Source organism: Clinocottus analis, unplaced genomic scaffold (assembly GCF_023055335.1).
Source record: "Clinocottus analis isolate CAN_PGR_092001 unplaced genomic scaffold, fCliAna1.0.p SCAF_17, whole genome shotgun sequence".
NCBI classification, from domain to species: Eukaryota; Metazoa; Chordata; class Actinopteri; order Perciformes; family Cottidae; genus Clinocottus; species Clinocottus analis.
The window spans coordinates 3,788,540-3,848,682 of NW_027175898.1; the positions used below are offsets into that span (position 1 = coordinate 3,788,540).

Here is a 60,143-nt window from a genome sequence, read left to right on the forward strand (position 1 = left end):
CAGCAGTAGTGCATCTGATGTCCAATACAGAAGCCAGATTGACGATTTTATGAACCTTCGTTTGGGCAAATTAGACGTCACAAATGATGACAGCACAAACACAAACACATGGTCCCACTTGAAGCAACTAAAGCAGAGATAGTCGTCAAGCTCCCCAAAACACTGGATCCTCTTTCCATAATACACTCTGCCTCCTAAATTCTTCAGCTTGTGAAGCGGGCTTCCCGTTGGGCCACAGCTAAACTAACCCTGATGACAAAAGTTTGGAAATGAAATACATTGAACTTAATGTGTAGAATCAACAACAAACGGAGAAAAAAAAAATCAATTTGCAAGAAAAAAATGTTTATTCCTTGTAAACCTCACAGAGCGAGAGCACAGCCAAGGTCAGACCTGGGGAGAAACAGAGCATCGACTGTGGGCTTAGAAAACAAAAAAAAACAACGAAACACTTCTCTGTACTTTCAACAATCAGTTGTGCAAACAACTGACTAAACTGTAAACTGGAAGTTCCACAACATCCCCCCCAGGAACCAACGACAGCGATCTGAGGAAAAAAAAAAAAAAAACCCTCTGTATTCTCCATATACAGTCGGTGAAAACCAAACGCACGACAATGACCATTTCAGATGATGGTGACACCACGTCAGACTTTAGCGATTTTTCTCCCTGCAGGAAAATAACAATACTACCAGAAACAGGAGTAAAGGAAACTGCTTTAAAAACAAAAAAAAACTGCCACTTCCCCAACCAATGCAAATACTGTAACATTCACAAAAGGAAATGTGACTTCTTTTTTTTAAAGTCCTTACTTTTAACTATACAGTCTACTACAAACAGGTGACCGCTTTCTCTACCCGCTCAACAGAAACTCTCATGAAGTGATATTCGACCGGATGTTTGACGAACACGTCAGAACAAATGTATTTGCGGTACATTCTTGAACACTTTACTGGAGGAACGAGCGTTCCCAGTCTTGGCACGCGAACTGAAGGATTCATTAAATCAAAAGTATTTATCTGCTGTCGTAGAGTTGGCATTTCCGTAGTGTCGTTTACATTGCACGCGTCCATCTTTTTACGGATTTCCCTTTTTGAAACGGCGAGTGTTTCCAAGAGTGCAACTTAAACTGGGAAATCAAAAAGAAAAAAAAAAAACAGAGGGGTTTAGGAGTTTAAAGCCGAAGAGATGAGCTTATGTAAACAGTAGACTCTGTGGTGGCCAACATCATGTCGTCGTACTGAACAGGCAAATAGGAGGACAATTCATTTAGGTATCCGTTAATGTGACTTACTGAAGGGTCAACGCTGCCCTCAGCGGGTGGAGCAGCTTCCCTCCCAGTTTGGATGTTAGTGGGGAGCCAAAACAAAACCAGCATCTGAAGGCAGCTTTGTCACTTGTCACTCGGCATAAGGTCAAATTATCTCCCTTTTCCAGCTTAGCCAGATGTTTCGGGACTAATTCAGCAAGGGTTGGGCCGTAATCTCATTACTCACTTCATGTCCTCAACTCAAGGCACTGTGATCATGACAACCGATGAAAGACAATGCAGAGTACTGAGAAGCCGGTACACCTGTGTATATACACACGCACACACACATGCACACACGCGCACACACACTTCTTCAGGACTGACTTTAGGAGCTGCTTGGGTTTATATAATTTTAAGGTCTATGTTTTCTGCTTATAACACAATATATTTTCCAACTTGTTGCCATCAACACTTTCAGCCTGTTGAAATCAACACTTGAATCTTAAAGAGTGAACAAATAGAACCACACAATACACTTAAAAATAAAACAATTTAAATGTACCACCATACCCAAAAGCAGCTGAGAGAAGGGTTCATTTTGGTGCCTTAAAAAAATAAATACAACACAACAGGGGAGAAAGTCTGTGCCAACTTTGCACTACATTCCTCAGGTTGTACAGATGTCGCCAGACTATCTTGGGAGAAAAACGATCTGTCAAAGAAATTGAGATACACGTCAGGCTGTATGACCGTATGATAAAAAGGAGAACTCTTGTTTTCCAAGGTTTAGGAGGCAAAACTCAACCTAATATGAGAACGAAGCTATTGCCCAGGACCAAAGATCAGGTAACTGGTTGCATTGGTGGCGGCGGAAGGGAGAGTAACACCCTCGAGATGAAGATACAAACCCAATTCTGTGAGGTTTTACTAGACACTTAAGAGAAGAAGAAAAGAAAAAAATGCAACTTCCTAGTTGACATGTGATGTCCGTTTAAAGTTTTTTTTGTCTTTTGTTTTAACTACAACAAATACAGTCACACAATACAACATCCTTCTGACCTGGCGAGGAGGGAAAAAAAATTAAAATCAGAGGAAAAACGATGTTCCGGGGCCGCAGACGTGCCGAGCAGATTGGAAGGTGGTGGACCTGCAGGGGGAAAAAAAAAACGATGGGAGGATGGAGGCGGGAGAGAGGAGGGCGGGGCGAAGCGTTCACTTTTTGAGTGGCTGGTAAACCGAGGCGTTGGGGTCTAAGCCGGAGGGATTGGTGTCCATGAACTTGGAGGAGTAGTGGGGGGCCACGGAGGTCATGCTGCTGTTGTCGGCCGAGTAGGAGATGCTGGGCATGACGGCCATCACTTCGGCTATCTTCTGCTTCAGGTCTTTTATCTCCTGGTCCTTTTGCAGGATCTGACCTGAAACCAGACACCGACGTTATGAGAACACCGACGAGCACATTTGTGGGACTGCACCATATTCTCAGAGTATCGCGCAGGAATAAATATCAACCAGACTGACCTTGTGCAATCTCCAGCTGTCTCTTGGCGTCTCCCAGCGCAGAGAAGAGGTCCAGTTTGATCCTGGTCTCTGCACTGAGACTGTTCTCAAGGTGCTGGGTCTTGTCCTGCATGGCTGACAGCGCCGACATCAGCACCTCTGTGTCTTTTTCGTTCTCCTTATATTTATGAAGCTCCTGCAAAGACAGAGGGGAACAGATGCGGTTAGGCTCAGGTCAGGAGGGGACGGCTTGTGATTGGATGCTTGAGCAAAAGTGATGACAGCAACGGGACAGAACCAATCTGATTCATTTTTAAAAGCTGATTTGAACTCAAATTCATTCATGAGGAACAAATGGAGAGTGCCTGGTATTACCCAGCTCTGAGGCACTAGAACTGAGACAGGTCTCAATCACGATATAGACAGACGCGTGTCACATTTGTTCTGCATCACTTCGCTCTTCTGTGAAGCTTCGTCACACTTTTGAGAACTTGCTCACTGGCTGTTTGCGGCACTGACAAAAGCAGAACTGGCAATGCACACAAGACCACGATAGGGTTGCATTTTTTAGGAATATAAGCTGTTATGAATCGCTGAGCAGAATGTAAAAGTGTCCGAATAAATAGCGCGTTTAAAAATCCCACACTGTAACTACTGTACCTGGCATAAACGCATGACACGTGACCAAATGAGCAAAGACATTCAAACACAATAATACTGGATAAACTTTCCTGTGCTTCATGTCAACAGTTCATATAAACGCTTAAATTTTAATTATTTTTTTAAAACCTTACCTGAACTTTCAATTCAAGCTCTCTGATCTGGTCCTCCTTTAGCTTGATGTCCATTGTTAGTTTCTTACACTCTGTTTCTAATTCGGTGATTCTCCGCCGCAGCGTGTCTGTGCACTCCCCTCTGGCAAAACATGGGAGGGGTAAAAAAAAACCAAAAAAAAACATATTGAATGCATTATAATAACAGATCACTTGAAAGTAACAAGCGGCAAGTCAGAGTTAAAAAATGTTGATGGGAAATGACCCTTCTGACGCATGTCAGATGTGCAGCTACCTGGAGGCTGCTGCTAGTGCTACCGCTCTGGCTGCTGTCGCCTCCTCTAATTTCTTCCGCTTCTTTTCGTCCGCGAGCTGTTTCTCGGCGGTGCCTCGAGCCTCCTGCTCTGCTTTGAGCCTCTTCTCCAGTTGGCCCACTGCCTGTTTGTCCTTTTGCTTTGCCTGCACAGCGTTATGAAGCCTACAACATGGGAAAGAAGAGCAAACAAACAAGGAGGACACACAGGGTTCCAGGGTCAGTGTTTCTTTCCTGTGCATGAATAGAGATTAGTTGAGAAGCCCATTCAAACTGTTTAATATTTGTGATTATATTAAAAAAGCTTTTCCCAATCTAAGGAACCTCTCTTGCAGACATCCCCGAGCTAAGCTTTGATATGATGATCTTCAACCCAATTGACCCAGTTACGAATCATCCAAAATCAAGAGGACCCCTTGAGTGACTTTGCTTTGATACAACGAATAGTAGCTCCACTCACTTGTTCTGCAGCAGCTCGTTCTCCTGGCGCAGTTGGCCCAGCTCGGTGCGTATGGTGCGCTCGGCGCTGCCCAGCGAGCCGATCTGGCTGCGCAGGTCCTGCTCGACCTGCCGGCTGGCCTGCAGGTCTGCCTTCAACTTTTTAACATCCTGCTCCAATCTGCCCCCGGGGTGGAAGAATGGAGAGAGCAGAGACACGTTGACCTGCTGCTTCTATGACATTCAACATACTGATGTTTCACATACAGTGCCTCAACCCGCGGATGCATGAATCCTGATATCGTGGTCCAATCTGTGGACTGTACACATGTCTCAGACCACAGGAGCAAATGGCTGCCTCAGAAAAAGCGAGCCCTAAATTATCCTCAAGATTCAAGATGTTTTTACTGTCATATGTACAGATAACAGTTATTCTATCCTCAGCTAAAGGATGATCATATTGAATCTATACAGATGATCAAATTAAAACAAAAACTACACATTTACTTTGTGCCTGCCTTGGTGTTGGCCTTCATTCTGAATTGAAAGTGGGAAAAGGAAGCTTTGTCCCCATTTTTACGTCCTACTCAGAAGACATATCATCATTCCTCGTCAAACGTTCAGCATCATTTCTAAGAACCTTCATATCTCCTGAGACATTTTTAATTATCTGGCCGCACAAAGCCCTCTTTAACGCCTGAGAGACGGCTCCCTTGAAACACGATCTGTAAATAAAACAACATTCTAATTTGTTGTGCCTTTTAAAATCACTCAGCTCAATGATATGACACCAGCAAGAGACCCTCTTACCGACCATCTGCATGCAAATGCATTTTCACAACTAAGGATGTCTCAAACGGGTCAGAATAGCTAATGATTCAGGAAATGTTCAAATGGATTAGTTTATGCTAGGCAAGCTGGTGCACTCCATTAAAAAAACTATTTGAAAAAAACACTTGAACCACTTAGTTTTGCAAGTGAAGAAAAAAACAAGGCTGTCAAAGAGTTTTAGGTCATTAGGTCATGATATACCAGAGAAAAGCAACAGGCGATGCAAACAAAAACAACACATATCATGCCATGACATTACTGCTATTCAATAAAAAGGCTTTGAACTTTAGTTTTCCTTTTTGTGCCAGATCAGATCAACAGGGACACTCCTGCTGACCAGAGATATTATATGAATATCATTGAGCTGTAGGACACTACAGAACGTCACAAGAAACCACTGAAGGTCAGCTGTGATGCAGACTGCTGAGCTCTTCAGCTGATTTACTTTGCATATGTAGCTCTGCAATACATGGGCACACTGTGGCTGAATAACACAGAGGAGAAAAATCAATAAAGAATATGATTGAATTAGTCCTGAGATCAGTATCAGATCAGGAGGAAAAAAGCCCACCAGGGAATCAAAACTCACGCCATGTCTTTGGTTCCAAAATGATTTTCTTGTAGCAGTCATATGTGATCATAATGTTGTTGTCAGAACAGTTCATTTTTAGGTACAATATAGTATTGTGTTAACGAGCATGCGTCTCGAGGAACAGCCATGTCTGAGGATGTGCTTCTTACCTAACAAGTGCTTCTGGCTTACTCAGCTGGTTGTTGGGGATGCAGTTGTCGGTGGGATCCCTGTGGGAGCCCCCCGTTGTCCCCTTGCCCACCGCTAACTTGTGCTTCTTCTCGTTCTTCCCAGAGGAAGAGGAGGATGACTGGGCAGAGGAGGGCACGCTGCCATTGGTGGCACTGTGGCCGCGGGGCGAGGAGTTGAGCGTCGCGGCGTTGCTGCTCGCGTTTTTGTAGTTTTTGGAGGAGGACGAGGACGAGGAGGAGCAAGAGGAATTGTTGTCCTCTTTAAGCAACAGGTTCTCTGTGCTGCCCAGCTCTGTGGTCAGTCTCTTGTTGTTCATCTGGTTCTCCATGTACTCCATCTCTTGGAGTTTAGAGTCCACAGATGGCAGGATGCTGTTGCTGTTGCTGTTGTGCTGCTTTTTAGCGTCTCCGCCGCCGCCCTTTCCCTCTTTCCCTTTTTCCCTATACTCTAACTCCGGCAGTGACGCCGATGTCTTTTTATTGGCTGGGGCGCCATTCTGTGACACTGGAGGTGTGTCTACTTCAGATATTCCTTTTGCTGCTGCTGCTGCTGCTGCTGCTGCATGAAAAATAAAAAGGGGGAAGTGAAGGGGATATATATTATTTATGAATCATGACTTTATGTAAGCAACGTGAGCACTGGCTGAGGAGTCACACGCTGGTTGCTTAAGTGCTACTTGTGTGAAATGACCCGACTGCCCGTTGCGGCAGAAAAAAAACACAGCTGTCTTGCAGTTCAAATTATGATTTTTTTGTCATGTTGGCTGGTGAAAATTAGCAATTTTGATTACACTTCACTAATTTCTTGCTCTGCGAGCTCCATTCAGAGCCTCTTGGTCATTATGTGCATGGGGTGTTTGTTTAAACTGCGAGGCAGGTACACCTTGAACCACAGACTTTGGAAAGGCAGGGCAACACTGCAAATGTACATTGGACAAGACACCTGGTTGTGATTTAAAAGATAGTACCATTTCCATATTTAAATCATATGAAAAAGACTCAATCTCGGAGGAACGGTTTCTCAATGACTTAATGCAGGGAAGTGAAAAGATAACACAATATGTCTATTTCAAGGAAACTGTAATGAATCAAATTATGTGATTGTATTGTTCAGTCCTCGTAGATGGTGTATTTGAGTCTCACATTTCCTGACACACACACACACACACACGTTTGAATCGTACCGTCTTCTGCTTCTCGCTCTTGCCTCTGCAGCATCTGTTGCTCTGGAGGCAGGGCCTGCTGCAGAAGCTGCATGTAAAACTCATTCTCCTTCTGTACCTCCTTCTGCTTCCGAAGGCGCATCTTATAGCTCACATAGCTCTTGAAGCCGAAGCCCAGCGTGACCACTGGGTAGCCAATGCTGCAGAGACGGACACAAGAAGAACACTGATAAGTCTGCTGTTGGGTCACAGATCCGAAAAGGACAGATTCTATCAACCCTGCTGCAAAAATACCCTTTTGTTATCGATCATTTGGAATTATTCTATTACCAGCCACGAAAGCCTTGCGGGCGTTGTTTTCACCTTGTGAGTGTGTTTGTGTGTGGGCGTCATCGTGGCACTTTGTGGTCCTTGAGACACTGAAGCAAGAATGACCACAGAAGTACCTTTGAGTACTTCACTAGGTGTTTATATTTCTGTCTGGTGACAGATTTTGTCAGAGGTGTAGCAAGAGCGTTGGAAGGAGAAGGGCAGGAACGGAAAGGCCAGAGTCGTGGCGTCGTGCTGTGGTCCCATCCCATAGCAGCTCAACTTCACGGTATAATTTGGGTTAGCACAGCCAAAATCAGCTTGAAGCTCTTCGGGGCTCTTTTTTAAATTGCATATCTCTAAACTTTCAAAGGTGCTACTTTAAACCTCTCACAGGATTGTTAATAAATATGTAGAGTCTTGGGAAGAATCCGAGAGAAACATCAAAGCTGTTTTTTGTGGGGGGAGGGGGAGGATCTTTATCAAACATAGTTTTCTGTCGACCACACAAATGCATTTGACCATGGCACAGCAAATGTCTACACATTTCCTACTACAAAAATGCTAATTTAAATTAACGTATTCTTTAAAACATTTACAGCAACCAGCCTTAAACGGAAAGAAAAAGAGGCAGGAGGCCCACCACGAAACCAATCATGGGACTTTATGTAGTATGCAGCAATGAATGAAGCCGTGCGAAACATCTGATTAGTTAATGAAGTCTGTTGACACAGTACTCCTCTCCACCATGATGTCGTCACTCACCCTCGACATGCCTTTCAGTGGAAACGTATAAGGACATCGTTCCACTAGTTAAAACAGAGCAGTGGCTCACCAGTGTGCAGCGAAAGGACGACACAGGTCCACGTGGAAATTCTTCAGGTCTTTGAATCTGATGGCCGCCTCTATGTACACGAAGAGTATCCATAGCGACACGGTGGGGAGACAGACACCCCTCTCTGAAATAAAAATGCAGGACAAAAGGTGTTAGAAATGGGAATTGAACGTCACTACAAGTACTATCTGAATTGTGTCCATAGCAACAACTGAGTTAGAACCGAGTGCTTGTTCATTGTTTACTTACAATATTTCACAAGATATCACTTAAATCTTTATTTTATGTTTAATCAGGTAATGCTGTATCATGTCCGTCTGTTACAACATCCGTCTGTTAGCTTATCTTTGTGACAGAAAACATTTTGAGGCGAAATGAACACATTATTCTGCTTTTAAGCAACATGACTTAGCCCAAGTGACCACCTGATGATGTGGCAACCAATTTGACTGTTCCAAACTAACTTTTTAGGAACACAGACATTGGTAGGGTGAAATTTAAAGTGTGAGAGGCATCATTATACATAGGCTTCTCATCAAAGGGCTGTTACCTAGTTTATTGTGAATATCAATGGTGAGTACAGTTGGAGGACTCAGAAAGTGACTGGGAACCACTGTGTGTTGCTCCCTCCCCCAAATGGTACTAGGATTTCCATCTGACACCTGGCTTTTGGTCAACGCAGGGGGGGGGGGTACCACTAAATCAAACTGACAACTAATCCGCAGCGCGCAGCTCCATTACACACCATGCAAAATTCTAAGAAGCAAGTCTATTTGTAAATAACACAATATGCATGGGAACGGCACGACACCTTTCACACCTGGCTTTCCGCGAAACACTGAGGGGAACAACAAAGCCAAACAAGTTCTAAGAATGTGTGTGATCTATGACTTGAAAATAATCATCCTTAAAAATAGTCTTGAAAGCTCATCTTGTAAATACGCAGAATGCTTCTTCCTTCCTTATTTTTTGAAGTGTTAAACAGAACTTATGTAGAGACAAGTGAGACCAATGTTAGAGCAGGAGCCACAGTGATCACATTAACCGGTGTTCATACTGACAAATATAAAAAGACACCCATACGTCAGAGGGCTTTACCTGTATGCCAAACATACTGCACCCATACATAAGTACTGGCAGCAAAGAATAGCCATTGCACTGGGATGAATAGGAGGCAAATGATGTCCGAGGTAAACGCCACGCACACAAAGAATACTGAGAAGGCCTGTAGGAGAGATGAAACGTGGTTATGATAATGATAAAACCAGCAACATATGCAGCAAGGAAAGATGATGGTTGCTGTTTAAACTCGTTATTTATTCATGCTTAAAACCTAAAGCATTGCCTTATGAAAAAGGAAATGTTTCAACCAGCCTTAAATGTTTGACACCAATTCACAGAAGACCAAATCTTAATGCATTAAAATAAGAGAGATCTCGTTCTGGGTTATTGAAATCTATATTTCATCATTGAATTGTATCACAATGAAAGGTTATGCAAATATTACACACACCAACAGACACACACCTACACAATGCATTTCAATGAGAACAAGCTGTACAGCGTCAATATTACCCCCACTGGAAATAAAACTATGATAGGTTAACATTAATGTATAACATTTAACAGGAATACAAATAACTTGTTAGCCTGATTACAGTTATGATGTTGTAAGGCAGCAAACAGGGTAAAGACTCACTGAAAGATAAGACTTGTCTAGAAAGGCCCTACTGCACACTCATGATCGGACATGCATCATCCTTTGTACACATGCAGAGCATCTCTGCCTCTGATATTAACAGCTGCTCTCTCCTGTTAAAATCAGCCCTGGTCACCTTACATGTTCTCTAGAAGTTCCTTCACCTTTTGTTTGGGAGTGTTTAGGCTACTCTCACTACTCTTTTTGCTAACATACATTTACATTTAGGTCGAGGCTTTTTGTAAGAGCCATTTTTCTTTGTGCATGCGTCTGTATTTTAAAAATAAACATTTGTGGCAAATGGCGGTGAGACTTTTTTAACATTCGGTTTTAGCCTGATTTTGGATCCAATTACTTCGGATACAAAGATGCACAACAATGTGTGCTAATGTTTATTTTCATCTCGCCACACTGCTATCTAGCTACTGTAACTGCTTCTTGTTCACATGACATGAAGAAATCAAGTTACCGCAGAAGGGCAACAGTGACCTGGTTCCCTAATTTCAAATATAAATGCAGTGACTGTGACAGCAGCACTGTGGTGCTGACAATCTAAATCCACAAATCTAACATGTCAGTACTTGCTTGTTTTAGTACAACATCTAAAAGTTGAGTTGCGAACAGAAAAAAAGCAAAAACATTTAAAAAATGTCTATGCTCTTTCTTCAGCTATATAAAATCATTATAAATACAAGGACACAGCCACTCACCAGCCCCTGGTATCTAAAGGAGTCGTATACACTCCGGATGAAGAGCCAGAATGGCCACAGGTACTCAAACCTGAACTCCAGAACAAAGTCTGCCAGTAGCACCAGTGCCCACACCACCAGGAACTTCAGGTACAGGAAGGTACTGAAAATGATAATAAACATTGGATGACACATTAAATGGTGCACTTTATTTTGTCAATGTGAGTTGTGGCAAAATGAATGGTAGTCATATTTAGCCAGTACATATTTAACAGTCAACATGTGGCAAATCATCACTGAGTCAATACATCATAAGAGATCCTGCTGTTTGTAAGCGTGTGTGTGAATCAAGTGAAAGTTGTTTGTCTGGCGCATGTTGTTGATGCTGTTTGACAGATAAAATTCCTGTGTGCATTGCACAAATTATAAGTGGCGTATCTTATCAAAAGTAACTGCATATTTACAGAACAAGTAGAGACTTTCATACACACAATTTCACGTGTTCTTCCGTGATGATGCTTTGGACATAAGAACATGGCAAACGTGCCAAACTACAGTGTTAATACTGTTCTCAAGAGTTATGGCCATTTACTCACATAATGTGTTACTTTATTACAGGTTCTTTCTCAGTGTCACAATTCAATTAAAATGTGATGTTATAGATACATTTGATCACAGTTGAAATTTTTTGCTGTTACAAAGTGACACAGTAAGGGTGTCCTCTGAGCTCAAAGCACGGCTGCTTTGTGATGGGTCAGCTGGTTAATTATTCTAGAGTTGCCCCACATCTCCGGGTCTAGATGCCACGCGTGAAACTAGGTGCCTTTCAGGTTTGCTCCATCGGATAAAAAGAGAGTCACATGGAGTCAAGGGTCCGGACCTGTCAGTTGCGGCTGTGAAGGACAACTGAGCAGCTTTAAGTTGTGTGAACAGTGAAACACAAGGTCTGCATGAGTCCGACAGTCAACTATATCGTCAACTCGTGTTTTACGGTTAACGTCAGCATGTGTTAGGTCCTGACTGCATACACAAGGCGCATGTGGCGAGGTTAGAAGTAATCAAGACAGCTGGTGTTTTGCTAGCTAACGTACGTTACCCCAGCTAGCTAACAGGGGAAGCTGCTCCTTTTGACCCGGCTGGCGGATGACAACATGACGTGGGCACCCGGCAGCCAGTCGGTGTGGTTTAACGAGAGGCGAGGAGCACAGTGCAGCTCACCTGGAGCAGTAACGGTGCTCTGAAAGAGACCTGGTGACACGGTTGTTTTTTTGGGGCCTAGCGCCACGGCTAGCTCCCCAGCTAACGTCACCTGCTCATGTACAACGACAACATACCGCTAGCATACACTGCGCGGCCGTTGGAGGCTAGCGAGGCAGTCCATTGATAACAGCACTGACGTTATGGAGCTTCATATTCTGCAGCTATCAAGCGGCACACATTCCCATTCATGCCCCCCCGTTATGGTCGCGAGGAGGACCCATCCGCCGGGCTCTGCATAAGTTACCTGCCGTATATACCCTCAGTGATTCGGTTCCGTTTTAACGGCCGTCGGAGTTTGCTGCAGTCCGCATTGCGCCGCTTCATCCTCCTCCCCTTGGCTTTGGCCTTCGAGTAACCACTGTAATCTTATCCAGTTTTCTTGTGTATTCGGACAAATATAATAAATGAAGTGCCTGTGTTATATGTCGCTGTTATTATTTCCCCCCAGTGGAAACAAAGAAATAAATAAAGGACTCTATTTGGGAACCTCCTCTTTTTCTGTTAGCGCAGACTCAATAAGCCCAGACCGCGCTGTATTTTACGTCCTTCCACTTGTCAGACGGCTAGTATATCCAATCAATTGCCTCCGCCGAGGCCTGTCTCTTTGACGGATACAGAAACGAGCCATTTACGTTGCAACGCGGCCGGTCGCTCACTTCTCCTCCGCCAAAGACAACAGGGGAGAGAGGGGGCGGGGACGCTGCGCACAGAACGTCTCCCCACAACCAATCAGATTCATTTGGACTAATCAGGCATCGCTGATTGACCAATGAGCTGATCACGGAGGCGGGTTGTTTTCTTAGAGGTTTTTTTTTGCCTTTGGTTTATTATAGACAGAAAACATGCAGTCTTTGGGACATAATTTTCTTTGTGCGAGACACAAAACAGCCCTTCCAGCATACGGGGTTATTTATATCAGGCCCTTTGTTTGTGCTTCGTTGACAGACGTGCCCCGAGGCCTTGTAGGCCATCTATGTTTTGTTACCAGCTTCAAATATGTGCATTTAGTGCACGCGCGCAGGTTTGTTTGAATATTATTTATATATATATATATATATATATATATATATATATATATATATATATATATATATATATATATATATTATAATATATATATATATATATATACACACACACAAATATATATATATATATATATATATATATATATATATATATATATATATATATATACACACACACACACACACACACACACACACACACACACACACACACACACACACACACACACACGCACACAACGTCAGATATACGTGCATATAAAGTGACAATTGCTGCAGAAATGTTAACTCTTACAAAGTCAACAGAAAGCTTTGACAAATTTGAGGAAAGGGTGTAAATCAACCGTGTGCTGCTCTTGGCCAGAGTCAGACTAGTTTCTGTCCTTGTAGTAAACCCGCTGCTGGCTATTCAGAGATAATACATTTTAGTCGGGTCAACGAAGGACCATCAATGCTGTCAAAACAACCAGGACCGTAGTTTTGTCCTTTACAATAAGATATCATGCTTCAACAACTCCAAACTATGCAACAAAAAACAACCTTCGAGACAAAAAACGTAATTTCCTTTTGAGTACATACCACCACCTGCTGGATGTTTTGTTAAACCCTTCAATGTATTTGGTGGTTTGTTATTGACAATTTATGAAATTGTACATTGTACAAACTGTGCAACTTGGAAGAATTTATATTAAAAACATATTTAAAAAAAACAATAGATTGAAAATTCTTCTCGGTTAACACCTTCAAAATCTGACCGACAAAATTCAAAGACCACTCGCTCAGACACATACTTGAAAAAGCAGTACACAAGATTGCTCTCCACAAAGCCCTAAACATGTGCGTTTGACAGGAAGGTGCTTCTCTTTTTGTGTCTTTTCACGGTCTTGCGCAGTGGCATCACTATTTTCCTCCTCAAGATGTATGACCCTGACAATGTTCTTCTTCTTGGTTGTTGAATAGAAACGCAAAAGAGGTGACTCTGTCTTTTCATACTGTTCCCCGGGTGATACTACTATCTAATGAATGCTGCTGAAAGTATTTGGAGGGGTTTGATGCTTTCTCTAAGACACATGATTAATGTTGTTTCTTGAGAGCTTTCCTCTAAGTTGCTCAAAGAGCTTTGACTTGTGACCTCTGGTTCTTTTTCCTTCCACCTGCAGTATCCAAAAACAGCCAGTCGGTCATACTATGATGGCAGGTACTCTCTAAATCTAAGCTGGTCATTTGTCATGAGATGTACAACACTGTAACCAATCTACCGTGAAGGAATACTTTAAAATTACTGTACTTTTTTGTTTATCATTCATTGTATTTATGTATGATTTTGCCGGTTTTGAAGTAATCAGAGAGGTGCCACCACTAGGGGGCCAGTAGTCAGAGTGCTGACACTTGGCTGATGCCTGCCACTGTGGTGCCAGTGCCACAAGGAGGAGCTCGGCCTTGCTGGTGGCCACACTTATCAGTTGGAGTGAAGTGAGCAGGGAACATGTCCAATGGCTCCTTGGTACGCACCGAGTCTGCGATCGCGTCTGCCACCTTTGCTGCTTTTTCTGCAGATAGGCTTCATAGTCATATATGCCGTTTACATTGAGATCGGGAGCAATATAAAAGCAGATGGAACTTCCTTCAGCAGCTTTTACCCAGGTACGCCAAGTAGTAAGTCTGGATGGGGGTGGGTCAAGTGGCAACAGGGGTTGAAGGGTAAATAACTCATCAACGAAACATCATTTCCAAGACATGTAGTTTCTTCAAAAAGCTAAAAAGAAAGAAAGAAAAAAGGACTACAATCCATGAGTATGGGGAGGGGCGGCAGTTAGGCAGTGATAAGACCAACTGGCTTTTGGGTCTTTAGGAGCAGATGACCTGTGTTTTCTATTGAAAATTGGTGTGTAAGCCGATACACAGCAGACATGACATTTGTAAAGAACTGCATTGTAATTCAAGTATCTGAGAGGTTTTAACTTACTTGTTGAGCCTCTACTATTTCCTTTCTTTTGCAGAGTTCCAGGATGTGAATGTGATGGTGATTCTAGGTTTTGGCTTCTTGGGCACTTTTCTCGTGCGTTATGGTTACAGTGCCACTGGGTTCAACCTCCTCGTAGCCATCGTGGCCACCCAATGGGCGGTCATACTCAATGGAGTGGAGTCCTGGTATTACAGGGGAAAGATCACGGTGGATTTGAGAAGGTACGTCACTTACCGAGGCAGTAATTTTTTTATCACTTTTCATAAATTGATATCACATCCGTTTGAACAAATTATCTCTACTCTATCCATTGGTCCCAGTATAACTACAGCTTGTATACAGCAACATCAAGTTTGACCTAATTGAACCCAGATTCAGAAAGCACTTATAAACCTAATATACACAATTCACAGATCTAATGCACAGGGCAATGGGCAATGTTTTGATACAGCTTAGTGGTTGCTGAGATGTGCGCAGCCTCGGCCCTCATTTCAATTGGAGCCGTGTTGGGGAAGACCAACCCGGTCCACCTCGTGCTCATCGCCCTGCTGGAGGTGTCAGGCTTTGTCCTGAATCAATGGCTCCTCCAGACTCTGCTGAAGGTGAGCAACTTTCAATCTGGCATGTCACCTTTCCATCAGTTCAGAACTTGCCTTATATTGATGCTTTCTAACTCTAGGTCCCGGCACTGGACAGCATCATGCTGCTTCACATCTTCGGGGCCTTCTTTGGACTCACGCTGACCTGGATCCTGTTTCGGAAAGGATCCCTGCAACCTTTTGAAAAAGAGAAGTTTGACCGCCAAACAGGATTATTCTCCATGTTGGGTAAAGTGTATAAGCGCATAGGTTTTTTTGATTTTGCTGCTGGATTGGGATTCAGTGGGATGGCGTGGCAAGTGGGATTATTCAACTGGAGATTCAAATTTAAACCCTGCATTAGTAAGAGTCCACCTCAAAAGAATAATCTGAATCCCACGTCCTCTGTCCTCCAGGATCTGTGTTCCTCTGGATGTTCTGGCCCAGTTTTAATTCAGTCCTCGTGGACAACCGCAGTCCGGGGAGGAAGCTGGGGGCCGTGTGCAGCACCTACCTGGCCCTGGCTGTCAGCGCGGTCACAGCGGCGGCTGTGTCCATGCTCTCCAGCCCCAAGGGAAAACTCAACCCGGTATTCTGACACTTGACGTCAACACGTCGTTGTTCTTTCCCATGAACAGCGTCATTGTGGGCTGAAGTGCACTTTTATCTGCTTCAGTAACACTTGACTGAAAAACAACAGACAAAAAAAACCCTGAATCAATCAGTGAGCCAATTGCCAATGAGGTCTACTTCATAACGAGGTGCACATCTCCACTCTGTCAGATCCACATGCAGTCGTGCATCCTTGCTGGTGGTGTTGCTGTCGGGGTTTCCATGTCAGTGGTCCATCAGCCGTGGGAAGCCATGACAATCGGATTCACTGCTGCTGTTCTGTCCACCATTGGATGGCGACACCTGAAGGTGATGATCAGCCCGTACCCACCCTCCCCCTGAATTAAGTATATCCTCTGTGCAGCACAGCTCGTGGTAAGATCTTATTTTTGCAGACGCACATGCTGCTTGCATTTGAGTGCCATGACAGCCGTGGGGTCCTGAGCACACACGGACTCCCTGGTCTACTGGGATGGCTGGCACACCTCCTCCTGCAGATAAAGGCCTGCGATGATCATACAGCGTAAGAACGCCTTTTGTCATTTAACATTCATACAAGCAGGCGACACCCCTGAGTAAATCGGTCCTGTGTCTCACAGGGCGGTCCGGTTTGCCGTATTTCACGTTTGCTCGCTCTTCATCACCCTCAGTCTGAGTCTGTGCATGGGAATCATTGCAGGTAAGTCTTCTCCCCAGTAAGGTTTCTATTATTAACCGTCTGGCACTATCAAACCACAAGACAGAAGGTCCATTCTTAATTATTCAGTCACAAAAGAATGCCAACAACAAAGAATTTTGACCTGCAGCCTGTCCTACTTTAGGTTTTCAGGATTTTAGCTCATTTTATTTTCACCTCTTTTTACAATGCGTAACAATATGCGGGTTGACCACCACAGCGGCATCTATGCAGTCGATTTGCCATTTGTAAGCGTTCTTTTCTAATTACTTTTACGTTATTGTTTAAAGGAGTCCTACTGAAGTGGAACTTCTGGAGACCGCCTCCAGACAATAAATGTTGTGATGACCAGGCTTTCTGGGAGGTAGGCAATCAAGACTGTCCTCTTAAAAACAAATATTGAGCTGAACATAATTATTTTACTGCACTGAAAAGATCGATTACCATGATCAAGAATGCTACTAAACAATAATAGACTCTGTATTGAGCCATGCAATGCTGAAGGTAGGATCTTGAATCAGCACGGGGCAAAAACATTTTTATGTCTTACAGTTTCCCCATCTTGCCGTGAAGAAGTAAGAGGACCGAGCGGGATCCTGGAAGAACAAACTATTTCTGCTGTGATTTACATCATTTCAGACAGTTTCTCTTACTTTCATGCAAAGTAGTTAGATGTTTTATTTTTTATGTGTGAAAGATTGGGATACAAAAGAATTAAATTGAACTCTGGAACAGTGGAAGCATGAACGCCAGACTCTTTTTCTGCCCAGTATGTCGCCGTTTAATGCTGCCGCGGTCGTCATAAACTGACCTCATGGTCCCGGGTGTTACACAAGCAGAAGGGTGAGTGTTGCAGTCAAATACAAATCTCCGGTCCAAGTCTGACAAGCTACAGTCGTCAAACCGTTGTCGACATCATGTCAGCTGTGTGAGCAAATCAACAGTCAACAATAAATCTGGACGACTGCAGATTGCCAGAGCTGACATATTATTTCAGGAAACACACAAGCAAGTAGTACAGTATTATTACATATTGCCCTCAAGGATGTTTTGTACCATAATAATTTATGTTGTTTCCACTTAAAAGACAGTTTAAATTGAAGGATGCTATAAAAGTAAGTATACCCAAAAGGAAAAGCGGACCGTTCAGAGATGTAAAGCTTCCAAAAAATATTTTTTTTACACATTAGTTGTCAACCATTATCACAACATGGCTCCACAGTCTGAGTGGGAATAAACACATTTAAATATGTTTTGCCTCATTTGAAAATATTCAAAAACCCTTTGAGGAAGCTTTGTTACGGTCAAGCTATTCTATTATACAGCAAAACAATATAACTTAAAAATGTTAATTTGAAAAGCTAAAAAGGTGTTTAGATAAAGTGGATAACCACTAAAGCATCCTGTCTCATACAATATAGAAAGCAGAGTGTATAAACAGTAGACATGAAGACACACAGAGTCCATCACTGCCACAGGTCCTCTGTACGTCCAAATTTGAAGACCAAACCCCTAATGAGAGGACAAGAAGACAGTGTAAGAGAAATACACCTCCACATAACTCCGTGGCCAAAGTGTAAGCATGAGTTTGATGCAAGACGCTGGCGGCAAACCCCCAACTTACCCGAAGAAAATGAACGCATTTTGGAAGAAAACGGCAATTCCGGGGTACACGAAAGGCTTTCCTGCAAGAGACAACAGATGTACAGCTTACAAAATGAGGCTGCATTTACAATTTGACAGAGCGCCACATTTGGCTAATGAAGAGAGCCGTTCGCTATTGGGCTGTACAAGACTTTGCATGCTTTACACAGTAGATGTAAATTAAGTTACTGCATCATACTGGCTACTCTTCCCTTTCTGCAACTTTCAAAAGTCAATGTCACACCCTAAAACTGATTACTCACCAGGCACTACGAATCCTCCGAACAGAATCCACATTGAGGCAATGAGAGAGCCAAACGCCAGCATGAAGCCGATGAAGAGCCACACGCGAGCGCCTGCAGAACAGAGATAAGAAGGTGCAAAAGAGTGTTACTGGGCGACGCCGCACAGCAATTCATTATATGGGTACTGTAGGAACTGGATGCTGCAGTATTAAAATACACAGTCAGGAAACCATCATAATAAATGGGGAAAAATAAGTGTTTGTGGGGAAGTTTTTATCCAGCAGTACGAGGAGCTCATCATACACACCCGTCTGTCCAATGCAGCCTTCGCTGTAGCTGTCTCCTCTCACTTGGCCATTTGAAACAGCATTTATCCTAGAGGTGTTGATGAAAAAAAGACATTTACAAACATATCCAAAGCTACTTGTACCTGATTGCTCATGTTGACAGACCCCATGGTGATAACTGGATACTGTTTGAAGCATAAGCATTGTGAAGGCCGACACTCACAAACTAACTAGCTGGGGATTACCAATCTGACCAAAACATTACCATCACCAGCTCCACTTATTTGGCATTTTAAAAGCTTTGAGCCCCGCCCCACAGCCCTTGAGTTGCTTAGTTTTCATTGAGACCATAAAATTGGTGAAAGATTAAGAAACCATCTGACACTAGAGACCATTATTGAACAGAGACAAGGGGTAACCGCCCTCTACCCTCACCAATATACAGCCACCAGACTTAAAGTGACTCGACACTTGAGTCACACGATAGCACCTCGAGCAACATCTGTGACAGATGGGAGGCCTGCGGACGGGGCTGGAACCTCACAATGAGACCGTTTCGTCAAACAGAAGAATTGAAACAGTTCCCCCTGTGACAGAAAACAAAAAGGTGAGCAGAGTCGGCCTTACATGAGGAAGGCCACCGTGGCGATGACTCCACAGGTGTGATAGGCGTGATGAAAATCGCCCTCATTGGGATATTTCACCGCCGCATCAATGATGATCCACCAACCGGTGAAGAACTGCAACGAGATCCACAGTTAGCCCGAGGGCTCCGGTGCTCAGCATGAACACGAGTGTCAACAAACGGCTGATACATCTGCATCCTCAGGAGCCCACAGAGAGAATTAGTAACCAGGGGGGGCAGACACAGAGCAGGAAGATAGATCAGTGTCTGTCTAAATACCCCTTCTGTAGTTATGTGTATCAGGCCTGTAACGGACACAATGAGGGCAATACCAGAACTCCAGCGGCTACGGACGCTATTGTGTTTCTTCTCTCTGCCCAGTCCACGTTGCACTCGCAGTCTCCGCAGCGGATCCCGTCCAGGAAACCCGACATGACTCTGCGGAAAGGGCGTCATGTTCAACAATGAGTACAAGTGGGACAACAACAATGGAAAGCTCAAAGCGACATCACACATGTTTATATGTTTATAGATATATAAACAGACCCCGTTCCACCACACCATCCTGTCTATCTGGTAGGAAAATGAATAATAAATAAAATATAAAAGTCGGCTCACGTTCTCTGTTTGTGCGCAATCTCTGTAGGGTGATGCTTGATAACATGGCTTATTTACCAAGTAGCAACAAGCTTACTTATACACTAAAGTGCGGTAACATCTCGGCTATTCGACTAAACACGGATGTTGAGATTTACGGCCGTAAACACTCAACGTAACTTCACGGTAGATAACAAACAGGGCTGTCTCGACTCGTTGGGATTTCTTTTGTTCATCGCTTGTGGCATTAGCAAACATTTCCTTGAAGGTTTCTTCTCGCTACGAAGTTGCTAGAAATAACATCGTTACTCAAAAGACATTGCCAGTGACGAGCTGGAACACGGGCCCCGCCGGAATCACCGGGTCGGCACGTTAATGTCACTATTTTTAACCATTTCTTACCTTTTATTTTCGGTTTTTAATGCGAACCTCCCCGATAAGCTCGATTGTGCTTTCGCTCGAGCTCGCTCATGCACATGCGCAGTTACACACCACACGCTTCTGGTGAGGGAACCTCGGCTATGATGTCGTTGCGTTCATGGTGTTGTGAACAAAATGGGAATTTGTGCTACATCACAAGCGAATGGACTTTTTATTCGGTGTAACGCAACAGTTTTAGAATATGGTACTCAATATATGTGCTAGTCTTTTCTGTATACACCCCTGGTGCTACAGCCAAACGATATAAACCCAACTTCGTTGTTAATTCCAAATAAAATGGCGACACACGAGTAAATTACGGGTAATGACTAACGTACGAGCTTTGCTCTTCTTCATGAAGGAAGCACCGTGGATGAGCGTTTGTATATAGACCACGAGACGTTTACTTCCACAGGAATCGATACCAAAAATAACAAAAGTAGGTTACATCTGTAACTATTTCGTCCTATGTCTAAAACAATACATTCTTACAAATTATATTAATAACTGAATATTAAAAAAAATACTCAGGAGACAGGTTGTTAATGGATTTATGAACATTTAATTTCCTTGTATTTCGGCCTATTTGCTTAATCTGTGTTTCAGTGGTGCTGGTGCAGAGCAGCTAAAAAGCTTGTTTGAAATATGCTGTTTATTGAAATAAAGGGAGAAAGGTGTGTCCTTGATCCCAGAAGAACAAACTTGACACAATGAACAGAAAATTCTCTTCAACCTGTTAGTGATTGCAAAAAACACATGGAAGGGTTTTTGAAGCCGTTTGCTGTATAATCTCATCCGAGACTTGTGCCCGGAATCTAATGCTTGTCACATGGGGCCTTTCATTACTCACAAATAGTAATGGCTGCAACTGTGAACAGGGTACAAGAGAAAATGCCTGTGGCTGTATCATCGACTGCATTGAAGATCACACACAGACATTCACAACAAATAGATGGACTGAAAACACAATATGTTTAGCAAACCAGTATACAAAGCATTGTACAACTACTTTTTAGTTGAGACATTTGAAAAGGCCATGCAAGCCAGTATAAATGATTAAATAATAGTGTCTTAAAAGACTCCAAGCAATTGCAAGGCCACAGATATGGACAGAAAGATGACACCGAAATATCCAATGTAGCCATAGGCGCCGATCATCCTCTTGGACGGATCTGGAACAAGACAGAAAACAGAACAATGTTAGCTTTTCGCCAAATGAGAATTATATGAAACAACAATGAATACCAAACTCTTATAGACTCTTATAACTCTCTGACATTGAAATTAAAATGTTATTGATAATACATTTAATGGCTATGACTGTTGTAAAAATGAGTTATCTTGAACAATGACCATAATTCAGACCTCAGCGATGCATGCTTTTTTTCATTATTATCTTTTGCTCAATGCAATATTCTGTCAATTATTAAACACAACTGGAAGAGGATGAAGAAAAATGTTCTGGTGACCATCTTCACCTCTGTGACTACTAGCAGTGCTAGATTGCGTTTTGATCTTCAAGGTCCACTTTACACAAACTCTAGAACTTTGAACCATTATGTTGCATAAATGTAAAGGCTTAGTAAATACTATTGGTGGTCTTGTAATTTAAAAGCCTTATGTCAGCATACAAATATTTGGAAATAAATCTATTAGACTGATGAAAAGAGTGGGTGAACTGAGTCCAGGGCCTTTTTCTTCTATTAAAGACATGACATATAATGTGAGTCTTACCTCCTGTGTAGTAGCCCCAGGCATAGGAAAACCTGCTGGTCACCCAAATAGCCCCCAGCACCGATGCTGACAACTAGGTTTAGAAACACAGAACACAGTTTGACGAGAAGAAAAAAAAATGCTTTATCACTCTGACTCTGCTATCCTGAAATTTATTGACACAGATCATGAGGATTGCTTGCCCCTCCCACAAATACGAAACGGCGTGTGGTTACAATTGCAGCAGTCTAAAATAAAAACTAAACTAAAAAGCCCTCAATAGCATGGCAAAAAGGTGTACAAATGATACATACCGGGTAGACGAGAGCCGCAATGGTCTGGAACACGAGCCACTGAGCGTACACCTCGAGTGTGTTCTGGTGTGCTCTCTGGATACAGTTGAATACCGGCTCCTTGTCACTGTACATAGTGGGATACTGCAAAGAATCAAAAACACATCACATGTTAGCCAGAAAAACTTGTGAAAAAAAAATAAATGATTGCCCAGTAAAGTGAAATCAAACTACCTTGACGTCGTACTTCTTTCTGGCGGACCCGACTTTTACTGCTAAGTAGCCCAGCATGATCCAGCTGTACAGGTAGACAAATATGGCATAGCCAAAGCTGGGCGGCAACACGGTCAGGATGTCCATCTCTGCACCGAGTTTTCCTGTGTGTCAAGTTTTCAGAAGGTGCACAACGCGATCTGCGACTATCCAGCCAGATGGGACGAGAGGAGACTCAACTCTTGAGGCGGAAGGCACCGAAGTAAACAGAAGTCGAGGTTACATAAAACTATCGCGAGATCGGTTGCCTGGTGACGTCGTAACCAATTTAAAGGGCAATTACACAATAATAACAATGTTACGTTTCTTTAGCTGCACGTAGGAAGCTCACTGTTTGCTCATGATAATGTGCACTGAATGTATTTTAATGCAATTATATGAAGTGTATTACTGAAACACAGATTTGGTCCTCCTTCAATTGAATCAACATCAATAACCCTAGCACCGCGTTTGTCGTTTAGTTATAGTTAGTACATGTACATACTTTTCATTTTGTATACTTCATATACACTTCATGTACATTGTATATGTTTTTAGTGCATTTTGGAACTTTATTATTATATTTTCTTGAATACGCTTTATTTTATTGTATAGTATATATTGAGTATTTTTCATACTTTGTCTGTCTGTCTATTTCCTGTCATATACATGACAAGAAATAGCATCGATATCCAACATATGTATATTAATTAATGCCAGCGTTAGAGACACTGCAGGCATCGAGGGGGTTATGCTTTATATTTTTGGTAAAAACTCCAAACATTGTATTGCACGTCAGTGCTGAAGCAACAGGTCAAACCAAATTTTTTAATTCGTTTAAACTTTTTTAACAAGTTTGGATTTCCAACATTACATCTTACTTCTTTGGCTGTTATGGGTCATACACTGTAGTCTACTTCTTGCTCCTACCGCAGACCTATGATTATGATGGCCGCCATTACGTCTGCTGTATTTAAGATAATGCTCTGGACACGAACAGGAACACGTGACTGGAATTTTCCAGTAAAGTGGCTCCGCCCAAGAACTAACCGTCTAAACGAGCGAAGTCGACATTCGGTTGAGCCTCGACGGAAGAGACAGCGGTAGCGATTTTACTAATATCAGCAACAAAACAACACATTTCTACCGCATCTGAGCTTTATTCGCGGTTAATCTTCTCGTTATACGTATAAGAAAGTAACTATTTTGCCAGAACGTTAGCGTTATAGCGTTTACATCGTCGATATCGGAACAAAGGCATCAAGCTCCAGTCGGCCTGGTAAGACCCGTGACTTCCGCTAGCATGGCTAACTGTTTTGCCAATCTAGCACGAGTTAACGCTCCGTGTATCTTCTATTTGTGGCTATAATTGTGTTTTATTATTTTTATCTTAAGTTTAACTTGTGGCTATCTTTTGTTAACGATATGCGAAAGAACGGCATGTTCCTTCTTTTACAGTGAAACCAGATGTTAGCTTCAGCGAGTCCAGCTATCTTTAGCTTGCGTCGGGCCAGACATTTATAGAAGGCCTCTCCTCGCCGTTGCAGCTACGTTGCGCCACTCGCCATGTTATGAACCAACAGCCACAAGCTTACACCTAGCATGCTATGCGTGATATTATCATGGCACTTCTCTAAAAGACTGACGACGGGCAATATTCAAGTAGTATCCGCACCGTTTGTTTTACTGATTGTTGTTTAAGTGTTTAAAAAAAATAATAATAATACGTATTTTTCATTTCAGCTCGTGGCAGAAAATATAACAATGGCCAAGGGAGAAGACTCTTACTTGGAGATTGTCCACGTTCGTCAGAGCGATGGCATAGATGTCGCCATTGACCAGAGCTGTCCTGTCTCATCTCGCTCCCGATCGCGGTCCAAAAGCGGCGGCTCTGGCCGCCGCAGGGGGCGTTACAGCCGCAAGGGAGGCCACAGGTCTTCGTCTTCTCGCAGCAGGTCCCGCTCTGACCCCCGGTCCCGCTCTCACCCCCGTTGCCACAGACCTGCCTCCCGCTGTCGCTGTGACAAGCATCGCGGGTCTGGCCGTAGCTGCCGATCCCCTTCTCGGCGCCACAGGGCCCACTCGGGATCACCCTCGCCTTCCAGGCACACTCGCGACCGACGCAACAGGCCCCACTCCAAGCCCACCAGCCGTCGTAGCCGGGAGAGTAAGGAGGTGAGCAGGTCTTCCCAGTTCCCGCCCAGAAACGACGACAGCAGCTCACGGTCTGGATCTTCAGAGCATTCTGTCGACTTGAGCTTTGATGGTGAGTTGATTGGATGAGGGAATTGTCATTACTCTGGCAAAAAAAATTATATTGTACAGGTGAATACATTTTCGATTTGTGTTTCACAGATAAAGGAACCCCTATCGAGGCTGTGGAGGCCAATGTTACCATAATCCCAGAAGTAGAGAAGCTTGAACTTCCTGAGATGGTGAAACCAACCCTTTGCGAGCAGGCGGTGGAGTCCAAACTGGTGTTGACAGGGACATGGGTGAGACAAGACCTGGAAAAGACGACTTCACAGGTGGGTGCCTGAGAGTGATGGTCCGCTTAACATTGAACACAATACACACTTAAAAACAGACTTTCCCACAGATTCTTATTAAATGCACAGACTATCCTTCCCAATCTAGGATGACTGTTAAATATAAGGTAAGGTGTGTTGAGAATTTTCTTTAATAATGATATATATTGATCCTAGCTTTCACTTATTTTGTCAAAGTTACACTTTGTCTGATCTACTGTATCTTTGTTGCAATGTCTACAGGTGTCTATTGATTAGCTGTAGGGCTATGTTGTTACATTTCCTGTCTTGTGTAACCTTTGGACCCCTGAGAGATTATACATACTCTCTGTATTTATTCCTGTCTTCATAGATAACATGACAGTGGTCTCCTTCACTCATCGGCACCTGGGATTAAAGGGCTGTCATGTGACTTAGGTGACAACAATACGTGTTTGCGTGAAAGTTTATCTGATAACTCTTGCAATGTTCAAAAAGTATAAATTATCTAGAGGTTAGCAATTAAACAAACACATATGCAGATTATCAGACATGGTGCACACAGTCAATATATGTGCTAATTCCTCACATAGACGTTTCATGAGCAATTCAGATATTGTATTACACTGACTCCTTGATATAGATAGGCAGCAGAATTCTGACATTTCAATGTATTTATGCTTGAAGTTGAACTGGGTCGTTGTTATTTAGCAGAATCCTTCACTCGCTGATGGAGCAAAGGCGTGTGGACTGCATTATAGTGACTATCCCTGTCAAGAGAGCTAAAAACAGACGAAGAACTCCTCTCCGTATTCCAAAGATAAGTTGGTTCACCAGCCGTGTGCTGAGGGCCTGGAAACCTACGTCACCATCATTCTGCCACTGTAGACAGAGAAGACATCCTCCTTTTTTTTTTTTTTTTAACTGATACTTTTTGTTTGTTTTTGCATTTTATGGTTTTATTCTGTTTCAATGTCTGTCCTTGTAGGATGATTTTTAATGGTGGAGCTTTGACAGCAGTGGGATGGAGGGGGGTGTTGGTATTGAAGAAACTTAAATAATTCACTATGCAATGAAGTGCTTTACAATAGTAGCAATGGGAACTATAATCTATCTATAAGATCTTAACAAACTGTCAAAGCACAAACTCAATCAGTTATACACGCATATCTCACTAGGTCTGTTTTTCTTGTCTTTTTTTAAAAACAGAGCAACGATGACGAGTCTGATGTGTTCAGCCGAGGGATGTCTCCAAAAAGAAAAATTATCTCATTCAGCATTAATGTAAGTGAATTATATTGCAGCGTAATTTTTTTTTTCTCTCCTAAATATAGTCCCTGGGCATATTATTGATGTTGTCTAATACTTTCCTAATCTTGTCCCCTTAGAACGCTGTGCTGAAACCAACAGGGGCAGTTCCATCTGGTTCTAAGGTAACTTCCAGAGTGGACATCTATGAAAGCAGGAAGCCTTATGGCCACTGGATGCCGGTCAAATCGGGCCACGCCGCCAGTGCACGCAAACGCGCACTTGCCATGTCACACTAGTGTGGCAGAGTACATGGACACTGTGAATACTATAAATATTTTGTACATATGTTTGACCTTTTCATGGCAGAGGTTTTATTACAGAGCAGTTATGTGGGAAGAAATGAAGAAGTCTATCAGGTGGGATAATTTGTTTTTTTTCCCCTTTGTTGTATACTATGCTTCAATAAAGATATTTATTTGAATAAAAATAAAGTGTTTGTCTGTTCTGTTCAGAGTGACTGCATCTTGAGCATTTAATAACTATTGAGTGAAAGCTTAAATAGGAACTTATTGAGGCTTCAGAGTTTCCAAAATGTCTAAAATATGTGTTGAGAAATTACATTTGAATGATATGGGACTCAACAGAGGAAAACACTGAACTTCCCACATATTACAGTAATGTTATGGTGTGCTTAAATATTCCACTAGGGTAAATGATACATAAACAACCGGATACAACATTAATGCTAAAGGACAGTCAATGTAAATTAAAGAAATCCTGGCAGTCTTCCATTGTGGTGCTTTGTTTTTCTGAGTGTCTGTCACTCATTGGAGCATAATAGAGCGGAACCATCATTAGTGTTATTCGTAGGCATTACATCTGTAGTTCTACCACGAGGAGTCAAAATGTCTGCCGTGAGTAAGGGACAACTAAAGTGAGTACATGTGTAAACAGGTTCACATAGATTTGGCAAACAAAAACAATTTAGTGACATGGCCTCATGACAATGTCCAGAACTTGTTTCTTGGCCTTCTACCAGTTTCACACATCTGCCACGTTTCTCAAGTCTAAAGGGATCAAATTGGCTGCATTCTTTATGACCACACGGTGTCAGTATTGTCAAATCTTCCATTTGCTTCTTCTGCGTCTCACTTCGGTCATTGGGGCATGCCTCATGTTCTAGACTGAGGTTGGTGTGAATCACCAGCTGCAGCTTTGATTTGAACATGAACTTAAAGAAATGTCAGCTCTTGTTTAGTTTTCATAAGGGACATTTCTGACTTGTTGCAGTATGAATAATAAACTTTCTGGGGGATGAATTACATTTAGCTGTAGAGGTCCTGGTATAGTGCATAATGTGTGCTTATTGGGGCACTTGAAACTGCAACAGGGCAGTCGTTAATGTTATTAGTAACACCTGTGCGCTTCCTGCTGTGTACAACACACCTGTCCCAATGTGCCAATCACTACAAGGACTCACAGCTGGTGGTGATTGATGTGAGGGGATCTTCTGTCTGCCAACGGGATTTGTACATGTTCCTTCTTGAGCGACTTGATATATATCCTGCTGTTGTGGTTGCCGTGCTACTTACCCTAAAGCTTTGTGTGTGTGCACACGTGTGTCACGCACACTGTGATGGTTCTCGCCCCCATGTTAAAAACACTGGTGTTGTATTGCCTTGAAGGTATTTTGGGTGAGATAGCTATCTATGTGAGTGGATGATAAATTTGAATCTCAAGGCTGATATTTAGATGCGTGTCACAATCTGCTGTAATAAAAATCAGTTTTAATTACACCTGACTCCCCCAGACTGTGTGTCTCCTGCTGTTGACTGACCTGTAATCCTGATGAATTGCTTTGACAGGAGATAAGAAATGCAAAAACACACTGTAGGTGGAACTGGAGCAGAGGGTGGGGCACTGTTTATTTGATACACACAGAGAGATCATTGATGTGGCAGTCTCTCGTTTTGACAAGACAGACTTGTTATGCATCGTCACACAGTCATCCTCACAGGACTCATGGAGTCATCGCATAGGATTGGTTTTATTCTCGGTCTGTAATAAGAATTAGTGCCACATCCTCGCTGGCTGGCCTCTGTGTCTATATGGAAACTTGCCCTGTTAGCACAATATTTATCCAGACATGTTCCTACACTCACTAGGCTTAAATTGTACCCATTTTTGCTTCACAGGGAACTATTTTAAACAGGCAAGTTGGCCTTGAAAGAATCTAAAGGTGGCATATTGGTTTTCACGACGGGGAATTTATGCAGTGTTGTTCCTTACAAGTCCCGGCCAACATCCACGGGCTAATCAGATAACACACAGATATCACAATTATGCATCTGAATGTTTAATCCACTCCCTAAAGCTCAAGAGCAGAGTGAGGTATCAAAGCCATCATCTGAAGCTCCCCTGCACCTTCATCAGTAAAACAAAAACACAATGTGTCGGGGCGTCTTTGCACACCACCCTTTAAAAGATCTTACCAATGTATTCTGTGGAGGGTTAACGTCTATTGATTCATCCAGATTCAATATAACATGTCGGTATACATATATATACACAATGGTGTGTTTGATTCAGTGCCTACACAACCCAATGACTGTGGGGAAAATGCCCCGAGATTCACACTGACATAAGTTGAGGAATTGGGAGACTTTCATGGGAACCGGTGGTGTTGTCTCGATCTCTTCTGCAGTCACAAGGCCTTCCTGCTCATGTCGCAGCTCGGGGGCAAGTTAGTTAGACTGAGATGTGGATGATAATGAATAAATTGAATTGCTCACTTGTTGGTCCTTCATCTCTTTGTGCACCTAAAAACATGCTTTTGGCTGGCATCTCCGGCTAAATGTGCCCCGAGGTTTGACGTACTTAACGGTAACTCATTCTCACGCTCAGAGATCGTCTCCCGTCATGAGACCACACACAGAACAAAAAACAAGTGTGCAAGATGAACTGTATGCGGTTTATTTAAAAAGAAGGGTAAAAGTAATCATAACAGTTGTTTTAACTTCTAGCACTGTACAAAGGACACCACACATCTTACATATGCCTGAATTATATCTTGGCTCATATAAAAATGTAACTATCGTTTCTCACATTTTAATACATGTATTCTAGTCATGATGCAAGCATGGAGAATAAAGAGAAGCATCCAGGACTCCTGAATGAAGACAAAACACATTCGGAGTTGACTGGACCCTCTAGACAGCCGTGCCTCTCTCCAAGTTCTGTTTGATCTCTGCGGTGTATTTGCCGTAGAAGCGCTCCGCCTTCTTGTTGAACTTGGCGTTCCTCTCGTTAATGTAGTCGATGTCTGCGTCGTCGTTGTAAGCCCTGCGCCGGCTGTACTTGGCCCGCTTCTCTATCCTGACAATCGCAAAAAAAAAAGAAGAGAGAAGCAGCTTAGAGGGGATTTCATAACTTAGTGTGGCCACCATCCATGGCATATTCAATAACAATAATTGGCTACAGGCAATAATTCGAGGGGTGTGCATTTAAATTTGGCAAGGAGAGTGGCGATGGAAAACTTAAAACGCTTGCATAGTTGAGAGGAAAATACTGTCAAGTTGCAAGCTCCCAGTCTTCATCCGCTGTCTCTTCAAAGCATTGTTGTGCGTCATACCCTGGCACGAGAGTCCTTGTCTAATGCCCCACAGTCGCGTCTCCAAAACAAGCCGTAGACTGTCTCAAATATAGAACAGCTCAGGGGGGAAAAACAGGGTAAGAGAAGGTTGAGAGGGGGCTTCTGTAGCCAGGACAAAAACTTTGAAAAACAGTGGACAGACTAAATCGTTTGAAGCCGCGGCCAATTTAATGTGAGGGACACCGACGGTGGAGTAGCATCCTACCCAATACAGTTTGGTGTGGACCGTCTGTTTGACGTGAGGCTGAACAGGAGCCGTGCCCCGACTAGGACCCAAAGAAACATTCTGTATTGGAGGGGGAGGGCCCGCTTCATATCACGGTTCACACCAAAACATCACTCTCTTCCAAATTGGTAAAGAGGTCAAAAAGTCATTATTTCCACACATAATTTGTTACAAGCGAGATAATCTCATATTTCAAGACTTCACACTGTGTTGGTGGATTAACAGTGCCAACAAAAAGGTCTGAATGTATCCACTGTCTTTTAAAAAAAAATACAGTGGATTGCTTAAAGGAATGCGTGACTGACACAATTCACATTTTTATATAATATTTACTCACCCTACATTATACCCTCACATTCTTACATTTTTTAACTACTTAAATTCATTAAGACTTTTCTCAGGCATGCAAAAAAATAGTTTTCCTCGAAAACTCAAGGGGACACGGTGTGAGTAATTTATATATAAACGGTCATTTTGTCTGAAGGTGAATCATAATTCAGCTTGAATAAAGTCATGGGGGAGATTATTGCGGGGGTCGGGAGAGGATATGGCATCTGTGCTTGAGTGTGACTCACTGTTTCTCGACATCCTCCACCATGCGGTCAATGCCCAGCTTTGTGGGGACATGGGTGCCGTGGATCAGGCTGTTAGACGTGGGGTGGAAGTCCTCACCGCTGTGGAGCAGCAGCAAAGGAATTAGACACGTACAACCAAAGAGAATAATGATCTCCACATACTTAAAAACGGACTTCTCTATTCCATCATTGTGATGATGGTCATCCCAATGAAAGAAGATAATGTGGCCACAGGGAGAAATGTGTCTGTGCATCCTTCACGGTTCTGCATGACCGTCAGTCTTTTGAGGGCAAATAACCTGCAGGCGTCAAACTCTTCTTCAAACTTCAGTGTGCGTTTGTGCGTTGCACATTTACTATTTCTGAAGGACCTTTGGGAGCATTTCAAAGCGGCCCTCAGGGCAAATGAGGGGGTACACAACTTAACATATAGAAAATGCTTTGTGCACATGTGATGGGGTGAATGCTGAGACGATTACGCTAGGCCAAATGTTACAATTTATTTTGCTTGACTAGAGATTTCACAGTTACGGTCCCAATAGCAGAGTCGCATGCCATCGTTTCATAGCTCCGTTAGTGGGAATACACAAAACAATAAAAATCTAATTCCAGATTTCTTCATCCATGTTGAGCCGTCTGTCTATCTGGGAGAAGAGATTTAAAAAAGACATGGCAAAAGACGTGGGGGGAGGCGGGGTGTCACTCACCAATCCTCTCTCTGCTTCTCGTAGCTTTCCATGTCTGGTCGGATTTGCTTGGTGAGCCTCTGGTACTGTCGGAATTGGGCCTCGGCATAACCTGCAGATCATTGTGTGAGACGGAGAGAGAAAAAACGTTCATAATAATTACCGGAACAAACAGCGAGCAGGCACGAGGCTCAGCAACATAACCTGCGGCTGGTTAGGAAGGGATGAAGAGGCAACTCTCCTACTCCCTTCCTCTCTTTAGGCCCCTCTGGTGATAATTTTCTCCCCAGAGGTTTTAATTCAGAAAAGGTTTTTGATGCAACAGATGGCAGCCATATTTATGAGAAGTCTTTTTTTTCTTCTTCCCAGGAGATTAAATTGGGGGCAGTTCAAGATGATTAACATCCCCGAGAGGTCCTTACATGCAAATCAGTATTGTGCTGTACACTGCCGCAACACAAGATTTAGGCAGCAACATTTCCCTGTTTAGGAGAAGTGGAAAAACTTTCAAATTTCACAGAACTCAAGGTGAACCACTTGTTTCCTAAAGAGTAAACTGTATTAAAATTACAACTTATAAAACAAGCTGGTTCTGTGGTGTCACACTTAAAATAAAGCAGTTTGATCCCATTGCAATTTGCTTCCATGTTACTTCTGGACTATAAGATAAGACAATACAATCAGTGACAACCACTTCAGTGTGTTAAACAACGACTAGTGCCAACCCTGATTCTATTAGGTGTGAAAGGACAGAAATGTCCACTTGATTGATCCAGACATGTGTAATTAGTTTAGATCCCTTAGAAAAAGGCCACAGTCTTTAGTCTGTACTTTGATCTGTATTAATTCAGGTAGCCATTAATATGTTTAAGTAAAAATTAGGTTGGTGCCAACCTGCATGGTGTAATTCAAAGATGGCATCAAAAGTTGGTTGAAAACTAAACCATGTGTTGCTGGTGTACAACTCCCTTAGGAAATGAAATTACGAATCTCAACGGCAATATCCTGGCTAAATAATTGTCAAAATAAAAAATTAAAACTTAAACTGGCCAGGCTGATTAACTGACAATGAGTTTTATTAACTCAGACAGTTGTTTCTGTGAGTGATAGTGCGCCTCTGTTTGTCCACGGCTAATCTCGCTTTTCGCAACAGTTAACTGTGTAATATTTTTTAATGTATATCATTTCTTGTGGTTGTGGTCACTCACACTTTTGCAAAACACATTTTATTGCCGAAACTACCAGTGCACCACACACTGCCACTCAGCAGCTACTAGGTGGACAGAAAGCTTGCATGAAGTGTATTATACGCGACTTCGAGCCGATTGTCTGCAGTCATTGCCGCTTGTTTAAGTGAAGTGCGTTTTGCGACATTTGACGGAGGTTTGCGCTATGAAGCCTCAGTCGCTGCAGACACACCTGGCGGAGATCTACACTCTGAGCACTAATTTCACTCACAAAAGTACAACCAAAGAGTACGCTGTACACAATGCATGCGTGTCTTTACTGGAGAGCCCATAACAAACCTGCAAATCCTGTGTCTGGGTTCTTCTTCTTTTTCTTCCTCTCCCACCGCTCTGCATCTTCAGCGGTGATTTCGAGCAGTTTCACTCTGTTATAATCCTCCCCTTTGTCAGCACATTCCTGAAAGAAAAACGTGAACATGTTACGCATGTATAAATGAATCGCTATTTCATAAGTAAACTGCCTAAATGTTGAGTTTATGGTATTCAAAATGTACTTTTTCCTTCAAGAGGGAACCTATTGAATCACTAAAATGTTCTTAGGAAATATGAATATATGAGTCACCAGAGCCGTCATGGTCCGCTAACCCTTCTCTGCCGCGATCAGCTGTTAAACTGAACAGCTGGCGTAGTGACCAAAACCACGGCCCGCAGTAATGATTTGATTGGTACTTCAGCTTCATCACACGTATGTCAACGTGGAGAGAGAAATGACAACTCTCTCGGCTCTGACATTTGCTTGCTGGGCTTTTCCTACTATAGCTATGCTGATGACACCCAACTGATCATCTCGTTGTTAGAATGACATCTCTCAGTGGATGTCCGCTCACCACCTGAAAATTAATCCTGACAAGACTGAACTACTTTTCTTTCCAGGAAAAGGCTATCCAACCCACGACCTCACTATTACCTTCAACAACTGAGTGTTGGCCAGGAACCTCGGTGTGACACTCAACAGTGAACTCTCCCTGACTTTACTGCAACAACACGTTCCTGTGGGTACATTCTGTACAACATCAGGAGAATACGTCCCCTTCTCACTCAGAAGGCGGTCCAGGCTCTCGTCCAGGCTCTGATCATCTTGACTCCTGTAACTCCCTCCCAGCAGGTCTACCTGTTAACACCATTGGGCATCTACTGCTCACCCAGAATGCAGCAACTTGACAAGTCTTTAACCTCTTAAAATTCACCTACAGTACTCTGCGCCCTTCACTGGCTACCGGTGGCCGCATCTGACACATAATGAGATTAGATGACTTGGTGTGCAAACTTGTCTGATCAGTGTTTCAAGTCAACACACTATGACCTCATTTGTAACATGCACGGTGCTATAGAGTTGATAAATACTTTTTTCTTTTCGTCTTCAGCCAGCTCCCACTCCAGTCGGGCTTTCTTCGCCTCCCAGTTTGAAGGGAGTTTCAGCCTCTTGTCCTCCTCCACGACCTCCTGGTGGTTGAGCTTCCGCGCTTCATTCTGGGACGAAAGACAACACATGACGACATGCTGCGCACGCAGGTGTGTACACACGGGACACAACAGAAGTAAACGTCCAGCCATGAAGCTAATGACGCAAATAGTCTGCCTCGATGCCGTAACTAAATGTTATTTAATAAAAACAACATTTGACTCACCCGTTTGAAATGTAACTCTCTAAATTTCCGTAGTCTCGCTTCCCTCTGGGAGGTTCCTGCGTCCTCCTCTCCTGTGGCCGTAGCCGACTCCTGGAAACACCGACAGTTAATGTTATTAGTGTAATATGTGTATAACACATTTCACACCGAGGGGGACTTATTAACGCTAGGTGTGGACTCTTAAAGACCGGAAGAGCTAACCGTCAGTTAGCTAATATCGGTTAGCTTAGCGCCACGACGCGTAAACAACAAGTCAGGAACACAAACTCTCTCCGTCGGCAAACTGAAACATCGCCTTGAAAGGAATTATACTAATTTGCTCTAATCTGGCCACACAATCAAGCAAATGGAGCAAATTTGACATTAAAATCGAGGAATTACAAACCTCAACACAGGACGCCATTGTTGATCTCCACGGAGGACGAAACAGGAAGTGTGACGTTCACACCGGATATTACGCAAACATCAACATTTCAGATTTTATTATTTGGTCAATAAATATTTGAACAGAAATATAAAATGTGAAAGAGGGGTCCATTTCAGTTCTCTGATAACACTACTTTTATTTTTTTTATGTCATATTCATTGTTCTCTCTCTCTCTCTCTCTCTCTCTCTCTCTCTCTCTCTCTCTCTCTCTCTCTCTCTCTCTCTCTCTCTCTCTCTCTCTTTCTCTCTCTCTCTCCATATACTCATGATGCCTTGGTTTCTAAATACTTTTGTAGTTGATTAGTCGTTTAGGTTATGTTTTTAAATGTTAAATTACATGTTTAAACTCAGTTTTACAGATCTGTCGATTAAATCAACTAATCGATAAGTCAATTTCTTTGGTCAACGTCAAGTTTTTGTATCACATTGTGCACATTTCAAGAAGCTGACACTTTATGTTTTACTCTCAGTAAGAAATTTGCAAGTAAGAAATCAGTGGTGTGTCTAAAGGAGTCTATCACAATTTTGTTTTAATGAAATGTACTGGTATAATTAAGTGTGTCCATGGTCTTCCTAGTCACGATGGACAATTTTGAAAATGCTGTCATGTGAAAGAGGTTTTACATCTTTCCATTCTAAAAGAGCTGGAGGCTTTTGCTTGTTAAACAGATGGTATTTGTGTCATTTCCCACAATTTCTGCAGATGTTCTCTGTCTTATTTTGATTTAGAGTTTCCAGGGGTGGAAACAATGATTATAATGAAAATGGTAACACAAGAAATTATATTAATAATACTAATATGAATATCAAATACTTCTTCTTCTTCTTCTTCTTCTTCTTCTTCTTCTTCTTCTTCTTCTTCTTCTTCTTCTTCTTCTCCTTCTTCTTCTTTTTAGCCCTAGGACTCTTGGAAAAAAATCAAACAACATAAGAGAAAAAAAAGAAGTATGGAACAGACGTTGATGTTCAGAAATGGTTATGGAGTTGAACAGGCAACGCTGTTCTATAGTGTCATCAGAGCCCAGTTACTAGACATAAAATCAACATTAAACCTATAACATTACCACGAAAAAAAATCATACTTGAATTATTTGCCGTCATGATCAGGCATTATAAATCCTGTTTTTGTATAATATTTTAAAAGAAGCCATCTTGCTTTCCTTTTGAAGTTTGAATTTATTGAAACATACTGCTACAAATGGAAACTGGCACAATGCACACAGACAGCAATTATGAATATGACTGGAGGTTACACAGAGAGAGCCATGAAAGGTCAAGCATAAAGTCATCAGTGTGCCACACAGAGAGTCCGTTCAGACTCCCCTAAACTCAATTGTGACGGTTGTTTTTTCTGTAGAGAAATGGAACGTCATATGTATCAGCAATGCATGTTATTTTTACCCACAGAAAAACACAAGTATCACTCAGTGCCTTGGCCCTCCAAATATGATTGTGTGATCAGAACAGAAGACAAAAGTAAACACATTCCAGAGTCATTTGAGGCATATTTGACTTGCCAAAATGGATGTGCTCCCCGTTTGATTGCATTATACTAATATAGCTCTTTTGGAAGGATGTAATTAAGTGGAGTTTATAGTCTTAGATTAAAGCATCCTCTAGATCACAGGCCATGTTAATGGAGTGATGCATTTTCACTGGAAACCAGATGGGAGCACATCACAACAGAACAAAACATCACTGGCTCCAGTAATAGGCAGGGCCTCTGCTATTGCCATGCAAAAATAAAAAACATCTCCATAATAAATGACTCTCAGATGAAGAGAGAGGAACAGCAAAGGAACAGGAAAGGAACAGAGGAAGCAAATGAGCACTTCCTCTGTATATAAGTTAACTCTACGACGGCAGAGCGTGGAATCGTTGTAAAGCAACACAAATAGAGTTGTGTATACTTTTTTAAATTTCCGGACCCCAAGACGAGTTTACAGTATGTCTTATGGGTGTGTTCTCTGTCTTCAATAGCTGTTAATCTCTCTGTTAATGTCTCCCACACACGTTGAACAGGTGTCAGGTATCTCATGGGTGAAGTTAACTGTCTTCAGGGATGCATTCACTCACTGACCAAGAAGCTCCAACATGTTTTGCTTGGACAGAGAGGACCGATGTAACGATTGTAACTCCACGTTTAATGTTCTTGTCATGTAAGAACCCAAAATGCAGTACGGCTTTCCTTTTAGTTGGTGGGGATTAAAATCACTGAACTGTGTTTGGGGACTCTTTAAGCAACACATGTGCTGTCATTGCCATCAATCAGTCAAAAGAAAATGAGATATTTGCACAATACAGAAACATATACGTTCGAAAATATATTGTGTGACAACACCAACACAGAAAGGAGAAGCAGTCTCTGTTCATTCCTGTGCCAGCGCCTGTCATCGCCCGACAACGGCTCCGCACGTTACAGTGGAGATCGGCTTGATCTAAATCTGAAATCCAAACTGGCTTTGTGACAGGCGATGTGGGGATCCAAGCAACGCTGCCACTGCCATTTAAGGGATACTAAACTTTGATGCAGTGCGGCACAGATCTCACATGTGTTGGGGCCACCCAAAAACGCTGATCAGTCACTCCTCGATATTAACTTTTCCACTCAGGCAAATCAGGCCTGAAATAGAGTTACATTATATGTGCAAATAAATTGCACATTTCTAAATTCGTAGCAGACCTCACGGTCCTTTCAAAAGCATTAATCAAACCGGACATGATATTAGTTCAGTTAGCTCCATGCTGTGACTGAGATACTATGCCTTTTGTACACACAGACGTACATTCAACTGGCGCTGTTATCTTGCTCTTAATAAGAGTTACTGTAGATAGCACATGGACGGGGGGGGGGGGCTCTTGCTGCGCATACAGCTGCTTCACATCTGGAACTTAATATAAACATCAAGGCCAATAAAATCATTCCATTTCCTTAATTACTATTCCTGTCATTTCCGCACTAAATGAAAAGTTATTAATTCAGGGCCAACACAAACACGCTTCTCCAACACGAGGAGCTGCTCCTGAAGCGTCGCCACCCTGACTACAGGCCGCTGTCACTGGACTGGAACCACAAGCTCCTGCCTCGCTCCGCTGGCGCGTGTTTGTGTGAATGTGTAAACGTGAGAGAGTGTGTGTGTGTGTGTGTGTGTGTGTGTGTGTGTCTGTGTGTGTGTGTGTGTGTGTGGGGAACAGAGGCCAAGGCGCTGCAGACATGAATGGAACACAAGATGGCGTCTTGTTTTCCGTCCCATCCAAATGTTCCCAGAATATGTGTGCCAGAATATTCACGACAGGCGCATCCTCCCCCCCTTTCGGCGCCATTGCTCTTGTTCTTTTGCTGTTTCTCTGTGTTTAAACTCACGCCCTGCCACCTTTTCCTCCATCCCATTCATACCACTCCTCCTCTACATCCATTCTCTCCTTTGTCCTCCTGCTGGTTGAATGCTGGTCCCGTCCATGTTGGAAAGCCAGCTTCTTAATTGGACATATTAAGGAACATCTCTCTGTAATGTTGCCAAAATACTTGGCATGCACTAAACGAGGAATTGCAATCTCTCGCAGAGTCATATGTCATCAAGCTAATTTCCAGCTGAGGCATTCCACACAGTCCATCATTACTCTCCCTCCCTTGCAGTCAAAATGTGTCCCATTGATTTGCTGCTGACGCTGCTCAAGACATATCCAAAGGGCATGGATGAATGGAGTTAACATAGAGCTATTATTTGGATGGGAGTCCTTGTAAAGACGCCTGACACCATGCATCTCTGCGTGGACACAAATGCCAGTGTATGTGCTTCCCCTGGAGGCAGAATATCGGCAATATTGCATAGATCGTGAAGAATATGATTTGACACGCAACTCGCCGGTCTGATTTTCAACGGAAGCTATTCGTAGAGGAAGAGGATTCGGTGAGCGACACATATACTTACACTGAAGACGCATGTGTGCACTCAAATACCACCAGTTTTGTTGTCAATGCTTTTGCTCCACCACACACAATTAAAGTCCCAATTAAAGGCCATTATGGGTTTTCCACTAGCAGCAACCACAGGGAGAGCAGCTCCACGGTTCGTACATTGCGGGCACGCAGATGTCTCCTGTGTTGTCATCCAAAGGAACTCAGACTGATCCACAAACTTTATGATCATAATTACTGATCAAAATTAAAGTGCAACAACAATATAAACTCGGAGGACGCAATAAAAAAAAAAGGAAAAAGTCTGAGAGATTCCGGTAAAACGAGCCAAGTGGGACTATCAGAGAGGATGTGTTTGTGAGATGTTCATCCTGAGATGAAGTATGAAAGTAAACTGAGTGACTGAAGCCACTTTCTCCTACAGACCTTTAAACTCTCATTGACCACAAGAGGGAGGCATTTCCCTGATATTTCACCAGAAATGACCCAGTCCCACTGAATCAAAGTGGCTATATTAATAAACATTGTATTCTTACTTATGTAATTGTGTTTCAGTATCCCACAGCCACAGCCACCAAACAGATTTGAGTTCTCACCACAGATGAAAGCGCTGGGCTCCGTATCTGCTGCAAAGCATCTCTTCACCACCATGCACACACACACACACACACACACACACACACACACACACACACACAAGTTCAACCCGAGTGTCTTCCCCCGAGCGTGGCCCAAAAGCATCATGAGTTCCCGCTTCTGAGTTCCCATCCTCCTTCCCAGTGACCTAAATGAGAGAGTGAAGTTCTCACTTGGCCAAACAATACGCTGTTGTGGAGGGCTGGCGATAAGAAGTGGCCAGTCAACAGCTTCCGGACATGCAGCTGTGTGGGCCAACAGTCTTTCTTATCTGTCCCCGACCTGACACGCAAAATCAGTTGCCAGATCAAATAACCTCACACAGACACAGTCGCACACACGTTTCCAAATTCATGTTGGCACGCACACACACACACACACACACACACAAAGTGAATCCCATTCCCACCAAATTTTGGGCTGTGAGAACTTGAGTGAAAAAACGCTTCCTTTTATCTCCAGTTCAAAGCGATGGATCTAATTCAGAATCGGATGATGAAAAACCCCAATGCTACATATCTAAAAGAAGTGTCAACAACAACAACACCACAAAACTGTAGAGATAAATGAGCTCTTTCTTTATGGTCGGTATGGTTTATTCTCTGAATTCTTAAGGCTTAAAGGGTGCTTTTATATTCGTCAACAAACTCATCTTATTTATTTTTTCGGGCAGAACATCACAATTTAATCGTTCAGAATTTTCCCCTGGGAATCATGTCGAAGCTGGATTTGCAATGTAAGAAAAGGAAGCGATAAAATCATGTCATATCATTTTAGTTTGCTTTCTTTTTGTAAAGCACATTTTGTAACCACAGCTAAATTTAAAATTGAAGTTCAAAGATACTTGAAGATTGGAAACAGTTGAGACACAGAGAACATTTAAAGCTTTCTATCATACAGAAAAATAATGATTTCTGTATGTATCATAAAAGGACATTTCAAATCAATTAGGAATAAGTCCATGAAAATATGATGAAGATCATATCAAAAGGTCTAGAACGGTTATTAAATGGACTCTGTGAGAATATCTGATAGCACCCTGGTTTCTTGCTACCTGGAGATTCAGGGAACAAAGCAGGTGAACTCATGCTACTTGGTTAAAAAAAAAAATCCAGATTCCTTCTCTGAATGCAGTCATAGATAATAAATCATGTGGAGTTAAACTTTGGTGAACACAACACTCTAACAGGATAATATTAAACACTCACTGATGATTAGTTATGGAAGAGCAATCAAAAGAAAACTGAAACATTCAAATGAATCTCTTCTTTTGAATCATTGATTGCAATGACTACAAAGAATGATTATTTATTCATTCATATAATTTATAAAACTAATAGGAAGCACATATTTACGCAATTTTTTTAACCGTAAAAATGACCTGTCACTTTTTTAATTTCTGTAGCATTTTTGGCTTTCGACACGCTCGACAGGGCACACGGGGGAGAGAGAGAGGCGCATGACATAGGTCAAAGGTCATTGAGGATATTCCACTCGGCATCCTGTTTTTTATACTTTATGTTTCTTTAGTTTGGCTTATTACATGTGAGCTATCCTCAAACATGGCCAGGTGTGTAGACGTTGTCTTGTGTCGCATTACAGTCGTGTTTTGGCTAAAGACAAATATAAAAAAACACCTAATTTGCACAAATACATTTTGTCACCTTGCACAGGAAGGCGAGGAGGTGTGGAAAAGCCGGTCGAAGACGACGAGAGAGAGAGGTTAGCGCGCACAAAGAAAAGATGAACCAGATCAAGAGGCAGAGGAGGAAAGAGAGGAGGACAGCGCGATGGCATGCAACCAAACCATGACAACCAAACACAATTAATGACAAAAGCAATTGCTGGTGCGAGAACGGGCTGAAAAAAAAAGAAGTAAGTGTCGAAATTTTCCAGTGTGGTATTGGCACCATTTGGCCCATCAAGTCGTCTGTGGGTGACTCGCAGTCATTAAAAGCAGACGCACACGTGGGAGTGCTGAGCGGCACGGGGAACACAATGACGGATATTCCAGAGTCAATGAACCGTCTCGGCCACACAATCTGCAGTGATGTAGGGTCGTGTGTGTGAATGAATGAGGTGTTTCCCCGTGATGTGGGCTATAATCTGACCCTCTCGGGAGGGAGGAGCAGCCAGAGTGCTGCGGAAGATGTTCAGCGTGAATTCAGACTGGCGGTCCCTTTTTTTTAAAAAATCTTCTACATGCGGGGAGGAATGAACAAAAACACTGGAATGAAGTGAAAGAGTAAAAAAAAAAAGTATTCGGAGAAACGGAGGGATGAAAAGGAAAGAAACGGAGAGCGTTAGGCCGAACAAGCTTCAGCCGTGTGTAAACAGAGTATAGAAACCAGATATGGCCAATCCTAAAGGTAATATACAGAGAGAATGCGTTTAGCAGAGTCCATTAAAGCCAAAAGCCTCTGAGGGAACGCTTTCTCGCCAGACACGGGGCTCTGATGGAGGTAGCCAAGACACTCTAACTCCAGGTTAGCCTCTCACTCTGAGTAATGGACCGGGGTGTTTGCAGACTCCCATGGCCCCTCGCGAGCCCCTATGATGAAGTTAGAGCGGCAGCAGGCAGCGCTACAGCAGAGGGAGAGGACGAGCCGGGCCCGTCTCCTGTTGCTGTTGAATGTAATTTCGGATCGTATTGCAGCGGAAGCACAGCTGACAGAGGAGGAATCTATCGAATTCAGCTCAGACATCACAATAATATTGAGTCTTGTTTATAAAACACACAGTCCGGATGCTTCGGGAGCATCATTCGTTTGAAGCGTGGGGCGTCGGTGTTCCTGAGAGCAAACCCGAGAAGGGGCGTTTGACACGGATGCTTTTAAACTGCATTGGGAGAACAAAAACAGTTGGGTCGAGATAGATTTCCTCTGGAGCGCTGTATCAATCGGGTTATTGGATTGATAAATGTTCGTACATTACCATTTTTGCACAAATACTTACTTATGAGCGAATTTAGATTTGTGATGGAGATCTTTTAGCCATGCTCGCAGTGAAGGCTGCAGGCCCTCAAATCAGCTGAGGCCGATGGAAATATGAAAGGTTTATGTCCGAAAAAACTCATGACAATTTACATCTGATGAGGGCACTAGAGATGAAACGCAAATTTGTCCTGAAGCGGAGCGTGAAATTTGTTTTCCAGGTTTCATGGCGCTCCGTCACCACAGTCATTAGAGATCATCCTAATGAACGTCTGCACGAAATTTCACGGAAACCCGTCTGACAGACATTTCAGTCGGGACCAAACGGGCCAGCCCTCCGGCCGACGTCGCCGCCCCCGAGAAGCGTGGCTCGAAAATGAGGCCGATTAACCTTCACCTGATAAACAGGACACATCCTCCCTTCCCTTTCTTGTCATTCATTGCATCCCCATGTCTTTTCCTCTGCGGTTAACCGACTCTTGGCTCGTTCCTCCAGTGCGACGCCATCGCTATTATAATGCCATCATCCCTGCCTGCCAAGCCAAAGAGAATGATGTCACTTCCACCCTCGGTCACAGTGGTTTGGGTTTGGCCACTGGTGCATGTGACAATTTGTGCCCTACAAGGAAGCCCTGAAGCTTCCAACTTGGCAACCGGCCACGACATCCACACCCTCTCTCCGTTTCACAGCAAGACACCCTCTGATGCAGCCGTATGTTTTAATTCGCCAGAGAGCGTTTGACTGAGCCCTTCTTTCTCCTTGGGCTCACTTTAATGCTTCCATGTTAAAAATCACCCCCCCCCCCCAACCCCCCACCACCCCTCCTCGGTCCTCTTTCCGTCACGCTGTACACGGTCTCCACTCCTGTCATTTACCCCGTGGCTTTGTAGTCGTGTTGCGAGGCGGAAAGGAGCTGGGCAGGGCCAGGCGCAGGCCCAGCGGTGGCTGATGTATGGCTTCTGGAGAGGAAACACAGCACAGGCGATGAGAGAATGTGGAAATGTACGCATGGCACGATGCCCGCTGGGCCCGGCCCACTCTGCACTGTGTTTAGAGGCAGCCTTTCTTCCCGTGCCAGGTGGGCCGGGGATGAAAGAGGGCACTGGGAGGCTGGTGGGTGGACAAAGGCCCGGGATCAAACAGCAGAGACGCAGCGGAGGACGGGGGCTGGGCGGCTGTGTGAGGGGGTGTTCAATTAACTGGACGGTTTTAATTCATATGTGATTAATTACATTCGAATGTAATTAATCACGTCCCCCAGTTGGTGTTCAACAGCTCTGCTTTTGGAATATTAGGCCATTAAAATGTTTGATGCTGTGTTTCATTTCCTTCCCTGATAGCACTTAAAATGACGAGCAACATCTGAAAGTGAAATTATATCCCGCGCTGCTTATCCTAAACGAAAGACGCTTGTTAACGTGAGGTATTTTTTATATTTAGTCGTGTTTAAGGAGCTACTCCGTCTAGCGAAGGATATTCTATGATATACACCGCTTTTTTGTGACTAACGTCTGTAATTTGCCCGTCACCAGCTTCGCTGTCCAAACTCTGATTCTGCATACTGTGCTTGAGGTTGGGAATTTCACATACACATACTTGTATTGTGACTAAGAGCGGGGGCAGATGCATTTGTTGTCCCCGTAGCGTCTCATTATCCGAGCCCTTGCAGCTCTGGCGGGGAACCCCAGCCCCAGAGGCGGCGAGGATGGGACAAACCAACCACCACTCACAGGCTCCGGCCGGATGGAGAGGGAAGGAGATGACACTCGTCGTTTGGAGGTTTGGGTCTGAATGCTTCCACTAACGAGGGACTTAACTGCCCCAGCTGTCTCTTACGTCCACGCCTCAGGACATAAAGGACAATGAGGTGTAAAAAAACATAAATAAGTAAGAAATACAGGCAAGAAGATGGAAGCTGGCAGAAGAGCCTGAATAAAATACGCATAAATTCAGTCAATAAAAAGAGACGTCATATTGTGGGAATGGATTATGACAGTGACAGATTGGGTTATGGTGGAGAGGAATTCAGCTTTTTTACATCCTCAATTCATAAAAATAAAACATTAAATCAACTCAAAGATTCCTTCGATCTTTAAATTATAGTTGAGGTCAAAGATGAAGTTGTGGCAAAATTTTAGCCTGAAGTAATTCAAACATTAAAGCAGCTATTATCAATATTTGTCGATAAACAATGGATCGCATTATTATGTGGCCTTCAGTTTTTCATAATATAAATTTACCCACCCCTTTATTTTCCCTTAACTACTTCTACTACTTTTGTACTAATTGTACGTGTTTTTGTTCACAGTCACTGTTAGCGACTAGCTAGCTAAGTCAAAGTTAGCGACTAGCTAGCGAACACAGTGGTGCACCGTATATTCTGGATGTATATTTTTGACAAAAACGCAACTGTTTACGAACAATAAATCCACTTCAAAGGTATTAATATCACAATGTTGTGTTTATGTCGCCCCCAGGTGGCCAAACAGGAATTACTGCAGGTTTAAAATCTGCACAATCCAAAAACACTTGATGTTGTGTTTCGGAGGGAATAAGATGAACGAAGGAAATGTTAGTGTCCGTCAGTGATTGAAACCAGACATTGTTTCGTGGATTTCTGCTTGTCCCTCTGAAATTAAAGTTCAGGTTTCATGTTTGAAAGCCGACCATATTTCAAGTAGAAAGCCATGGTTTGGAATACATAATCAATGTAATTTTGGTCTTACTTCGCTATGCGCTCTCGCCGCCTCGTTTACAGTTGAATGCAAGCGCTTTATTGGCTCAGTTGTTCCTGTGCCGAAGCGCCGGGGCCTTGCCAGTCGTCGTGGTTACTATAAAAACTAATCATTTCAATTTCCTTGTATCTTATTTCATCCATGTACTTTAATCACAGTCTATGGGAGGCGCCAATGTTTCCCCATGAGTGGCGTCTGCTAAAGAGAGTAGAAGTTCAGAGCGGGCCGTTTTCGGCTGGCACTTGGGCAGAGACATCCATACTACTGTATTTAATGACCGCGCTGGAGTTCAAGCGATTAGAGCTCATCTTGGAGGAGCTGCGTGCCCTTTTGATCTTGAAATCCTGCAAATGAAGTCAAGGGGAGAGACAGAGACGAATCACCTGCGGTTTTGGGAATCACTTAGAACGGACTGGCTTTCCAAACTGATAGGGGGTGAAAAAGGTTTGATCTTTGCTAGATATGCCGCTTCACAGGGCGGAGAGATAGGCCTCTTTCTTTCTGCAAGTGTGTGGGGGGTAAAGGATTAAACAGGAAAAAAAGAAAAAGAAAAGGGAAAGAGAGAGCGTGTCTTGGGTTTCCTACACATGAATTCTTCAACATGAAAACATATGCAACGCTAAAACAATGTAAGCATGAGGCACTGTGGCAGTCTTGGGCCAGTGAAGAATTATGGCCTCCGTCTGCTCCATTAATTAACAGCCATTCAGACAGGAAACCAGAGCCAGCACTCCAGTCCGCTTTCATGTCTCATCCCATTTGCCTGCAGAAACCTCATTTTTCATTATTTACTGTATCACTTCCAGACTGATGATCATCAATATTGTGTAAATTATAGGAGGGGGGGGGGGATCTTTTTGGAAAGGGTTTGAAGTGCATTCTGCTGTTGAAATATTGGCCCGCGGTACGTGTTGTTAGTGGACCCCTCAGTGGGCTGTCACAGCGTGACATTAAAAAGGCGGCCTTGTACAGCGACACGTCCAGGCGTAACAATAATGAACCTCGGGGACTCTGAGAGCGGGAGGAAAGTGGACGCAAGTGTTTTATGATCTGGCAGCGCCGCGGACAAAGCAAATAATCGCCAGACACAGAGGAGCAGGTAGTTTCACTTAACCTCTGCTCAGGGCTGAGCGCCAACTTAACTGGAAGCACATGTCTGCAGAGCGCTTCAACAGAGGGAGAGAGACGGGGAGAGGGACGGAGTTTCCCTATCAACCCACCCGCCAATTAAAGATCCTGGCCTAATGACACTGTTATCCCGCAGTAGCTGGGCCTTTGATGACACGTACAGGCCGACTGTAGGCAGTTACTCGGCTTACCGTGCCCACACGGCGAGCGGTAACGCACGGAAGACTTGTGGAAGTCACAACTCTGGAAGATGTACCTGCATGGTGAAATGGAGTCTACATCTCGTGGACTGTGGTCTTCTGTTTACTGGATGTCTGTGGCCTGTGGCTTTGTCTCCCTCCCATTAGTGTGTTTGGTGTTTGTTCGCATACCGACTGGCCCTACGGTAAATGCTGCTTATCGGTCGGCCACTCCTGAGGGCACCGCAGCCGCAGAAACCCCTGAGAGGGTGTAGGATGGATGAGATGTATACATCAGGGCAAGTGAGAGAAAGTGCCTGTGCAGGGATGCAACGAGGCGTATGTGTGCGAGGAGGATGGCACAGCGCGATGCTGCTGCCTGAGCACGTACGGGTCAAGCCCGCCGGCAGTGACCATCCCTCTCAGAGGGCCGGCAGCCGCCTGCCGCACTGCCCAGGTTGACTTCTCCTCGGGCCAAGCGCCACTATCAGGTTCCCCCATGTGGTTCCACTTAGACCGCCAGGGGCTCCAGCTCCAGTCTGCAGACAGCCTCTCGGGCTACAGGGCGGGAGCGGTGAGGGGAAGGCCCCACCGACTGGATGAGGCTCAATAACCCACATTGTGGCACACACCTCATCGCTAGCAACCGGTGCCTCGTGGCCTCTTTGGTGTCTGACTGCCCAGAGTGAATATTTCCACTGATCGTTGCTTAGAATTACAAGATAGGTCAAATGAAGCCAATCTGGTTGTTATTTTGATTGCATATAACTCTAACCCTAACCCTTAACGGCATATTACATAATAATAAAAACTACTATGAATGATTTGGATAAAATGCTGTTTTTTAAATGTACTCAGACAAAAATTCAGCAGAGAATATTTGCTGGAGTTATGATTTATGAGACTGATGCACATTCGGTGGTGAAATTACAGCTTTTTGTGACACACCCGGCTCTAAATATGTTCCCAGCTCTTTCTGCCTCAGCACAGAGTAAAAGCCTGTACTTCTCTCCCAGCGTCTCTCCAACCCTCATTGTCCCCCCTTCACCACTTATAGCCTAACACGGTATACTTTTATTGATGAGGCCTGACAGCACCCCCAATTCCAATATAGCTTGGGACATTTGATACGTGCACCCCACCCTTAAAAAACGAAAAAAGAAGAGAAAAATGTACCTCGGTCTGCCTCTCTCAGTCTTGAGACTCCACTCCATAACAGCAGGCCCTAATTTCTCTTTCCAGTCATGGAATATGATAATTTTCTTATTTGCAAGAAATATCAATTGCTCAAGGCGGACACATAATCATTGGGGAGGAAAGGAGAAGCTACCTGTGTAATGTGCTTAACAGGCTAACCCATTTAGCCGCAGGCGCTGTTTGAAAATGAGAAAGTGCTGATGGTCAAAATCAATTTTCCCTGTGTCCAAATTACTCCCTGCCCGGCTTAGAATTTCACCTAAATGGCCAAACCTTAAAACACTGATACTAATTCTATCATATTAGAGCCTGGTCATAAAGTTGAAGTTATTGCTAATGCTATTTTGCTGTATTTATTGATGCAGTGAGAAGACTCGAAGGACAGGGAGCAGAGAGTTCTGTTACTGCCTTTGTGTGTGTGTGTGTGTGTGTGTGTGTGTGTGTGTAGATGCATATCACTACTACTGAATGCATTCACTGTACATGCAGTCGTCAGGTTTAACAATGTTTTACAATGTTTGTTTTTAAGGCTTCACAAATCTCATATATATATATATATATATATATACATATATATGTGTGTGTGTGTATTTATATCAAGATGATATATACATGGATATATATTATCCATGTATGCGTTATATGTATTTATCTAATAATGATTTTGTTGAAAGCCTTTCTTAAAAACAGATAATCATCTTTTTTTCCTGAACTTCTTAGTAACTGCTTAGAAATGGTAAGTGGTAACATTTTAAGACATTTATTGGCATTTTGTGATAATTTTAGTCAACATGAAAAACAAACATTTAGTAAATTAGGTTACATCTTTCAGCAGGGTAGCTCAGCTTAGCATAGCCTGCTAGCCTGGCTCGGTCGAAAGTAACAAATAATTCTTCCCAGCACCTCTTAAATTCACTCATTAACATGTTACCTCTTGTTTGTTTAACCCAGAGCCAGCTAGCTGTTTCCTGCAGGTTCCAGTCTTTATGCTAAGCTAACCGTGGCTAATTGTCTCCTGGTTCCAGCGACATATTTTCACTACGGAGTGAATAGTGTCTTTTGGTCTTCTCAACCTCTCAGCAACTAATTCAACAATGAGGGTGACAAAGCGTTTCAAATGGAGTCCTTGGCCCTCTGGCTCAGCCTTTCTAGACTTCAACAGCCTCAAGTCTGCGCATATAAATAAACTTAATTCACCAACATGGATCACCCAATGGATTTCTGCCTCTTCTTCCAATTATGAATCCAGCACCGTGACAGCTCGATCCAGGAATTTTATTTTTGACTTTATTAGCATTTTATGATCTTAATCTTGCTGTTTTAAAAAAAATAAAAAAAATAATTAGTTGACCTTTTCTTGGAAAGTTAAATAACTTTACCACATACTATATTTTCAATATTAGAAATATTGATGACCCTCTTCATAAATTTTACGTGACTTGTGAAATTGAAGGGTTATTTTGCCGCGCGCAATGGCAGACAAAGAGAGTAGATGTTCTCAATGTAAATTCATAAATCTTAATATGCACAAACAAAATATACTGAATACTGGATTTACATATCTACTTGCATCAGAAGGAAGTCACCATAATCCGGATACTTCATTGAGCCCTTCTAGTAATCTCAGAAAGGGTACATCAAGTTTGTAATCCATTAACAGTCTGTAAGACCCGTGTTGTCGCTCTGATCATTCCTGGAATTGCATAAAAGCTTTCAGGACTTTGTTTGAGACTTGCTGGAACGGAGCTGACTGACTCGTCTTCCACCAAAAAGACTTAAAAACAGCTCTGGTCGGGACTATAGATCTGTGGATTCGGGGTCGGGTTGGCTTGTGGCCGTGGCCCGTCCACCTGGGCCAGCCACATCATAAACAACAGCTGTGTGTCAGGTCTGCTTCTGTATCAACATCACCACACTGGCCGCTGGCTGGAGCCGCACATAGGTATTATATCCAGCGAGACTTCCTGCTGGAGGACAAACCCTCTCAACACAGAGGCCACTGTCCAGGAAGTCCGGTACCGCGCTGTGAAACCAAGACATTACACAGTAAAAACAGAGGAAAGGATGAGTCAGATGGCGTCTTAATGTGCGTTTGTCTCATTCTCTGTGAAGACGGTTTCAGTTTGCCGCTTCATTACAACTAATGGACTCGTACCGGCCCGTGTCCCCTCACACTCTCTCTCTCTCTCTGAGCTAATCCCCCGAGTCGAGATAACATATCTGCAGCAGCTCTGATTTATCTGCTGGGCCCTGTCCGCTGCTCCGAACGCAGATCAGCTTAATAACCTTTGTCAGCTCTTTAGGCGTGAAGAAGGTGTATTGTAACCATTTGGGGAGAAACGGGCCGGCTTTCCCGATATTGACTCAAACGCAGCGAGGGGAGAAGGAGGGGAGGCGCGGAATAAAGTGACACTAATGGAGCATTGATGACAAAACAAGGCGCGCACAGGGACCACTTTCTAGCGTTTTTAATTCTTAATGCCGTCGCCTCGGGTTTCAACATGTCTTGGGCCGAGGCAGCTGCTCGCACCCGGACGGATCTGGCTCGAGGATTAGGATTTCTTCGGTGAGGAAATGGTCACGTGATTTACTGTTGCTGGAGAGGCGCTACAGGTGCCAGCGCCTGAGGAGGGAGGGATAAGATGACCGGGAGCTCGTCTCTTTGGAACCGCACCACGCTCCTCGCCCCGCTCCGGAGTCAGCTCCATCGTGACTGGGCCGAGAGACCGGAGCGTCACCCTATACTTTGAAAACACACTTTGATGGCAATTAAATATTAATACGGGGAATCATAGCCTGAGAGCTGTATCCACATTACACGGGGCATGCAAATCGCTCCAATCAGTGAGCCAACTGAAATAGCATCTGGAGAGCTGTATAAATATGACTTTGGACATCTTTAATATCATTAATTCCGACTAAACCAACTGTGGAGGGAAAAAACAATATAAAACTGGGACGCAAGACATGTACTTATCATTATTTTTGTTTTAATTTGCATGCGAACATGCTGTGGTGTGTGGCTGCTTCGACCTAGGTGTGTGTCAAACCGGATAATAGAAACAATTACCTGGTGACACACCGGATAATTGTTTCTATTAAAAAAAGCTAATGATGGCAAAAAGCGCCTTTTTGTTGTCACTATTAGATCTAAATGTCAAATTAAAAGCCTTTTTTCCCCCTGCTTTTTTATTGTCGCTACACACACACATGCGCACACATAGACAAACACAGTCATCTGCCTTTTCTCTTGGTTTCTCTCTTCCCTCCATAATCAGGCCTGGTTTCCTCCCAATAGGAAAACATCCCTCTTTCCTCCTTGCCTGCGCCTGTCAGCGATTCTGTGTGGGCCTGGACTCAACTCAGCTCGTGGCCAAAAATATCCCCCCATGGCTCCTCTGAATGGGACAGGCCACACAGACCACAGGCGCACAGCCCTAAAAATACAGAGAAGCTCAGCCACAGCTCCCCTCGTTCATTCATTAGCGCTGAACAGACTCCGGGGCTAACGGGGGGAAAGAAGCGCCGGGGCCCAGGGGACTTCGGTGCAGCTGGGGTGATGCAATGTCGAAACCGACCGGTAGGTGAGGAAAAACAATGGCCGGCGCCGAGGAGACGACTTGGGATCTCAGCCACGCCCCGAGAAGAAAAATCTCAACTTCAGAAAGCGGCAGATAAATGCGTGACGATTTCAGCCCGGAGACAAAAAAACGTCTTCAGGCCGCCATTGAATAACTAGCGTTGGTGGTGGCGTGGGAGAAATTCATTAGAAGTCATAAAACTGTCACGCCGAAATGATTGATTGGCCTCGGGCTGGCTCTCCCTGCGGATAACCATCGTCTCATCGCATAGTGCCACCCATTATCTCCCTGATCTGATGATAGCGAGAGTGAGACGGAAGGTGAGAAAGAGCGTGTTTAATTGCGGCGGCATTGTTAAACCAAGTTCTTTGTCTGCATTCCTCGCAGTCCACGCCGTACACTTCCCCAGTGTGTGCGATGCCAGCTCCAGCGTTTGGGCGGCTGCTCCATGTGTGGGCACCGTTTCTTCCACATTCCTTTCCTCCAACTCGCCAGCAGACGGGACAGGCCCGGGCCAAATCCCATGATGTGTGTACAGTACGCGTGGAGGAGCCTATTTGCTTGTCTGTTTGTGAATATGAATACGCTTTCATGGAGCCTGAGTTTAGATAGATGTGTTCTGTGTTTGACTGTTTGTCTGTGTGTGTCGCAGAGAGAAAGCATGCTGCATATTTGTGTTTTTTAAGTACGTTTTAAGGGCGCGCGCGCGGCCGTGCGTGTGCGCGCGCGCGTCTGAGTGTGTAAACAGCTGGCAAGCCTGACTGTGGTGCTGTGTAAACAGAAGTGAAGGTATTCTGGCTGAGGTTACGAGGTGGGTGGGGGGGTATGCCGGGCCTGAATGAGGCATTTAGTGCTGACAGTTAAAAATACCCTGAGCAGGACCGGCGGTGCCGCCGCCGCCGCCGCAGCCAACGGAGATCCGCCCATTTCGGGCCTGAACTGGGGTTGCGGCCTTCATGCTAAACCTGATGTAAGATAATGGTTAACCAGAGGTATGAGCGCAGGCCCGGGAGTCCTCCCACACATGAAGATGTGTTTTTTACGGGCATGAACCGAGACGTCTGATAGTCAAACGTAAACAAGGCTTATCGTTTATGAAGCTGCAACGATGCGTCTCTCTACACTTGACAATATTGGAGGCGGTGGAAAGATTTATGGCCGCGGAGGCAGTGTTGATTGAACCTGAGCTCCATAAGACAGGCCCCACGCCTCAGCCGGATGTCTCAGGAGCCCCACAACTCAGTTTCAAGTTTATTAGACAATTAAATAATAAATGCATAATTAAACTATACTGTTACATGGCATTATGATAATTATAAAGATGTATACTTCCCCTATAACTTACAGTCAGTTAGTTAAAGATGTATTGCTTCCTTTACCACCAAATACACTTATCAAATACATTTAAAATGTATTTATTTTATGGAAATGCTGAACTTTCTCTATTTCTTGTGTTTTGGCAAACATTTTATAATTTGTCTATTTCCAATTTTTCCCATTAGCAATTTTCCTATTTCCTATATGACAATGAGGTGTCAGTCCAGGGTCTGTTTGAAGAAAATACTTCTTTTTAATTCATAGTTATTCATTTCACGATGTTTAGTTCATTATATTTCTGCATTCAGAAGTTACCTGGAGTTGGAGCAACACACTGTAAGTTCCCGTTGGCTCAGGCGAGGCTGCTTATACATTGGGACTGAAACAACAACTTAATTTCACTGATTCCATCTGGCCATTAAATCATTTTAGTCAGAGGCAAATGGAGAGCTGTTTGCTGTTTATCAGGCTGAAAGGCTTCCTCTCGCTCATTTATTGATAGCATTACAGTAATATAGGTGTTTACGATAGGTGTGGGGCTTATTTAGAGTTAATAAAACATTCTCTTTCCTATGTAATGAAGGATGCTGTTTGACATAAGTGCTTTTTGTTTGTTCTGTTTGGTCTCGAGTGTGAGGAGAGGACCATTAACTTGAGACAAACATTTTTACCAGTGGTTTGTGAAAGCCTTCTCTGAAATGTACGGGAGGAGAGGCCCTGATGTGCGCCTCCCCGCCCGTCTTTGCTCAACAAGACAGTGGGTGTCATGAAATTCTCCAAATCAGATTTGATCTCTTGACATGAAAATAAAATAAAATAAGTTTTCTATGAATTTCCTGTTGAATAATTCGAATTTCGGTGAAAAATGTGTTCATAAAAGTAAGATAAATCCAGTAAAGATTAGACCTTTCCATGGCGTTTCAGATGTGTGCTTGTCGAGCTGAAGACGTTGACTGACAGTCGAGCTCGAGTAGGAAAAAGGACCAGTGTCTTCATATTGGGGGGCAGGTTGGTAGAAGGGATATGGTTGAAAAAATATAAAACAGAATTTGTGTTTTTGTGTTAAATTTGATAATGTTCCCCTCTGGCTGAGTGGGGCGCACACGACAGGGCTTCAAAAAGCAGCTATTTAAAAGTCTCAGTTAACAGGACCCTCCAAACAGCCAAACCGCTTCAAACGTCAGCCAAACAAGATCCACATTGTTCAATGGTATGCCCAAAGTGGCCATAACCCAAGCACGGGCCCATAAACAACTTCTAATTGGTTTAATTATCATATAATTTCAAAAATATGTTTTAATATAGGGTCTATCCTCTTATTTACCCAGAGCGAAGTGGAAATAAGACTTGGGCCCAGTAACAAATTCAATATGTTCATTATGTAAACACCTTAAAGAGCTGAGAGAGAGAGAGAGAGAGAGAGAGAGAGAGAGAGAGAGAGAGAGAGAGAGAGAGAGAGAGAGAGAGAGAGAGAGAGAGAGAGAGAGAGAGAGAGGGAGGGAAATGAGTCAAAATATGTAGAGATTAAATAAAAGTGGAGTTTGCACTAAAGTGCTGCGCAAATGCAAAAAGACTTCCAACTAAATGTTTGGTGCTTTGCTGGAGAACTCAAACACACTGCTGGATGGATAGAACAATGTCCAAAACCACTTCTGTTTTTGTTTTTCCGAGCGAGCTGACAGATGATGTACAGAGGAAACCGGCCGAGTGTTTCACAACAACCGCTTCCTTCCTGGATGGAGGTTCGAGTGGCGGAGAGGGATAAGAGAGGAGAAAAGGTCACGGGTCGACAAAGAGGCCGTTCAGGAGGGTTCGCCAGTTCCTCCCTTCAAATTGCGAGCTGCCGAGGAAGAGTAAATAAACCGCCTGCAGACCGCCGACCCCTAATCAATACTCTCTCTTTGGACCCGAACTGCCGAGTGTTGACACTCAGAGGGCAGGACGGGCCTCCGGACACTGGCCCAGCGACGTGTGAGAACACACTGTACCACAATCACAACACACAGGAATGTTCAGCATGTTTCAATGCTGCCTCTTTGGCAGTCTCATGTGGAATGCCACGAAATTACCGCCCTGGCACAACAACAATGGAATCATGCAAATGAGATGGCAGAGCAGGTCCCCGGCCGTGTCTGCTCTCGTCTAATGAGTTGGGAGCTGCGGTCACAATCAGAACACCTACTACAGAAATACTACACGGGGATTACTCAAGTGTGTGGCGTGTTTTGCAATGAAGGCCTGCAGGGAAGTAGGTTTCACACTCGTGAATGAACTGAGACGTTTCTTTGCTACTTCTCACTGGAATTACAAAAGCCGCTGAAGACCGGTGAATTACTTTCAAAAATCATTAGTGGCTTTCAGTTTCAGTTTCAGTAACTTGGCAGCTGTGTTTTAGATAATAATGTTATGTGTTTGTCAGCTTTTACATTCAGTTATCGTACATTTCAGCTACTTTGGTTCAAAGGTTACTGGTTTTACGCGTAATGGAAGTTAGAGATGGATAAATCATCATTTATGGATGTACAATGTTGGTTTCAAGTTATAAATAATAAAACACTGTTGCAAATGTTTTATGGGGAAGTTAATGCATTTAATATGTTTTTAGGCCAAGGTTTGATTTGTAAAGGGCACCTTCAACACCCTGATTATGATTCATCATAAAGTCTGAGTTTGAAAGACTCACAATACAGTGAATTTCCAGTTTGGCAAATTTCTCATCATCCTGACTCAAACAGTCACACAGAAATATGTCTCAAGTTAGCCAAGATTAGCTGAAACTAACTAATGAGACAATGACAAAGACTTGATCTGTAAAACCAGTGAATTAAGATGCATTGAGCATCTTGTTGCCTCTGAATTCAACTTTTCATTTGCAAGAGAACAAATGTGCTCTTTCTTGTTTCAGCAGTGAACCGGGTTTAAACGAAGCATCCTAAATGTAAGTTATGCTGCGGCCAACGTGACAGACACCAATCTGGATGAGAGCGTTTTAGTGTTCAGTGTTGCATCACTACATCGCTGCAGTACAGACCCACAACAAGGACAGTTCAGAGACGCCATCGCGCCTCCTTTCAGACCAAATGTCACCATGCCAGATTTGTGGCCGCGCAACAATTTTAGGCAGCGCCAAAATGAGGGTTAAATTGCCTTGAGTCATCGGATTCCTATTAGGGAAAATGTTTGCGGAATGATTGGCAGCGAGACCAGAACCACTTTTAAATAGTCGGAGAAGATGAAGGGGGAAAAAGCGATTGAGGCATCAGGTCGGTTCCAAGACTAAATCTGACTGTCAACAATGCTCGCCTGTGATCTGGCCCTCCAGCACGACGCACGCTGCACGGCATGCCTTTTGGGAGGGGAACTGCAGGAACAGCAGGAATCTGATAGTGTTTAGATGGTCCATTCAGCAGAGCCAGAAATGTTCTGCTTAAGCGCCGAGGAAGACCAGCGCTGTTCTCGCTCTTTGTTCGGTGTGCCCATGCCGAGAGGATTAAGGCCGATTGTTTTGTTAAACCAGCAATTACAGGACAATGTTCTGTTTATGTGGGATAACTGGGAACTAATATTCACACCGCGAAGGCCACACTGGAGCAGTCCTGCACATCAGCCTCGAAACGTGTGTTTAATTTGCAGCGTTGACCCGGGGGATCACATCGTCGTTTTCAAAACGAGTTCACTCCTCATTAGAAGTGAGAAAAGTGATGGAGCGGCGGGAGGGAGGAGGGGGTGCAACGAGGGAGCGGCCGATAAATAAAGATAAATGGGACGAGAGGAAAACAGAGAAAGAGACAGCGAGAGTGAAGGAGCGTTTCGGTTGATGTGAGCCAAACGACAGGCGTTGGGACACGAATGTGAAAACTTAATGGGCCTGGCCTCTGAAGTGGGCCTCCACAGTAAAATGAAAAGCCTGTGGAGCTGGCTCCGGTGATGGATGAAGCGCTGTGCTCGCCGGGCCCTGACAGATTCTGGGAAAGCGCTTGAGCCGTCTCCTGTTCTGATAAAGAAATAAGAGGAGAGCCAGCGCTGCTCGTCTGCTCGCATTTTCCCCGGCCAGACTGCCATTATCTACAAAAAGCTGAATACGGATCACGCAATTTGCTACATGCACCCTTCTTTTATGACAATTATAGGATCAATACTTGAGTGTGTGGCAGTATCAGCAGCCGCAACTATAAACTGGAAATACCCTGTTAGGGAAAACGACGTTAGCTTATTGGCCTTCGCGGCTAAAGTTGCCATCCTGCTAAGCCTCTGACCCGGTGACAGGAACAGAGAACCTACTGAGTCCACTTCTCCCTGAGTTGTCCTCCGTCTGGTTTCTAATTGGTACCATCTTCCCTCTCGGTAACATCACAGGAGCCATGGCAGAGGTGATGGGGACCAGATGGTGAAGAGATGGTGACGAGCCACTCCCGAGCCTCTCTTCTCTTCACCTCTCATCGGTGCGGTTTGCCTTTCGGTTCTTTGCTTATCTGATCTGTCAGCTGCTCCTCTGCTGTCGCCATCAAAATGCTGTTTCTTTTTTTATTTTTTATTGCCTTTGGTTACCAATACGATTGCCGTAGACTAAATCAAAGCGCATTCAATTCAGCTCCCACTTCCATCACTGCGGCTACGATTGATCGGACGGGATCCGCTGTCCTTTGGTACAATAGATGGATTGATTTGGCCTCAAAAGATTGTGCTCTGATTTGAGTAAAGTGGCCTGTGGTGGCTGACTCCTTCTGCAGACTTTCGACCTCTAATCAACACCCTTTCTGTTCTCACTTTCCTCCCCCTGCATCATTTCCCAAAAGTGATCCAACACAGCTCGGGCCTGAAGCGTTGCTGTCCTGGCGAAGGTCGAACCTCTTCAGCTCCCCACACCCGCTCGTACGAAACACACAGAGGCGACGACACACATTGATCCTTCAGGCCGGTGTTCATTTCAGATTCCTGGTCGGATCCATCCACCTCATTGATTTCACCATCTCCTCTGATTAGACGATTGAGGAGAACGCAGCAGCGGTCCGATGGGCCTGATCAGGGAGACTTGCCTCAGAGGACGGCAGGAAATAGCGGAAGAGAGACGGGTACAAAGAACGCATTGAGTCAACCGCTCGCTCAGCCACGCCCTCCCGGTCGCTGTTACCCGCCAGTCAAACGTCACCATCTAAAATGATGACTTTCGCAGCCGATTGTGTCAGCTGTAGCGAGCTAATTAAGCTACTGTAGGTGGAAAATGGCTGCGTAGCCTTTTTGATGTTTCCCGTTGAGTCATTCTAAAATGAGAATATCTTCACTTGGAGGGTATACGTTCGGTTTAATGCTAAAAGACTAACGCTAACATGTCCCACAGCACCATCCTCACCAGCTGATCCTCGGAAATAAAGAAAACACTGTTCTGTCCGGCGTCAAGTATGAAAAACAGGCTCATTATTATCAGGCGAATATTTTGAGCTAACATAACTCTGTTACCCAAACAGGGTATTTCCAAAAAGTGAGTTGTACTTTCAACATCATAAGAGACTTTTAGGATGAGGACTTACCGATGTATTTGGAAAACAGTCTTGCCAGATCAGATCGACAGTTTCCAGGCCCGTCATTACTTAAAACACGACCAATTCAATCCAAAAACAGCCCCAATCACAACCTTAAACCAACTGAAAACACATCATGAGCTTACAAAACGTCATATGTGCATCAAATTACAAAAGATGAAATGTTCCATCATTAGGCTCAACCACAAAGAGCGCAGTCAGACAATCAAATACAATCCCATGTCACTGATGATGATGTCAAGGGGGACGACTGAAAACAATTCATGCGAATCAAATATATTCTCAAATGAAATGAGTAAATACTATTTTTGATTGGGCACAACAAGTTTGCAGAACTTTCTGTCTGTGTTTTTGCCCATAACATGACAGCGCGTGCAGTAATATTGTTGCAGTTGCTAAACTATAATTAGAAAGTTTCTGTTTGGGTGGAGGGGTTTGCACATGGTCCACTAGTAAAAGATTTGAATAAGAAAAAAAAAAAGAGGAAGAAGAAGAGTCAGCAACAATGCATGCATGTCGACACTGACTCAAAACGAAGGCTTTGTGGCACGCACAAAGCAGCGGAACGTGTTCTGCTCGCTTGTTTTCCGACCCAGAGGACAGAGAGCAGACACAAAGCCCGCCTGTGCCCACGACACAGATCACATGCAACGACCTGGAACTGCTTCTCAACACACGGCCCGGACCACAGAAGTGGATCCAGTCACAGCAGGAAAACTGTCCAGGCATTCTTCCCCGTCTGTGTCAACAATGACACACCTCTGTCCCCCTCCCTCCTGCTGCCGTCTGCACAGCACTGGCGGAGAAAAACAGGCCTGTGTCGCTGGAAAGCCAACACGCTTTTTTTTAAATTTATTTTTTCATGCCTCGTGCTTCACTGTCTTGAGCGGTCCTTAATTCCCTCCTGGTCTGTCTCTCTTTCTCTCTCTCTCTCTCTCTCTCTCTCTGTTCCCTCTTGCTTTCTCTCTTCAGAGGGATAAAGCAGCAGTTGAAGAAGTAGCCCACCCTAGGGGTTGAAAGCCTGTATCCCATCCAACCCTGAAAGCTGTTTTCACTCAAAACATTGTCAGCGTGCCCAAACATGTCAGAGGAAGTTATTTGTAACAAGAGGGATAGGGAACTATCCTTTGGATCTGTCGTCAGGCTCTGGAGAGGAAGCTCGGCGCTCACTGGCCACACACCTCCTCCGGCCAATCAGAAGGCAGGAAAGAAAAATAAATAGCTGGCTCCGTCTCCGAATGGACAGCTCCCACCGGTGGTTTCATCATCATCCTCGCGTGCCGGGGGCCATGGCGACAGTGTTTCGGAGAATGTTTGTACTTTCTATTTTTCCCCTGCTGTTCCTCGTCTCTCATCTTTCCCGTCGATGACCGCATTTAACGCGGCAGACGGAGAGTCGTTTGTCACGTTGCAGCGGCAAAATTAATCTGAAACAAAATCACCGTGCGTTACATAATCATCAAAATAAAGCAAAAGTGTTGTTATCTTTGGACACCTATTAAAGGTTTTGTGTCATTACCACAGCAGCTTTTCTTTACCCCTCTTCATGTGCACTCCACTTTCTGGCCTCAACTACAAAAACAATATGATTATTTTTGCATAAATCCAACTTCTAAGAACGTGTTATAGTGGAAGCCATGTTTGCTAATGATGTATTTGAAAGCAATGAAAGAGTTAATTCAGTGTTGCACTTCAATAAGGTTCTAACAAATAACATATATATATATATATATATATATATATATATATATATATATATATATATATATATATATATATATATATATATATATATGTAAAGGCTATGAGGAGCAGTAAAGGCAGATACATCCTGACCTTTAGTCCCTATGAACAAAACTCTAATCACCCTGGAAACTACATTTCCCATGATTAACTTCAAAACATTTTTTTTTTTTACTCCACAAAGCTCCCTTAGAGCCTAAAACTTCATAACACACTTAAAATGACTCTTCATGATGGGTAAACCTAAAGTAAAAAACTGGTCCCTTTAACTATAAGTA

The 60,143-nt window shown here is 43.6% G+C and overlaps 6 protein-coding genes across 7 annotated transcripts; 2 read left to right on the top strand and 4 right to left on the bottom strand.

Moving 5' to 3' along the window:
* Positions 1–324: 324 nt before the first annotated feature.
* maco1b (macoilin 1b) lies at positions 325–12,428 on the bottom strand. Of its 2 annotated transcripts, none has more exons than XM_068579920.1 (11): positions 12,066–12,428; positions 10,583–10,724; positions 9,272–9,398; positions 8,174–8,297; positions 7,051–7,229; positions 5,846–6,422; positions 4,296–4,454; positions 3,818–4,000; positions 3,544–3,664; positions 2,771–2,945; positions 325–2,667 (listed from the first exon to the last, which is right to left on the bottom strand). In XM_068579920.1, the coding sequence occupies exons 1-11, from the start codon at positions 12,143–12,145 to the stop codon at positions 2,465–2,467; spliced, it is 2,070 nt and encodes a 689-aa protein (XP_068436021.1). In that variant the 5' UTR covers positions 12,146–12,428; the 3' UTR covers positions 325–2,464. The 2 variants fall into 2 exon arrangements, with proteins under 2 accessions (XP_068436021.1, XP_068436020.1); XM_068579919.1 differs by having other exon boundaries at positions 5,846–6,425.
* Positions 12,429–14,341: 1,913 nt separating this feature from the next.
* rhd (Rh blood group, D antigen) lies at positions 14,342–17,346 on the top strand. The gene is made up of 10 exons (XM_068579922.1): positions 14,342–14,493; positions 14,850–15,036; positions 15,267–15,417; positions 15,495–15,642; positions 15,810–15,982; positions 16,177–16,314; positions 16,401–16,528; positions 16,605–16,684; positions 16,972–17,045; positions 17,234–17,346. The coding sequence occupies exons 1-10, from the start codon at positions 14,343–14,345 to the stop codon at positions 17,258–17,260; spliced, it is 1,257 nt and encodes a 418-aa protein (XP_068436023.1). The 5' UTR covers position 14,342; the 3' UTR covers positions 17,261–17,346.
* A 660-nt stretch (positions 17,347–18,006) lies between these two features.
* Positions 18,007–20,582, bottom strand: tmem50a (transmembrane protein 50A). Its single transcript, XM_068579923.1, has 7 exons — positions 20,482–20,582; positions 19,815–19,920; positions 19,485–19,597; positions 18,878–18,945; positions 18,589–18,681; positions 18,306–18,366; positions 18,007–18,193 (listed from the first exon to the last, which is right to left on the bottom strand). Exons 2-7 carry the CDS (start codon positions 19,914–19,916, stop codon positions 18,148–18,150), a joined length of 483 nt encoding a protein of 160 aa, XP_068436024.1. The 5' UTR covers positions 19,917–19,920; positions 20,482–20,582; the 3' UTR covers positions 18,007–18,147.
* A 456-nt stretch (positions 20,583–21,038) lies between these two features.
* On the bottom strand, positions 21,039–23,022 carry mgst3b (microsomal glutathione S-transferase 3b). The gene is made up of 4 exons (XM_068580168.1): positions 22,740–23,022; positions 22,527–22,649; positions 22,234–22,306; positions 21,039–21,671 (listed from the first exon to the last, which is right to left on the bottom strand). Exons 1-4 carry the CDS (start codon positions 22,863–22,865, stop codon positions 21,571–21,573), a joined length of 423 nt encoding a protein of 140 aa, XP_068436269.1. The 5' UTR covers positions 22,866–23,022; the 3' UTR covers positions 21,039–21,570.
* A 764-nt stretch (positions 23,023–23,786) lies between these two features.
* rsrp1 (arginine/serine-rich protein 1) lies at positions 23,787–27,006 on the top strand. The gene is made up of 5 exons (XM_068580167.1): positions 23,787–24,036; positions 24,501–25,023; positions 25,113–25,285; positions 26,474–26,548; positions 26,653–27,006. Exons 2-5 carry the CDS (start codon positions 24,522–24,524, stop codon positions 26,809–26,811), a joined length of 909 nt encoding a protein of 302 aa, XP_068436268.1. The 5' UTR covers positions 23,787–24,036; positions 24,501–24,521; the 3' UTR covers positions 26,812–27,006.
* A 2,473-nt stretch (positions 27,007–29,479) lies between these two features.
* Positions 29,480–34,954, bottom strand: syf2 (SYF2 pre-mRNA-splicing factor). Its single transcript, XM_068579644.1, has 7 exons — positions 34,915–34,954; positions 34,530–34,619; positions 34,246–34,371; positions 33,181–33,298; positions 31,676–31,766; positions 30,969–31,067; positions 29,480–29,890 (listed from the first exon to the last, which is right to left on the bottom strand). The coding sequence occupies exons 1-7, from the start codon at positions 34,930–34,932 to the stop codon at positions 29,725–29,727; spliced, it is 708 nt and encodes a 235-aa protein (XP_068435745.1). The 5' UTR covers positions 34,933–34,954; the 3' UTR covers positions 29,480–29,724.
* Between the last annotated feature and the right edge of the window lie 25,189 nt (positions 34,955–60,143).

Coding starts and splice junctions, on each gene's coding strand:
- mgst3b (XM_068580168.1), bottom strand. CDS start 22,865: ATGGACATCCTGACCGTGTTGCCGCCCAGCTTTGGCTATGCCATATTT. Junction 22,650..22,739: donor GAAAGAAGTACGACGTCAAG/GTAGTTTGATTT, acceptor GATTCTTTGCAG/TATCCCACTATGTACAGTGA. Junction 22,307..22,526: donor TTGCGGCTCTCGTCTACCCG/GTATGTATCATT, acceptor TTCTAAACCTAG/TTGTCAGCATCGGTGCTGGG.
- maco1b (XM_068579919.1), bottom strand. CDS start 12,145: ATGAAGCGGCGCAATGCGGACTGCAGCAAACTCCGACGGCCGTTAAAA. Junction 4,455..5,845: donor AAGCCAGAAGCACTTGTTAG/GTAAGAAGCACA, acceptor CCCCGGGGGCAG/ATTGGAGCAGGATGTTAAAA. Junction 2,946..3,543: donor AGCTTGAATTGAAAGTTCAG/GTAAGGTTTTAA, acceptor CTGTCTTTGCAG/GAGCTTCATAAATATAAGGA.
- syf2 (XM_068579644.1), bottom strand. Junction 33,299..34,245: donor CTGAAGACGAAAAGAAAAAA/GTATTTATCAAC, acceptor TTTTTCTTTCAG/GAATGTGCTGACAAAGGGGA. Junction 31,767..33,180: donor CCCAGACACAGGATTTGCAG/GTTTGTTATGGG, acceptor AATGATCTGCAG/GTTATGCCGAGGCCCAATTC.
- rsrp1 (XM_068580167.1), top strand. CDS start 24,522: ATGGCCAAGGGAGAAGACTCTTACTTGGAGATTGTCCACGTTCGTCAG. Junction 25,024..25,112: donor TGTCGACTTGAGCTTTGATG/GTGAGTTGATTG, acceptor TGTGTTTCACAG/ATAAAGGAACCCCTATCGAG. Junction 26,549..26,652: donor TTATCTCATTCAGCATTAAT/GTAAGTGAATTA, acceptor TTGTCCCCTTAG/AACGCTGTGCTGAAACCAAC.
- tmem50a (XM_068579923.1), bottom strand. CDS start 19,916: ATGTCGGGTTTCCTGGACGGGATCCGCTGCGGAGACTGCGAGTGCAAC. Junction 18,367..18,588: donor CGGAGGATTCGTAGTGCCTG/GTGAGTAATCAG, acceptor TGTCTCTTGCAG/GAAAGCCTTTCGTGTACCCC. Junction 18,194..18,305: donor AATGCGTTCATTTTCTTCGG/GTAAGTTGGGGG, acceptor TCCTCTCATTAG/GGGTTTGGTCTTCAAATTTG.
- rhd (XM_068579922.1), top strand. CDS start 14,343: ATGGCTCCTTGGTACGCACCGAGTCTGCGATCGCGTCTGCCACCTTTG. Junction 16,315..16,400: donor TTGGATGGCGACACCTGAAG/GTGATGATCAGC, acceptor TTATTTTTGCAG/ACGCACATGCTGCTTGCATT. Junction 17,046..17,233: donor ATGACCAGGCTTTCTGGGAG/GTAGGCAATCAA, acceptor TATGTCTTACAG/TTTCCCCATCTTGCCGTGAA.